General features: G+C 44.3%; 1 protein-coding gene, 1 long non-coding RNA gene and 1 pseudogene across 4 annotated transcripts in view; all 3 read right to left on the bottom strand.

Moving 5' to 3' along the window:
* LOC105463336 (uncharacterized) overlaps positions 1-4,268 on the bottom strand; it is a 9,593-nt gene extending 5,325 nt beyond the window's left edge. The window contains exons 1-2 of one of the 3 annotated variants that reach the window (XR_976270.3): positions 4,213-4,268; positions 412-544 (exon numbers count right to left, since the gene is read on the bottom strand). This is a non-coding gene — a long non-coding RNA (uncharacterized lncRNA). Of the gene's footprint in view, positions 1-386; positions 545-4,112 lie in introns of all 3 variants that reach the window. The other 2 variants (XR_011609871.1, XR_976269.3) reach the window with 2 other exon arrangements.
* Positions 4,269-10,257: 5,989 nt separating this feature from the next.
* LOC105463338 (LY6/PLAUR domain containing 8) lies at positions 10,258-20,587 on the bottom strand. Its single transcript, XM_011710372.3, has 5 exons — positions 20,316-20,587; positions 19,816-19,935; positions 17,560-17,724; positions 15,928-16,065; positions 10,258-10,705 (listed from the first exon to the last, which is right to left on the bottom strand). Exons 1-5 carry the CDS (start codon positions 20,368-20,370, stop codon positions 10,467-10,469), a joined length of 717 nt encoding a protein of 238 aa, XP_011708674.2. The 5' UTR covers positions 20,371-20,587; the 3' UTR covers positions 10,258-10,466.
* Positions 20,588-33,555: 12,968 nt separating this feature from the next.
* Positions 33,556-40,416, bottom strand: LOC105463352 (probable C-mannosyltransferase DPY19L4 pseudogene; annotated as a pseudogene).
* Between the last annotated feature and the right edge of the window lie 28,191 nt (positions 40,417-68,607).

The following is a 68,607-nucleotide window of genomic DNA, read 5'->3' as shown; positions in this document are numbered from 1 at the left end:
AGCAAGGAAGGAATGAAGGAATTTACTGAAAATGAAAGTACACTCCACAGTGTGGGAGTGGCCCAAGCATAGGGGCTCAAGGGCCCCGTTACAGATTTTTGAGGAGTTTAAATACCCTCTAGAGGATTGCATTGGTTACTTCAGGTACACCCTATGCAAATGGAGAGGATAAGTTACAAAGTTAGTTACTTGGCCTGCACTCTGGAAAGGATATTTCCTGTCATAGCTAAGTGTGAATTGGCCTTATGTTCTCTGCACCCATGCCCTATTTTCCTGCCTCATCTCCACCTGAGAAATGTGATCCCCATAAATCTTTATAGGAGGCAGAGGGAACAATGGTATTTTTTCTGTAACTGCTTCATGCTGGCTTGGGGCATCATCCCTACCTATTGGGGATCACGGAACTCTCACCCTGCTCTGTCTAGTGGTGGCAGGGTAGCTCTTTCATGGCCAGCAGTGGTGTCTTCACCTGGCAGTGGTATCTTCACCTGGAACTGGCTGGAACCTTTGTTGCATGATCATCTGAAGCTTGATGGTCTCTAGGCTAGAAGAAATGAATTCGATTAAAAAATTTAATGGGAACTTTAGGGGTTGGATACCTATGCTGTCAGGAATGTTTGTTATAGAGATTTGAAGGAGAAAAACAAAACCTGGTCTGTTCTAGAATCTATGCATTTCCTTAAAATCTTAGCACAGATAACTCCAGTTTGATTTGGTTTGGTTTGGTTTGGTCCGTTGGGGCTTAGTAAATGAGCTTAGTCCAAAACAACGGCCTCCCAGAATTTTATTTTTTTTAATTCCCCCATTTTGGTCACACTCTCGTAGCCTCACTCTCAGGTACCATCATTTTGGGTTTCCACTCTCAGCACATTATTTATAGGTTATGGTACCCTCATGGCTGTGCATTTCTTTCAGCTCTTGTCATTCCAATTGAAGAGAGATCATATGACATTCTAGATATGGCTACATGCAAGCATTTAAAACCTTTGAGAGAATACAGTGCACCAGGGAGACTATTATTATGACTATTGGGAGGATAACACGAAGAGTTTGGAGTATACTCTTTACCCAAGGTCCCCATAAACCAAACCTCCTAAAATCAAATAAACCAAAGAATGGGATAAAGAGTTTATTCACTTGACTAAGCATTTTTTTTGTTCCCAAAACAAAGAAGCGAGAATATTCAAGCTGATGAATGTCCTAAATATCCTGACTTGCTCATTACACATTGTACGCATGTATCAAAATATCACATGCACTCTATAAACGTGTAAAATATCAGCAAAAACAACAATAAAAACAAGTGAGAGACACCTTTCTGGTCATATTATCAGTATAATGTTGTTTCCATGCCTATTACATCAAATTTTTTTTAAATGAGGGACATAAAAACTGAAGTCCAGTAGAAAAATAGATAAAATAAATCCAACAGAAGAGCAGGTAAAAGACATACATATATTGTATATAAAATCTTAATGGACTTCAAATATATGAAAAATGTTCAAACTCCATAATTAAAGAAATGCAAATTAAAACACCCTTGAAATGTGATTTCCCACCTGTCTGACCGGGAAATATTAAAATGTGAAATGGAACATTCTTTGGCAGATCTGCTCATACACTGCTGTTGGGAGTGCACAGGTCAGCACCATCTTTCCACGGGGGAATTTGGCAAACGTAACAAAACTACTTGTGCACTAATGACCCGCAACCCAACTTCCAGGAATCTTCTCTGAAGACACACCTTCCACGTTAGTGGTCGCAGAGGTCTGAGTTATACCGAGTTCTCCGGCATCCGCAGGCGCCCACAGGAGCTTCAGCTCTTGCTTCCTCAGGAGAAAGAACTCGGCTGAGGCGCGGGAAGCAGAAAAAGAGACTGAGGCAAGTTTCAGAGCAGGAGTGGAAGTTTATTTTAAAAGCCTTCGGAACAGGAAAGAAACGAAAATTTCCTTGGAAGAGACCCAAGGGGGCGCCTGAAGGTCCAAGAGAGAAAAAAGGGGGCCTTCAACCTCGATCCCAGAACGTTACAGACGCGCCTCCCTCCCACCATTCTTCCCTTTGGCCCGGCTTTCCGGCGCCCGGAGCGCGCCTCACCCTTGAAACTGGGCATGCGCAGTGTGTTCAGGGCGTTACACGCATGCGCTCTGAGGCTTTCTGGCTTTTTCCTGTGGCGTGGACCAGTAATGTCATACTTGACGTTTTTGTCTTCTTAATGTGCATGCCCAGGAAGTTTCTCTTCCCTGGGGCCTTCATTCAATGAACACGTCAATGTTTAACAGCTGTGGATCGTCAAGAGATTTTCCTCTCCATGGCTCTGGAATTACTATTTTTACACAGGCAGTTTGGTAATTGTCGAACCAGCACCTGACGTTTCTAGCGGGTGAGGGAGAACCCTCTCCTGCCCCACTCACGGCTGTCCACCTATAACAGTCAGCAGTAGAACAATACAAATGCCCAAGGGTATGCCTTGAAACATTGTCTGTGATCGCAAGATATTGGAGCAAACTAAAAGCCCATACAGTACAGAGCGGTTGCAAAGCCACACTGGATTCCTGTGACACACTGCAGAAGAATGGCAGACCCCATGAACAGAAGCAACAGATTTCCAGAATATACTGTGAAGTGAGAAAAGCGAAATTGCATAAGGGTAGTACCGTAGACTACTACTCAGGTGGGCCGCTCTTAATTGGTTGTTTTTACAAAGCTGAGATGACCAGCTGGAGTGATCTGCACAACAGACAGGCCAGGAGAAGCCCAAGTCCCCCAGGGCTCTTCCAGTGGTGGGAGTGTGCCCCCCGCAAAGTGTCGATGGAAGGACACGCCAGAAGCTGAGCCCTAAGGCATAGCGCACACACCATCCGCAACTCAGCCTGGGCCGTTCCCAAGCTCTCCGGAGTGCCCAGGCCCCAAAAGGGGTAGAAATGGAGGGTGGAAAATTCTATTGGCCAAGAACGTCTCTGACCTTCAGGAGGAGAATGAATGAATAAGCAAGCAAACAAATAAAAGCTAGAATCATCCAGGTAAAAAGTGACTAATTTAGCTTCTAGAGAAAAAAATATAAACGATTCAGTGTAAGAAATAAAAAAGACAAACTTTAGTGCTATGTTACAAGCACAGGGGAAGAAAAAGTGAAAGCGGGTGAGATGGGGTTGGAGAACACAAATGAGGCACTGAATTCCAAAAGAAAAAAGACAAATAGTGAGATGACCTGGAGGCAGGAAGAAAGACAGCTGGGAATCCACTCTCTGCCAACACCAGACTGAATATCCTGGGGGGCACAAGTACCTTGTAAACCAAAAATAAAATTCTAAGGCCCCCCAGCCATCTGAATGGACCTCTGGTCAGCCAGGGCTCTTTTAAAATGTAACCTGAGAGACTGTTTTAGGCTATGACAGGAAGTAGGGGTTGGACATGTCTCATTATACCTCTCCAGCATTAACATCAACACAGACTTTAAGTCTGATAAAAAACGGTTTACATCCTATTCTCTCTGAAGCCTACTACCTGAAGGTTTCCTCTGCAAATAGGAACTTGGATCTCCACAATCCTTTATCTTAACCCAGACATTCCTTCCTATGGATCCCAGGCCGTTAGCTACACTTAACAAATTGTCAACCAGAATATGTTTAAATTTACCTGTAGCCTGGAAACCCCCACTGTGAGTTGTCCCGCCTTTCCGAACCAAACCAAGGTACCTCTTAAATGTGTTTGATTGATGTCTCATGTCTCCCATAAATATGTAAAATCATGCTGTGCCCTAACCACCTTGGGCACATTTCTCAGGACCTCCTGAGGGCTGTGTCATGGGCCATGGTCACTCATATTTGGCTCATAATAAATCTTTTCAAACCCCAAGTCTGCCCCTCCATTGAAGAAGAAGTATGGCCGTCTCTAGGCCCCTAGGCCACTGTGTTCACTTGAAAACGAGTTCTCAAATTTTGTGTTGTCCCTTCCTGCCCAACTGGAAGCCCATAGAGGATGATATCCAAGCCTAAGTCCTCACTGTGGCTAAAAGGTTCTAAAGGAACAGAAGCTGAGAGGAACCTGAGGGGTCCTGAAATCACCATTTCACAGATCTGTAAGGAACTGGAGACAGAAGGAAGCAGACTCACCCAGGGCACCTAGCTGCCAGCACAGAGCTGCAACCACTCACTCAGGTCTTTCCCTGGGGTTCTGTGGTCAGGGAGAATTGTATGAAATCCCAGGACCTACCTCCCTGGCTGTGTGACCTTGGACAAGGCACTGACCTCTGCCAGGCTCAGTCTGCTCATCTGAACAACAGGGACATGTAATACCTACCTCCATGGGTTGTCATGGAAATAAAATATGGCACAAAGCCCATTACTCAAAGGGAGTATTGACTTCTACTACCATCGCAGCTGATACCATCATTGTAGGTAATAATACTGGGTTGACTCCAAGTCACACATAGTTGGGTGGGGCCTGTGCTCGTGTCTGGGGGAGTTTGTCAGTGTATCTTAGGGACTCTAAATCCCCTGATTCATGCTCCCTAGCCTTCACCTTTATGAACTCTTCCTGGTTTTCCCTCCTACCTTCTGGTTTAGCTTCCTTAAGAGCCCTCCCTCTCGGCAGCAACTATCCCCGTAAGATGTCAGCTGACAGTGATTAGAGTGTGACTCCCACTGAGGACTAGTTAATGGGAAATAGATGGCTCTTCAAGGGCCAAGAGAATGGCTGGAATTTGAGACTGACAGTCCCTACAGAAAGTGTGGGTGGCAGGGGGTCCCAATTTATTTGTGTTGGCCAAAGCCCACCAGCACTATTATTCTGTGCTTGTAACTTCTGCTGCTGGGGCTAGCAGTAGGAGACCCACCTCCTGCTTCAGGGTTAATGTGCAAGAGTCTGAAAGAGTCCCAACGCATCCTCATTCAAAACCTGCTCTGGTGATCATCCAGTACGATTTGCTGGCACTGTATTTCTTGAAGCCTCACTTTCCTCTGTAGCTTGGCTGGTTGGAGCACTTTTGGGGAAACCAGAAGCCCCAGAATCACTTGACACAAGTAGCTGCTTCCTCAAGTTTAAGAGCAACCCTGCCCTAAGTCCACTGCCCATTCTGCCTGGGACCTCCCTTCTCTGAACCCTCCTCACTCTTGTTCTCAGATCTAAAGCCAGATTTGGGTGCTTAAGGACTCGGCAAAACATTTCTAGGTTCACTTGTTGAGTTTAATATCTACATTGAAGATTTATTTCTGCATTCTCTATTCTATTCCATTGGTCTATTTGTCTGTTTGTGTGCTAGCACTATGCTGTTTGGGTTACTACAGCTTTATAGTATCTTTTGAAGCGAGGTGGTGTGATGACTCCAGCTTTGTTCTTTTTTCTCAGGATTGCTTTGGCTATATAGGGTCTTTTGTGGTTTCATATGAATTTAATTGCTTTTTCTATATCTGTGAAGAATGTCATTGGTATTTTGATGAGGATTGCATTGAATCTGTAGATTGCTTTGAGTAATACAGACACTTTAATAATATTAATTATTCCAGTCTATGAACACAGGATATCTTTCCATTTTTTTTCTGTGTCCTCTTTAATTTCTTTCATTAGTGTTTTATAGTTTTCATTGTAGAGCTCTTTCAACTCTTTGGTTAAATTCATCCGTAGGTGTTTTTTTATTGTTGTTGGTTTTGTTTTGTTTTTGTAGCTGTTATAAATTAAACTGCTTTTTTGATTTTTTTTCAGATTGTTCACTGTTAGCAAATGGAAATGCTACTGATTTTGCATATTGACTTTGTATCCTCCAACTTTACTGAGTTCATTTAGCAATTCTAACAGTTTTTGGCATGATCTTAAGATTTTTCTAAATATAAGATCACGCCGTCTGCAAACAAGGACAATTTGACTTTTTTTTTTTTTTTTTTTTTTTTTCCGGAGATGGAGTCTCGATCTCTCACCCAGGCTGGAGTGCAGTGGCACCATCTTGGCTCACTGCAAGCTCCGCCTCCTGGGTTTAGGCCATTCTCCTGCCTCAGCCTCCCAAGTAGCTGGGACTACAGGCACCTGCCACCATGCCTGGCTAATTTTTTTGTATTTTTTAGTAGAGACAGGGTTTCACCATGTTAGCCAGGATGGTCCCAATCTCCTGATCTCGTGATCTGCCCACCTCAGCATCCCAAAGTGCTGGGATTACAGGCATGAGCCACCGCACCCACCTGACTTATTTTTTTGCTATTTTGAATGTCCTTTGTTTCTTTCTCTTGTCTATTTGCTTGGGCTAGAACTTTCAGTACTGCATTGAATAAAAGTGGTGACAGTGAACATCCTTGTCTTGTACCAGATCTTAAAGGAAAGGCTGGATGTTAGTTGGATGTTAACTGTGGATTTGTCATATATTACCTTGATTGTTTTGAGGTGTGTTCCTTCTATACCCCATTTGTCAAGGGTTTATCATGAAAAGATGATGAATGTATGTTAAGTGAAATAAACCAGGCACAAAAAGACAAATATTGCATGTTTTCACTCATGTGGGAACTAACAAAGTTTATCTCATGGATATAAAGAGTAGAATGGTGATTAACAGAGATTAGTTAATGTAGGGGGGAGGTAGGGGTAAAGAGAGGTTGGTTAATGAGTAACAAAAATACATTTCAATAGAAGGACTAAGTTGTTGTGTTCAATAGCACAGTAGGCTATCATTTTTGTATTTCACAAAAGCTAAAGAGGAAGATTTGTGATGTTCCCAATACAAAAAAATTGATACAAGTCTGAGGTGATGAATATCCCAGTTACCTTGATTTGATCGTTATGTATTATATGCACGTATCAAAATATCACATGTAACCCATAAATATTATATGTACAATTATTATGTATACATTGAAAATGTACATTGAAGACACATAGTGATAAGTGGTTTTTACTTTGGTTCAATTTATATTTTAGATTAAAGGTTATATGGAGATTTAGTTCAAGAAACTTTTAGCTCAGATGTGCTAAACCCAGTCTTGAGCACAAAGAAAGGAACCCCACATCCTCCTTTTGTCTTCCTGGATGAGGCAGTGAGAAAAGGTCAAAAGGGCTTGGGGGTCTGATGGAAACAGTACATTATCCTAACGCCTTCCATGAGGCAGAGTTGTTGCTGGGAAAAGCTGACCCCTAGGGACTATTCTGCCTGTTGTCTTGAGTCCAGGTGTTGCTGAGTGAACGCTCAACTCAATGGGTTGTGAGCAGGGTGTTGCCTGTCACTTCCAGGAGGAGTGAACTAGCGTGCAGTGAACTGCATAGTGACCCAGGGGAACTATTGGAGAGGCTTCCATGTCTTCACTGGGGTGGGGGGTAGTTACAAGGGCAAGTTTGTTGATGTTCATCAGACTGCACACATACATTTTATTGTATGTAAATCCTGCCTAAAATGTAATTCTGTATACAATTTCATTCTAAGTAAAATAAACCAACATGGGCAAAAGAACTTTACAAATTACAAAGTACTGTGGAAAGACAAGGCCATTGTCATTAGTCCAACCATACAGTGTGAGTGTAGAATTCTGTGAAGTTTCTCAGACATGGGGGCTTATCCTAGAGCCCAGGCTGGGCCTAAGGAAAAATTGCCAATAAGGGGCTTTAGCTTAGGTGCAAAGTACAAGACCTGGCTCAGGGGCCAGAGGACAAGAGTCTAGAGTTAAGCATGAACAGCCAGGAGGAAAAAAAGGTAGACACACAGGCAGGAGGGGCACTCTGCTCAATTCCCTGCTCTGGGTAAGGAGGTGGGAGCCAGTAATGCAAATGGAAGTACATTAGGGTACTAGTTTATACTCTATTAACAGGATGAAAAGCATCTACCCCTGGGCAGTACCCACTATTTCTGTTTAACTTTGCTGCCCTGTCTTTCTGCTCTCTTTCCACCTTCAGTCTGCAGTCTAGGCAAGCTTCCCAGAATGGAAACCCAATCCCACTCTTACTATCTCACTTAACTATACACTGACTTCCCATGGCCTTCAATTTAAAGCCAGAGTCATCTACAATGCTGTGGAGACCTCCTGGGCTCTGGTCCTGCTTGCCCTTCAGGCAGGCTCCCACGTGACCCTTTGCAGTTCCCCAAACTTGTCGCTGCTTCCTCACATCAACATGGAGTACTGGGGCTTCCAGGAGACATTAAGAACTGGCTAGCTGGTAGTTCAGACAATGCAGATGAGAGGCAGAGAAGCCCCCGATGCTGTCTGTGAGGCCATGGTGTCAGCAGCCACGGAGGGCCTAGGAAGGGCGAGTAAAGTGTATACGAGATTCTGAGACTGAGACAGAAGCAGCTGTAACCTTAGTGAGGTTGGCATCGTCAGAGGGAGCTGAGCAGGGACAGTTCCTTCTACATCAGCATTTCTTGTGGCCTCTCTTCCCACTGTCTTTAGGGAGCACCCTCCAGACTGCAATCTTCTACTGTTAACATTTACTGCTTGCCAAGCTCTGTGCTAAGCTTCACAGGGAGAACTATGTTGACAGACCTCACAACCCCATGTAGCAGACCTTATCACTATCCCCATTATACACTTGGGGAAACTAAGGCCCAGAGAGGAAAAGTCTCTTGCTCAAGGTCCTGTGGCTGGATTTACGAGCATAAGTGATGGATGTCACTGCCAGCCCTGGCCCCTGGGCCATTCTGCACAGCCCTCCAGGCACTCTCTCTTTGTACTTATCAGCTGGCTACAGACAGAGCACTTAACTGAGAGTCCAATGGTCATGGGGGATGGTGGAACTGTGGGAACAAAGAAGCATGACGCCTTCCTTACTCCTGGAGAAGAGCAACCCTGGACAGATGTCCAACCAGGAGCATCTATATGGAGTTTAAGTTGCTGAGAAATAAACTCCCATTGTGTGATTTTTTTTTTTACTAAGGTATACTTGTTATAGCAGCACAACCTAGCTTATTATATTAAGAAGTAATAGCAACTTTACAATGGAGAAACCTGAAAGATATTAACCTTAACCAAGGTTAACATCACCAGTAATATGACTCGTCGACGTCACGTATCTCCTGATAAAATGCACTGAGACGGGCATATCATTGCCGTGGTTTTCTTGCCAAAAATGCATCACCTCAATCTGATCACAAGAAAACTTCAGACGAGCTCAGATTGGGAAACATTCTATAAAATGGCCAATAATCTTCTTAATTATCGAGGTCTGGGTAGATTCCAGAACTGCCGCCATTTGAAGGAGACTGAGGGGACATGACAATTAAATGCAAAGAATTGGATCCTGGATCAGGAAAAAAAAGACATCCATAGAAACTGGTGAAATGCAAATGAGGTCTGTTCGTGAGCAATATTGTTTCTGTGAACATTTCCTGCTTTCAGTAACTGTACCGTGATTATCTAAAATGTGAACGTGAGGAGAAGCTGCATGAAGGAGATAGTGGAATTCTGTGTACTAATTTTTGCAAGTTTTCAGTAAGTCTAAAATTCCATTTCAAAATCACAAGCTGAAATCAGTAAGAGTACATGTGGTGATGAGTTGCCATCCGAGGACCTTTATGGTGGCTTTGTCCACGGTGCATTGCCAGCAATCCTGGCTAATGTTGACCCACATCAGTTTACAAAAAAATATTTATTACCGCAAACCCCATTTTTCCAAGCTCAGCTCAAGGCCCACCTTATTTACTAGACCTAGACCTCTGGGCATATTCGATTGAATGGTTTTCTTGCTCCCTTGGCATTTGATACGGAGTTAGTAACTCTGTGTTTGATTATAAGCTCTCTGAGGGGCCGGACTGGGGCTCTGTGGCCACATTCCATTCTGCACAAGGCTGCAGAAAACTTCCTCAACCAGGAGTGGAGCCTGGCATTGCAGCTTTCCCAGTGACTTACTCGTGTCCCTGCCTGGGAAGGCTAGTCAGTAGGAGCATGCTGGTCGTCAGCAGCCCCTCCAACCCTCCTTGGGCCCCCATCGTGATAGGACCCTGAGATGATGCTGTTTTCTTCACTCGCTGTGGACTTCTGACCACAATCAGGACAACTGTTGAAGGGCCATATATTGGCCAATACTGAAGGAGCTTCTGTACTGGGGTCAACACCGGCCTTATAAGGTAGGTGGGGAGCTCCTTGTGTGTGACAGTGCGGGTGGTGGCATGTCCGTCCCCAGAGGTGCAGGCTGCAAGGTCGAGGGGTTGGCTTCCCAGAAGCACAATGAGCAGGGATGTCATCAGATCCCAGAAACAAACGTGCACAGTTTCAAAGGCAAGGACCCCACCTGCAGCCCAGGAGTGGGAGGTGGTGCTGGATAACAGCTCAAATGAGGCCCAGCCCAGAATGCATCAGGACAGATTTGGGCAGTGAATGAACCAGCGCTTTAATAATGGAGAACAAGGCAGCTGTCGGCATTACCTGGAGACCTGTGACTCCCACTTACTGGGCAGTTAAATGGGGCAGGGCAGGGAAAGAGGGTGTCAGTACTCTATGGGGTCTCTGGACCTCAGAGCAGCAGAAATGGGGTGCTGGGCAAAGTGCAGCCCCAGGACCTCAGGGCCACAGTCCCAGCAGAAGGAGGCTGGCAAAGGCCAAGAGGCTGAGGGAAGCTTTGAAGCCCATGTTGTGGGAAGTGGTCGGCGTAGACGTGGGGGTTAAGCTGTTTACGTTTGCACACTCAAACTTTCGAAAGATGACTCCTCCAAAAGTCTTATTTTCACCAGACAGGAACTGACAGGTGGCGTTACTGACATTGGAACAGCCTTTCACCACGAGACTGTTAGACTCAGTGTCTGTGAATGCAAAGGAGACAGGAGGGATGCCACTCAGTCCTTTGCCCTTCCACTGCTCTCAGTTCGTCACCTGCAGCGTGGTGGCCTGGTGACCGGCAAGAGCTGGTGTGCTCCTGAAACCCAGGCAGGAAGGAGCCTGCATGTTCAGAGTCAAGAAGACCACGTGGCAATGGCAGAGAGACCCTGGAGGTCAGAGGCCTAGACTCCCACCGCCACCTGACCCTGGAGGCAGCAGACTCCTGGGGCAAGTGGCCAGCCCAGGCTAAACAGAGAAGGTCAGAGCTGGACCTGGGACTCACATCTCCCGTGTTCCTGTGTAGCTGGAAGGTGAGGAAACCAGGAACAGGTTCAAAAGGCAGTTCTCTGTTCTCAGTTCAGGCAGGGGTCAGTACCTTGGGCTCCCCCTCCCCTTCCAGGCTTTGTTTTCCGTCCTCACTCCTCTCTGGACCTGAGTCCTCCCTGCCTGAGTTTTCCCCGAGAAGAAGGAAGGGCCACCAGGAGGGATGTAAGAGACCACGTCTTGTCTCTGCCATAAATTGGGGTTCTGCTATGTTTAATCATGTTTTGAGATTCAGGTGCTAGTAAAAGGCCTAGGGCGTTTGTACAGAAGACGTAGTTATGATAGCAGCCACCGGTTATTGAGCACGTACTGTGTGCCCCGATTGCTCTGTCAGCTGCAATTCACACAGCCCTGGAGGCAGGCACCTCACAGAGGCCAAGGGACTCACGGAGGTGAAGTGACTCCACTCACCACTTGTCAGAGGCAGGGCTGCGATTTGAGTTCAAGGCCGGCTCTAGGACCAGGCATGGTGGCTCACACCTATAATCTTAGCACTTTGGGAGGCCGAGGTGAGAGGATTACTTGAGGCCAGGAGTTTGAGACCAGACTGGGAAACATTGTCTCTACAAAAAATTAAAAAGTTATCCAGGGGTGGTGGCACGTGCCTGCAGTCCACTACTGGGGAGGCTGAGATGGGAGATCGACTTGAGCCAGGAGTTTGAGGCAGCAGTGAGCCAGTGATCACACCCCTGCATTCTAACCTGGGTGACAGAGCAAGACCCTGTCTCGAACAGCAACAACAACAATGGCTGATTCTAAACTTGCTTGGAAAAGGAGTGGGAAACCTCCAAATGCTGTTTTATAGCAAGCATCCGTGCTGACGTTTTTTGTTTTGAGATGGAGTCTCTCTCTGTCGTCCAGGCTGGAGTGCAGTGGTGCAATCTTGGCTCACTGAAGGCTCCATCCCCCAGGTGCAAGCGGTTCTCCTGCCTCAGCCTCCCGAGTAGTTGGGACTACAGGTGCATGCCACCACACCTGGCTAATTTTGTATTTCTAGTAGAGACGGGGTTTCACCATGTTGGCCAGGCTGATCTTGAACTCCTGACCTCAAGTGATCAGCCTGCCTTGGCCTCTCAAAGAGCTGGGATTACAGGCATGAGATACCACACCTGGCCAGTGCTGAAAACTGAGTTAGAGTGAGTTAAGGAGGTGTGTTTCATGGAATATTTCTACTGTATTTAAAAAAATGATCTTGAACAAAAAGAAACAAAAATACCCCTACATTTATGATAGCTTTGATCTGTCTGGCTTTCAGCGTAAGTCAAGTCCTATGAGAAAGAAGAAAATTGATCCCTTTTATCAGACCTGGGGACAAGATAAGCAGAGAGAGAAATATCTTTCTGATGTCATGTTGCCTTAGGACACAGCTTTAGAATTTAAAATCATAGCAGTTTAGACATCCCAGAAATCTTAAAAGTGAAAGGCGCTTTAAATGGATATTACTAAGGAAAGAAGCCGTTTTGAAAAGGCTACATACTGTATGATTTCAACTATAGGACAGTGTGGAAAAGGCAAAACTCTGGAGGCAGTAACACAGATCAGTGGTTGTCAGAGCTTGGAGGGCAGGGAGGGGTGAGTAGGTAGAGCACAGAGGAATTTTAAGGCAGTGGAAATGCTCTATATGGTACTACTACAATGGTGGACGTATATCATTATACATTTGTCCAAACTCACGGAATACACAACACCAAGGGGGGCCCTAATGTAAGCTGTCAACTTTGGATGATGCTGTATCAATGTAGCCTTATTGCTTAGAACAAATGTACCTCTCTGGTGGGATGTTGGCAGCGGGGAGGTTATGCTCTGGTGGGATGTTGGCAGCGGGGAGGTTATGCTCTGGTGGGGATGTTGGCAGTGGGGAGGTTATGCTCTGGTGAGGATGTTGGCAGTGGGGAGGTTATGCTCTGGTGGGGATGTTGGCAGCGGGGAGGTTATGCTCTGGTGGGAGGTTATGCTCTGGTGGGGATGTTGGCAGCGGGGAGGTTATGCTCTGGTGGGTATGATGGCAGCGGGGAGGTTATGCTCTGGTGGGGATGTTGGCAGCAGGGAGATTATGCTCTGGTGGGATGTTGGCAGTGGGGAGGTTATGCTCTGGTGGGGATGTTGGCAGTGGGGAGGTTATGCTCTGGTGTGGATGTTGGCAGTGGGGAGGTTATGCTCTGGTGGGGATGTTGGCAGCGGGGAGGTTATGCTGTGGTGGGAGGTTATGCTCTGGTGGGGATGTTGGCAGCAGGGAGGTTATGCTCTGGTGGGATGTTGGCAGCGGGGAGGTTATGCTCTGGTGGGATGTTGGCAGTGGGGAGGTTATGCTCTGGTGGGATGTTGGCAGTGGGGAGGTTATGCTCTGGTGGGAGGTTATGCTCTGGTGGGGATGTTGGCAGCGGGGAGGTTATGCTCTGGTGGGATGTTGGCAGCAGGGAGGTTATGCTCTGGTGGGATGTTGGCAGCGGGGAGGTTATGCTGTCTTGGGGATGTTGGCAGCAGGGAGGTTATGCTCTGGTGTGGATGTTGGCAGCGGGGAGGTTATGCTGTCTTGGGGATGTTGGCAGCAGGGAGTTTATGCTCTGGTGTGGATGTTGGCAGCGGGGAGGTTATGCTGTCTTGGGGATGTTGGCAGCGGGGAGGTTATGCTGTGTTGGGGATGTTGGCAGCGGGGAGGTTATGCTCTGGTGAGGATGTTGGCAGCGGGGAGGTTATGCTCTGGTGGGATGTTGGCAGCAGGGAGGTTATGCTCTGGTGGGATGTTGGCAGCAGGGAGGTTATGCTCTGGTGAGGATGTTGGCAGCGGGGAGGTTATGCTGTCTTGGGGATGTTGGCAGCGGGGAGGTTATGCTGTGTTGGGGATGTTGGCAGCGGGGAGGTTATTCTCTGGTGTGGATGTTGGCAGCGGGGAGGTTATGCTCTGGTGGGGATGTTGGCAGCAGGGAGGTTATGCATGTCGGGTAGATGGGAAATTTCTATCACTTTTGCCCAATTTTGCTGTGAATCTAAAACTACTCTGAAAAACAAAGTGTATTTTAAAAAAATAGTAAAAAGACATTCAGGGCTGGGCGCTGTGGCTCACACCTGTAATCCCAGCACCTTGGGAGACCAAGGTGGGCGGATCACCTGAGGTCAGGTGTTTGAGACCAGCCTGGCCAACATGGCGAAACCCCGTCTGTACTAAAAATACAAAAAGCAGTCGGGTATGGTGGCACATGTCTATAATCCCAGCTACCCAGGAAGCTGAGGCAGGAGAATCGCTTGAACCCAGGAGACTGAGGTTGCAGTGAGCTCAGATCGTACCACTGCACTCCAGCCTGGGTGACAGAGCAAGATTTCCTCTCAAAAAAACAAAAAATAACAAAAAAAAGAGGTTCAGTATAAGCAGTGCTTGATGCCGCTGAAAAATCCATAATTACAGTTAAACACTGATTTATGATGCTAGAATTGACACTTAACAAATATTGAAATGAAAGTGTACCTGGATATTAGTGCTCTTAAACTCTTATTATTTGGAGCCATATTTTGGCAGAGACTGGCTTGTTGTTCATTTTAGCTTCATGCCTCCTTCTTTCCTTCGGGGTCATACTACCTGACTATGTCAGGCTCCCTTACAGCCAAGATGACTGTCTTACTGGGTCCTAACCAGTGAACTGTGGGAGGAAGTGATGCATTCACATCCCAGCCCAACCCACAGAAACCCACCTGCCTTCCTCCACTACCTCTCTCTCCTACTGCTGGCAAGAAAGGATACAGCACAGAGCTGCCAAGACCTGGTGAGTGGGGGCCAGAGCTACAGGACAGAAGGAGCCCATGGCCTGGACTCTGCAATTAACTGCTCCAGCAAGAAATAAACATCTATTGTATTGAACCATAGGCTTTGGAGGTTGTTCTTTAACTCTTTAACTAGTTAAGGTTTCTAAATCTTCTTAGCTTTAATTTCTAAGACAGCGTATACTGACAGATGGAGTCCACATAAACAGAAGTTCTTTGGGGTCCTCAATAATTAAGACATAGAGTCTTAACAGAGGGCCTGAGATCACAAGATTTGAGAACTACTGATGGCCTCTAATGTCCCTCTAACACAACCTGAATCACTAAGAAAGAGGGGAGGCATGGAGGAAGTGCTGGTTTGCCCCATTTGTTTCCTGCGTAATTGCTGTAAGTCAGATGTTGATGCCATCTGGATACTCACTGAAGTGCCTGGACTTAAGATATCCACCCAAGGGAAAGGAGAACAGGTGAAAAAGGAAGAGCCATAGCTGGGAGGACACAGGAAGGCCACTCGCACAGCCAGCACCCACCCAGGGCATTGCTGGTGTTATTAACAGCAATTAAATTACCTTAACTAATAAATTTAATAACCTTTAACTCTTTGGGCAAATGTTAGAAATGTGTGTTTTACAATGGTTAGTATCAAATTGCTTTTATAGAAAAGGACAATTGGTTGGACTTTAAAACCCAATTTGACTCTTTCCGCCAGGTGATCCAAGCTACCAAAAGCCAACACCTCTTAGTGACAAGTAGAGAAGAAAAGTGTAGATATAAAAGGAAATAAAAGTTGCACCAACCCTCACCTACAGAATGACGCAACCTGGTAAAGAAGTAAATGTGAGGAGGGGTGTGATGCGCTTAGACAAACGTGACTGGATTACAAGCCACAGGAGAATAGAGTTCAAGGGAAGCGTAGCCCAGGAGAAACAGCTCTGGTCTAAGAAGGCAAAAATAGCAACGAGCTCAAGGCTACATGAACAGCCTCTTTATTTAAAGACATTATGACCTTTATCCCCCTTGTTCCACTACTCCCCTGGTCCTTCTGTGTTAACCCAGAATTTGTGAACCAAGACTTGACATGTTCCCAGCTCAAGTCCCACAGAGGAATTAGAACTACAAGACTTACCATTCTTAAATTCTGCAACTAGAAAGACACACTGCTCTTCTTCATAACATTTCCAGGGCTTCCCACTACAGGAAGTTCCATTAGATTCATAACAAGCAAGGCACTCTGCATTGCTGGACACATTCTTCTGGGGAGGGTCTGGAACAGTCAGAGTCATTGCTCAGGACAGTGTTATCATACGGAACATGGGAGGAAGGGGATAGGCAAGCAAAGAAACCACCAAAGAGATCCTGAGAACGGAGCAATTGCATCCTTGGAAATCTCAGATCTAGCCTTGAAAACACCATGTTCCCTCAAAATATTTATTACACACAGCTCCACAGATCTGCCCTTACAGACTGTCTAGTCTTCAAGAACTATGGCCCATCAGTGTGTTGGGGTATAGACTGAGAAAGGTAAGATTTTGAGCTAAAACCAAACTATAGTCAACATCAACATTAGCCATCATGAACATTTGCCAACAAGTGGGTGACTGTTACCAAATCTTGCTCTGAACGAATAAACACAGGCCATTATTTAACATTATGACTAGAAGAAAAAAATGTATAATGAGACCAGCTCTGCTCTTAATTAACTGTGCTTTACGACCATGGCCAATAAACTTTGCCTTTTCAGCCACATTTTCTGTTTTTCAAAGAGAGCTTTGGTCTAGATCAGCAGGTCTCAAATCGTGGTCCAGGATATCCTGAGTCCCCGAGACCTTACAGGGAGTGCTGCAGGGCTCAAACCATCATGGTCCAGGATGTCCTGAGTCCCTGAGACCTTACGGGGAGTGCTGCAGGGCTCAAACCATCGTGGTCCAGGATGTCCTGAGTCCCTGAGACCTTACAGGGCTCAAACCATCGTCATGATAATACTAAAATATTATTTACTTATTTCACTCTCTTTCTCTTGTGAACATAAAGTGGAGTTTTCCAGAGGCTCCATGATGCGTGATACTGTAACAGACTAAATGCACAAGTAAATATGAGAATCCAGCTGTCTTCTATGAAGTCAGAAACTAAAGAATTTGCAAAAAGTATAATAACAATGCCACCCTTCCCATTGTATATATTTCTTTTGGAAAATATAGTTATATTAATGTTGATGTGTCATGGGTTTTGGTTATTTTGGCGAGCTAGTTACAATTTCTAAATTTTCTTAGCTTTAATTTCTAAGACAGTGCGTATTGACAGGTGGAGTCCACATAAATGAAAGTTCTTTGGGGGCCTCAATAATGTTTAAGACATAGTGTCTTAACAGATGGCCTGAGATCACAAAATTTGAGAACTACTGATGGGAACTAATGTCCGTGTCGCACAACTTGCAATGTCTGTCTTCACTAAGAAAGAGGGGAAGTGCTGGTTTGCCCCATTTGTTTCCTGTGTAATTGCTGTAAGTCAGATGTTGATGCCATCACTGAAGTGCCTGGACTTGAGATGTCCACCCAAGGGTAAGGAGAACAGGTGAAAAAGGAAGAGCCAGGGCTGGGAGGACGGAGGAAGGCCACTCACATGGCCAGCACCCACCCAGGGCATCGCCCACGCGGCCAGCACCCACCCAGGGCATCACCCGCACAGCCAGCGCCCACCCAGGGCATCGCCCACGCGGCCAGCGCCCACCCAGGGCATCGCCCACGCGGCCAGCACCCACCCAGGGCATCGCTGGTGTTGCCGCAGTCCTTTCCTTGGCAGCACCGGCTTACAAAACGGAAGTGTTCTGTAGCAGACACGTGGACAGTGAAGGCTGTAACGTGCGTCTCCTCACTGCAGTTCTCCGCGGAGCAGAACATTTTCTGGTATAATCTGATTGCTGTCTCTACACAAAGACAAACACAGACTGTCAGCCCCGATAAGGAGGAGGTGTGGGGAGGGTGGAGACCCGGAACAGCAAGTGTTTCAGGCAAAGGCAGAAAATGCAACCTCGGTGTGATGTGGTTTGGAGACACTGGAGAGGGTTTTCTGGAAAAAATAATAATAATTCTTCCCCATCAGGTAGCCCCTCCTTTGAGCAGGAGACTATCAGAGGTGCAGGTTAAACTCCAGGCAAAAGTGCTTGGGAGCCTGAAAATGGGTGGTCCAGGTGGGCAGTCCCTGAAGCCACCGGTAAGTCCTAAGATCTGTAAAAACGATCGAACAGACATGATGAGCCTTATGTACAATATGACATCCACAGTTCCTGCCTAAAAATTGAACCTGAATCCAGTCAAGCTTCTAGCCAGCGCTATCTAATATGGTAGCCACTAGCTATTTGCGCCTATTTAAATTTAAATCTTATTAATTAAAATCAAATCAAATTTAAAATTAAGCTCCTCAGTCAGAGCAGCCACATATGAAGTGTTCAGTGGCCACACGTGACTGCAGAACGGCATGGTGTTAAGACAGATACTTCCACCACTGAAGAAAGTACTACTGGACAGCCCTGATTACCTACACAAGAAATACTGAGAACAGGAGAGCAAGTTATATCATACCACTAGGGAGCAATCAACCACAGCTAGAACATGGGACAGCTACAGGGCAAGTGACCCATTTCTCCAACAAACCAACAGGATTGAACAAAAAATGATGGACGCTCTTATAAAACAAGTTAGGTTTAACAGACCTAACAGCAAAATGGGGGATGTGGCTGGGATCCTAATTCCACACGTAGACCATATCATGACATCTTTGAAACAATTAAGAAATGTTTAAGATGGCCTGGGTATTAGAAGAAATTAAAGAAATACAGTTAACTTTCTCAGGTGTGATAACAGTATGTGTCTTAGTTCATTTTGTGTTGCTATACCAGAATAGCATGGATTGGGTAATCTATAAAGAGAATAAATTTATTGTTTACAGTCCTAGAGTCTGCAAAGTACATCAAAGTGCCAGCCTCTGGTGAAGACTTTCTTCTGCATCATCCCGTGGCGAAGGGCAAGAGAGGGTGAGAGCAAGTGAGGGAAAGGGGGGGCCAGACTCCCTTTTATCAGGAACCCACCTCCACACTCACGACATTAATGCATTTGCAAGGGCGGGGTCCTCATGGCCTAATCACCTCTGAATGTCCCACCTCTTAATGCCATCACAATGGCAGTTAAGTTTCAACATTAGTTTTGGAGGGAATATTCAAACCATAGCAATATGGTAGTTATGTAAAAAAAAATTATGATCAGAGATAAATAGTGAAGTATTTATGGAGAAAATGACCAATAACATGTACACACATACGCATATATATGTGTGTGTCATGTCTATTTATATAATGTTTAATTTAAAATACCATAGCCAAAAATACTATAGTAAGAAAAAAAACTATAGTGAGAAAATAGCAAAATGTTAATAACTGCTGACACAGGGTAGTGGTTACAGGGCAGTTCGTTATACTCTTCTTCCTACTTTAAACATACACGAAGTGCATTTGAACGTGTCTATTACAAAAAAAGTTAAGAAGAAATCTAAGTGCTCTGAGAAAGAGGGTACAATAGTGGTTACGCTCCAAACGCCCTGTGGGGAGGTCTTGAACGAAGGAAAGTATGTTTGATCCAGGAGAGGAGGAACCATGAGGGAGAGATAAAAGGGCTGAGGAAAAGGAAGAATGAAAGCTTCCAGAGCAAATCTGCCTGGTAATTTAACTAAGAGCTGCCCTTGCTTCCCACATCCACGTACATGCCTCTAGAATGAAGCTTTGTGATCAAGGGCATCAGTGTCCAAAACACGAGGGTCTCCCATGTGCTTTGACCCCGTGTTCTTGTCTGGCTCCTGCTTGTCTCAGCCGTGCGTTGTTTCCCCTGGGAGTCACCTTTGTGGTTTCCTCTCTCCTTGGACAGCATGTCCCCATCTCTGCCTTTCTTTCCTGCCTGGACGTCGTCTCCAGCTCCCTCCCGGTGCAAGCCCCAGAGGCGGGAAGGACACACACACGCCGGCTCACCTGGAAAGGAGCTGACTGAGGAGCTGACACAGCTGGTGTTGGCGTGCAAGGGACATTCAGAGGCAGTGCTGTTGACACAGGATCGTTCCCATGAATTACACTGCACACAGCTCAGAGATTCTGAGGACACAAGACGTCCAACACCAGTCAACATTCAGTAGACATTTATGGAGCAGACTCTAGGAAAAGCGCTGCTCCCACCTTGCAGTACGAGACGGGTGGGATGGCACCCCTGCCCTCTGGGGATCCCTGACATTGATGCTGTAAGATGAGCCACCTAATGAGTTTCTCCCACTGCTCACTATTCCCCAGTGGAAAGATCCAACCTTCAACAACAATACAGAGTGGCCCCTTGAAAGCAGGCTGCACAGACAGGTCTCGTGGTCATCACTAACCGCAATTTAACATGCGAGGCCCTCGGGACTTTGACAGCAAGAAGACACTGGTGAGGTGGAAAAGAGGGTCTCCATCCTAAAAAGGGGCCGCGTGAGTTCTCTTACCTACAGCTGCAACCACAAGCACTGCAGTGATACCAGCGACGAGGACGCCCTTCATGGCGCGGGAGCTGACTTCTCCCAAGGATGGGGACCACGGGGCCTGGAGCCTGAAGAGACACAAAGAAGGCAGCCGCGGGGCCTTGGAGGGCTGCCTGCCATCCCCTGCGGGTTTCAATCACACTGTAACAAGCCCAGTACTCAGTCCGTCCTTGTGGCAGAAAGAATCAAAATCCTGAGCTGGGAGCACAAAGCTGACTCCACCCTGCTGCAGAGGTCCAAGTTTCCTGAGTCTCAGCCTGCAGGAGCATCTACACACGCGTGTCAAACACAGCCAGGGGCCGTTTCCCGTGGGGCCAAGTCAGTTGCAAAATGTGCGGGCCGATGAATTTTTAGTTTCACTTTGGGGACGGGGTCCAAGAAGAAAGAGCTGGGCTGGGGTCTGTGCCCCTCCCTCCCCCAGAGCACATTGTCCCTCCTGCAGCTAGCCTCTCACCGCGTCCTTATTTTACACTTAGGGGTTCTGTTGCTGCCACCGCCACCACCTCCGCAATAGGCAAACATCTGCTGAGCACTTACTCCATTCCAAGCACTTTGCAGGTATTAGTTTATGTAATTCATCTGCTGTAGCAGGCAGGTACTATTGTTAGCATCCTGAGAAAAATCAAGCCTTAGAAGGACTGGGTATTGCACTGAAAGTCAAGGTCTTACTTCTGCGAGGTATCAGAACTGGAGTTTAGCCTATGTCCCTAACCGCCAGCCCACACCGCCTTCCACTGTTCCCACAGTCCTGGGCCTGTGGCACTAAATCAGAGTTCCCCATGCACTTCCCAAGAGTGTGTCACCAGCCTCTCTGCACCTTGCCTTCCCTGCCTGCAGATCGTCTGAGTTAGACCTTTGAGGATTGCAAAGGCGTGGTCACATTCATTAGAATTCGAAAGAACTCCCAGAATTCCAACTTGCTTGTGTATCAAAGCAGCAGAGAGCAGGTGTGTGGCTCTGGCCTGAGCCCTTCTTGATCATTATCTCATTTACCGTATACACGGTCGCTGTGAGCCAGGCACGGCTATTTACGGTTCTTTGATTCTTCGAGGGTAGATAAAATGAAACATCTGTTTCTCAGTAGCACTGGCTACGTTCCCAACGCTCAGGGGCCACCTGTGGCTGGTGGCCGCGGTGTTGGCCAAGGCAGGCACAGGACACTCCCATCATTGCAGGAGTCCCAGCGGACAGTACTGTTCGGCAGAGGCTATTAGCCCCCCACTCTACAGGTGGGAAAACTGCAGCAAAGAGGGTTAGCGAAGTAGCCCAAGCTCCTCGGCCTAGAAAGCCAAAGCCGTGCTCTATTCTAGGTCCTTCCAGCTCCAAAGCCAGGGGGCACCGTAATAGCTGCTACTTATGAAACAGAATCGCCTTCGTCTGGAAGCCCCTACTCCCACCTCACCACACATAGGCACATCACACCACACACACACACCACACCCCACACAACACACATACACCACATCACACACACCACACCCCACACAACACACATACACCACATCACACACACCACACCCCACACAACACACACCACATCACACACACACACCACACCACACACACCCCACACAACACACATACACCACATCACACACACCACACACCCCACACAACACACATACACCACATCCCACACCCCACACACCACACACCCCACACAACACACACACACCACACAACACACAACACACACCACATCACACACACCACACACACACACCACACCACACACACCCCACACAACACACATACACCACATCACACACACCACACACCCCACACAACACACACACACCACATCCCACACACCACACACCACACACCACACACCCCACACACCACACACCCCACACAACACACACACACCACACAACACACAACACACACCACATCACACACACCACACACACACACCACACCACACACACCCCACACAACACACATACACCACATCACACACACCACACACCCCACACAACACACATACACCACATCCCACACACCACACACCACACACCCCACACACCACACACCCCACACAACACACACACACCACACCACACACACCCCACACAACACACACTACATCACACACACCACACACCACACACCCCACACAACACACACACACCACATCACACACACCCCACACAACACACAACACATCACGCACACCACACACACACCACACCACACACACCCCACACACCACACACCCCACACAACACACACACACCACACCACACACACCCCACACAACACACACTACATCACACAAACCACACACACACACCACACCACACACACCCCACACAGCACACATACACCACATCACACACACCGCACCCCACACAACACACACCACACACCCCACACAACACACACCACACACACACCACATCACACACACCACACACCCCACACACCACACACCCCACACAACACACATACACCACATCACACACACCACACACCACACACCCCACACAACACACACACCCCACACCACACACACCCCACACAACACACACTACATCACACACACCACACACACACCCCACACCACACACACCCCACACAACACACACACCCCACACCACACACACCCCACACAACACACACTACATCACACACAACACACACCACACACCCCACACAACACACACCCCACACAACACACAACACACACCATGTCACACACACCACACACACACACCACACCACACACACCCACCACACCACACACACCCCACACAACACACATACACCACATCACACACACCGCACCCCACACAACACACACCACACACCCCACACAACACACACCACACACACACCACATCACACACACCACACACCACACACCCCACACAACACACACCACACACACACCACATCACACACACCACACACCACACACCACACACCCCACACAACACACACCACACCACACACACCCCACACAACACACATACACATCACACACACCACACACCACACACCCCACACAACACACACACCCCACACCACACACACCCCACACAACACACACTACATCACACACACCACACACACACCCCACACCACACACACCCCACACAACACACACTACATCACACACACCACACACACACCCCACACCACACACACCCCACACAACACACACACCCCACACCACACACACCCCACACAACACACACTACATCACACACAACACACACCACACACCCCACACAACACACACCCCACACAACACACACACCACACACCACACAACACACAACACACACCATGTCACACACACCACACACACACACCACACCACACACACCCCACACAACACACACCACACACCTCATACAACACACACACCATATCACACACACCACACACCACATCACACACACCCCACACAACACACACAACACACACAGCACATCACACACACCACACACACCACATCACACACACACCACACACCCCACACATCACACACACACACACACCACATCACACACACACCACACACCCCACACATCACACACACCACATCACACACACACCACACACCCCACACATCACACACACCACATCACACACACACACCACACACCCTACAGTGATACCCTGGTTGACTTATTAGAGATTGGTAAAGAGGAAGGGAAACCAGTTGGTCTGGGAGAAGAGGCCCATCCATGATGCCAATGACCCCACCATTTAGATCCAAGGAGGAAAATAAAGCAGGTCTGGTCTGGAGCTTGTAGCAAACATGCGGCAGCCCTGCACCCCCATATGCCTGGGCACCCCCATATGCCCGGGCACACCCCTTCAGGCCCAGGCACCCCTCCAGGCCTGGGCACCCCTCCAGGCCTGGAACCCCAGCTGCTTGCTTTTCTCCTCAGTGGGAAAAGAGTTTTAGGGGCCTGGCCTTCTGGGAAAAGGCCCCTCAAGCCTTATAGTGTGATGGAGGAGGGGAAAGGAGAGGATGAGATGAGATAAGAAGGAGATCCCAGCAGCACATCAAGTGCACAGATCACCTAAGCCTATGGTGAAGACCTGACACTAGCCTCATTTTCAGGGAGAAATGCTGGAGGCCCAGAGAGGTCAGGACCTGACCCAGGGGCACACAGCAGAGAAAGAGCCTGGGAGTGACCCCAAAGCAGGACCCAGAGCCATGCCCTCCCACCTCTGTGGGTAAGAGGGACCAGTGAGGCTGGGGTCAAGGCAGGGCCCCCCGCCTGGGACAGGAGAAGAAGTGGCATCTGAGGCTGTTTCACTAGATACGTCCCATGTGCAAAGTTTTATTGTGGAATCTTTTCAACAGCCTGGCAGGGTCCTGCTATAATTGCTTTCATCTTCCACAGAGAAAGCTGGAGCTCAGAGAGGCTGTGAGGACACAGAACCACACAGAATGAAGGATGCCACACACAGAATGACGCACAGAAGACACACACACACTCCACACAAACCACACACAGAATAGCAGATGGCAAAACAACAAGAAAACTACGTCCCCAGCCCACATCCTCCCTGAACTCCGGACTCCCCTCTCCTGAGCATACGACTGCCTAGGGCAATGCCAAAGGAGCAAGGGCCACAAGAATGTCCTGGACCTGGCCAGGGAAGGACCTGAGCTGGTCCCGAATGCCCTTCCTGTGGTTTCAGCTTCTCCCAGGGCTCAGGCCCTGGCCTTGCAGTCCTCTCACCTTCTGTATCTGGCCTGGTGATTGTCCTACAGAAGGAGGATCCCGGGAGAAGCTTAGTGCTGGTGTGGGAGAGGCCTTATATAGCAGGTGGCTGTACAATCAAAAAGCACAGCTTCTTCTGGGGAGGGACCTCTGGGTCAGACAGGCTAAGGCCTCTGGCTGTCAGACTGTGCCCTGGCCAATAGGGCCAGCCCTTTGGCATCTGTGCAGACAGGCTGAGGCTTCCGGCTGTCAGACTGTGCCCTGGCCAATAGGGCTACAGGCTGCTCAACCCTTTGGCATCTGTGCAGCTCGTGTCCTCTCTCAGACCTCTAGGAATTGGGAACAACTTTGGTCAAGGCCTGCCTTTGGCAAAATGTAAAGAGGAGTAAGTTATCTTCCGCACTCTCCCAGTCTCCTCACACTGTGCCATGGGTGCTCCTGGTTTTCAGTGTGGACCTGAGTTATCTTCCCTCCTCATCTTTACACTGTCCTGGCACTTTACACACACACACGGTGGGGAGTGGGGGGAGCCCACTCATCCGAGGATGCAGAGGTTGAGGGGTACATATCATACCAGTGTCCCCCAGCCTGCGTTTAAACCTTGCAGTTCCCTGCTCTTGAAAATACCCCTTGGCGATGGCTACCCTACCCGTGTCTCAGCTCTCTCTTCCTTCCCCAAACTCATGCGTTCATTCAATAAACATTTTTTGAGCACCTTCCGTGTCTTAGGCCTACTGTAGGAAACCGGGACGTATTTGTGAGCAAAAAGACAAAGACCTTTGCCCTCCTGGAGTGTAGTCTAGACAGGGCTGCAGACAGCATAAATTAAAGTGGTAGATAAGCAAATCACAGGGAAAGTCAGAATGTGGTGACTGCTCTGGCAAAAAGACAGAGTAGGATGAGGCATTCCACTTTCAATGAGGAGGCTGTAGTCGGTCTGATGGAGAAGACAAAATCGGAGTTATTTTTATAAGCAGAGACTCCAGCCATCTCTTTTTCTCTCTCTCCTCACCATGTGCCTTCAGGCTGCTTATCACAGCATTTTCCTAAAAAAAAAAAGCAGCTTCCTCCCTAACAGAACCATATCGTTTCCCACCACACATTAGTCAGTCACCTGGCAGGGCACAAGAGAAGTGGCACAGTCATATCCAATGGGGTGTGTGTGGGTTTGCAGGTTTCATGAACGTGGCCTCCCTGAGCCACAGATGGAGGGCCCGACGAGCCCACGAATGCTGTTCTGAGAGAACAGCTCTGGTGTCAGACTGAGTCCTGACACGGGAAAATCGGGTTGATCAGTATTAATTCCTCTCAGAAGGCACCAGATACTCAGGCAAATGGACGCAACACAACCACAAAGATCTGAGTCTGAATCCAGACTTTGTCCCTCACATCACATGAGTTACTTATTAACCTCACTCGTTGGGCCACAGCTCTTTGTCTTTAAAATGGAATCATCAAAGCCTGAAGAAATGCCTCCTGATGATTTATTTACTCCTGGAATCATCACCCCATTCCTCTGTGTTTTTTCCAAGGCCATCTATCTATCAATAATGTCCTGAGGACGCTTACCTCATGGGGAATTATTATTAACACCATGTATGATTTTAACTGGGCCCATTTATCAACAAGGACACTGAAGATAATGGAAGCCCCCTGAACTAGGCTGTGCAGTCTACATGGCTGCTCACAGCAGTCCTGGGTTTTGAGGCCCCAGGCAGTGTGCCAAGGGTATCACCAGCTGCCGTGACAGATAAGGAAACAGGCCCAGGGAGGCCTTCCCTATAGGCCTTCAGACACCTGGGCCAGCAATCTTCCCATTTCAACATGGCTGATATGGGACGCAGCCTCCACCCATGGGATTGGAGACATTGACTAGACTCCCCTCGTCCCTCCTCCAGGGGTTCACCTCTCTGTCATCAGTGTGGGGTCCAAGGACCGGAATCAGTCACAGGGAATTACAAAAAGCCCTCCTCTAAAGCAGACTCCTCCTGACTAGCCAAGAAGTCCAGAGACCCAGGAGAAGCTACGTCCCAGCAAGCAGCCCAACTTTTAAACTAACAAGCCCTGGGCACACCTCAGGCAGGCTGGTGCCATCCCCGTTTTAGAAGAGGACAAGGTTGCCTGTCCTTACAACCTGCTGAGCTGAGGCAAACCTGGAACTCAGCCGAGTCCCAGCGAGTCATCCAGTGCTAAATCTGGAACCACTCTGGGAAACGGCCTTTTCCCAAAGTTTCCCTTAATGACCAGCGAAGCTTGGAGGTGAGTTTCCAGAGGAGTCCACCCATTTTGGAATAAGCATGTGGAGGTGTGTAGGGTCAGGTCAGGGAAGCCAGAGCAGGAATTGTATCCAACAGGAGTCCAAGCCAAAAACCCAGCAAAAGGATCAAGGGCATCCACCCCGACCCGCCTTCTCTCTGTGTTTGCTTCTGGGAGCCTTTCATTGTCTAGCTTATTCCTCCAGCTTGGAGATGTGAGAACAGGCTAAAAAGAATGAATTATTGCCCCCAGCATTCCTGTCTCCCCCTCCCCCAGTCACCTTGCAGAGGAAATGAGCATGTCCTGGAAGATAAACTTCCCCAATCGTCCGTGGCCTTATGTAAGATGATGATCCCCTGAGTCTTGGGTTTCCCATCTTTCAAGTGGCAAAAACAGCGCTACTGCCTGAGAAGCTATTCTGAAGGTTAAAGGAGGTCACACAAGCAGACGATGAGGAGAAACTATCACGTCATACAGGCTCTAAAAACAATGGCTACTGCTGCTATCATTGTTCTGTGAGCTCATATCAGTGACTGCACAGGGCAATGGTCTCAGGTGAGGTGCAGCCTCAGAACACACTTCTACCACAATTAGATACACTTCATGCCCACTAACACGAATAAAATCAAAAAGAAAGAAAGAAAAAGAGACAGAGAAAGAAAGAGAAGGAAGAAAGGAAAATTGCAAGTGTCAGGATATGGAGAAACTGGAACCTTCATACATTACTGGTAGGAGTGTAAAATGGTGCAAAACCGTGGAAACAGTTTGGCAGTTCCTCTGAGAGTTACCAATGACACAGCAAATCCACACCTAGGTATATACCTAATATAATTGAATGAAAACAACTGTTTATACAAAAACTTGTGCATGAATAATCATAGCAGTATGATTAGACTTAATTTACAAGCATATATATATATTTCTTCACATCTCTCTTCCCCACTTCTGGTTTCTTTTTACCTTTTCAAGTAAATGACTTTAAAATGACTGCCAAATTACACAAAATTATTTTTTATAAAATGCAATTTACAGAATTATATATTAGATTAGAATTTTTATTTCTAGTAATCTTAAATTTTAGTGAAAATGAGAAGCAAGAAATCTGAACTGTATGTCAGATATTAGCATTTTGTACATAAAATTATTTCACAATTTCAGAACCCTGTTTTCTCATATAATAATTATTTACACTGGAAATGACCCAGACATTCAATAAGCATTTATTATTTAATTTAAAATAATGTTAAGATTTTACATTACACAAAATGTCCACTTATAGGTATTTATCTCATTTACATGTATTTAATTAATTTATTTTTTAACAATTTAGATTACTCTTGAAAACCAAGGTATTATATAAAGTTAGTCATTATCTAAAGTTATTTCCCTAATAACCACAGAGGTCAATATAAAATTTATTGATTTAGACAGAAATATATGCTGATGACTCTAAAGACATTTTTATTATTTTAATAATAATTTTTGAAGCTAGTTTTATTTATCAAAGATTCACATGAACTTGAAAACTGTTTAGACTTAATTTATGAGTACTCGTTTACTTATATGCCAATTTGGTAGCAAGACAAGTGAAACAAAAAGCTGGTTCTTTGAAAAGATAAATAAAATTGATAGACCACCAGTGAGATTAACCAAAAAAAGAAAACAGAGGATCTAAATAAGCTCAATTAGAAACAAAACAGGAGATATTACAACTGATACCACAGAAATACAAAAGACCATTCAAGGCTACTATGAACATCTTTACATGCATAAACTAGAAAACCTAGAAGAGATAAATAAATTCTTGGAAATATACAACCCTCCTAGATTAAACCAGAAAGAAATAGAATATTTGAACAGACCAATAACAAGCAGAGAGATTGAAATGGTAATTCTTTAAAAAAAAATGCCAATAAAAAGAAGTCCAGGACCAGATAAACTCACAGCTAAATGCTATCAGACATTAAAAGAAGAGGCGGGCACAGTGGCTCACACCTGTAATCATGGCGCTTTGGGAGGCCAAGGGGAGTGGATCACTTGAGGCCAGGAGTTCAAGACCAGCTAGCCAACATGGTGAAACCCCGTCGCTACTAAAAGCACAAAAATTAGCTGGGCATTTTAGCGCACACCTGTAATTCCAGCTATTAGGGAGGCTGAGGCAAGAGAGTTGCTTGCACCCAGGGGATGGAGGTTGCAGTGAGCCAAAATTGTGCCACTGCACTCCAGCCCAGGTGACAGAGCAAGACTCTGTCTCGAATCAATAAATAAATAATTGGTACCAATCCTGTTGACACTATTACAAATGGTAGAGAAAGATGGAATCCTCCCTAAATCATTCTATGAAGCCAGTATCACCCTAATACCGAAACTAGTAAAGGATGTAACTGAAAAAGAAAACTACAGACCAATATCCCTGATGAACATAGATGCAAAAATCCTCAACAAAATACTAGCTAAGCAAATCCAAAAGGAAATCAAAAAGATAATCCATCATGATCAAGTGGGTTTCATACCAGGGATGCAAGGATGGTTTAACATATGTAAGTCAATAAATGTGATACACCACATAAACAGAATTAAAAACAAAAATCACATAATCATACCAATAGATGCAGAAAAAGCATTCGACAAAATCCAACATCCCTTTATGATTAATACCCTCAGCAAAATCTACATAGAAGGGACATACCTTAAGGTAAGAAAAGCCATCTATGACAAACCCACAGACAACATCACACTGAACAGGGAAAAGTTGAAAGCATTCCCCATGAGAACTACAACAAAAGAAGGATGCTCACTCTCACCATGCCTATTCAACATAGTACTAGAAATCCTAGCCAGAGGAATCAGACAAGAGAAATAAATAAAGGGCATCCAAATTGGTAAAGAAGAAGTCAACCTGTTGCTGTTTGTGTCTGGTATGATTGTATACCCAGAAAGGCATATAGACTCATGCAAAAAACTCCTAGAACTGGTAAATGAATTCAGTAAAGTTTCAGGATACAAAATGTACACAAATCATTAGCTCTGCTATACACCAACAGTGACCAAGCTGAGAATCAAATCAAGAACTCAATCTCTTTCACAATAGCTACAAAAAAAAAATTAAATACTTAGGAATATACCTAACCAAGGACATGAAAGACCTCTACAAGGAAAACTATAAAACATTGCTGAAAGAAATCATAGATGACACAAACAAATGGAAACACATCCCATGCTCATGAATGGGTAGAATCAATGTTGTGAAAATGACCATACTGCCAAAAGCAATCTACAAATTCAATGCAATTCTCATCAAAATGCCACCATCATTCTTCACAGAACTAAAAAAAAAAATCCTAAAATTCATATAGGACGAAAAAAGAGCCTGCATAGCCAAAGCAAGACTAAACAAAAAGAACAAATCTGGAGGCATCACTTTACCCAACTTCAAACTATAGTGTAAGGACATAGTCACCAAAACAGCATGGTACTGGTATAAAAAATAAGTGTCTAGGCCGATGGAACAGAACAAAGAACCAAGAAATAAAGCCAAATATTTACAGCCAACTGATCTTTGACAAAGCAAACAAAAACACAAAGTGGGGAAAGGACACCTTATCCAATGAATAGTGCTGGGATAATTGACAAGCCACATATAGAAGAATGAGATGGGATCCTCATCTCTCATCTTATACAAAAATCAACTCAAGACGGATGAAGGACTTACATCTAAGACCTGAAACCATAAAGATTCTAGGAGATAATATCATAAAACCCCTTCTAGACTTTGGTTTAGGCAAAGACTTCATGACCAAGAACCCAAAAGCAAATGCAACAAAAACAAAGATAAATACATGGGACTTAATTAAACTAAAAAGCTTCTGCACAGACAAAGAAATAATCAGCAGAGTTAACAGACAACCCACAGAGTGGGGGAAAATTTTCACAATCTATACATCCAACAAGGGACTAATATCCAGAATCTACAATGGACTCAAACAAATCAGCAAGGAAGACACAAACAATCCCATCAAAAAGTGGGCTAAGGACACAGATAGACAATTCTCAACAGAAGATATACAAATGGCCAACAAACATGAAAAAATGCTCAACATCGCTAATGATCAGGGAAATGCAAATCAAAACCACAAGGCAATACCACCTTACTCCTGCAAGAATGGTCATAATCAAAAAATTAAAAAATAATAGATGTTGATGTAGATGCACTGAACAGGGAACACTTCTACCCTGCTGGTGGGAATGTAAACTAGTACAACCACTATGGAAACCAGTGTGGAGATTCCTTAAAGAACTAAAAGTACAACTACTGCCTGATCCAGCAATCCCACTACTTTGCTAGAGGAAAAGAAGTTATTTATTATTTATTATTATACAAAAAAATTATTATTTGTTATTATGCAAAAAAGATACTTGCAGACATATGTTTATAACAGCACAATTCACAGTTGCAAAAATGTGGAACCAACCAAAATGCCCATCAATCAATAAGTCCATAAAGAAAATTATATATATATATAGATACACACACAATGGAATACTACTCAGCCTTAAAAACAAATAAATTAATAGCATTTGCAGCCACCTTAATGAGATTAGAGACTATTATTCTAAGTGAAGTAACTCAGGAATGGAAAACCAAATATTGTATGTTCTCACTCATAAGTGGGAGCTAAGCTATGAGGATGCAAAGACATAAGAATGATACAATGCACTTTGGGGACTCAGGAAAAGGGTAGAAAGGGGTGAGGGATAAAAGACTACAAATTGGGTGCAGGGTATACTGCTCAGGTGATGGGTGCACCAAAATCTCACAAATCGCCACTAAAGAATGTCTTCATATGGCCAGGTGTGGTGGCTCACACCTGTAATCCCAGCACTTTGGGAGGCTGAGGAGGGTGGATCACCTGAGATCAGGAGTTTGAGACCAGCCTTACCAACAAGGAGAAACCCCATCTCTACTAAAAATGCAAAAAAAATTAGCCAGGCAGGGTGGCCCATGCTTGTAATCCCAGCTACTTAGGAGGCTGAGGCAGGAGAATTGCTTGAACCCGGGAAGCGGAGGTTGTGGTGAGCCGAGATCGAGCCATTGCACTCCAATCTGGGCAACAAAAGTGAAACTCTGTCTCAAAAAAAAAAAAAAAAAAGAATGAACTCATGTAACCAAATACCACCTGTTCCACAATCACCCATGGAAATCAGAATGTTATATACATATAAAATAGGTAACAGTTGTTTTATCATGATTAAATTGGTATCAAATTAATAGGCATAAGTGAAAAAACTAATCATTTACTAGTCATAAAAAATACAATAATATCATTCACTGTATATTACCAAGAAAGTAACTCAGATAAGCAGCAGATGATGAGAAGAGCATCCTGAAAATTCTGCATATATCCTTATGTATATCCTTAAAAATCACTTACTTTCCTTTATGTAATTTTGATTTTAATTTAAATGTCACGTATTTTCAGCTAACATTTAAATTAGTCTTTTGTTGTAAAACTTCAGTTGTTGTAAATCGTGAAACATTTTCAGAAACTTGCTTGAAGGTAGAAATAATTCTTTCCTTCTATGATATAATTATATCACATTAAATATTTACAAAATTATGTTTGAGAAATGTATTCTGACCTTGAACATAATCAAATTCAAGATCAATATTATAATAGAATGAAGACTTAGGGGGAAATGTTGCAATCAGTAAAATCCTCAAGACCAGGTAATAGTAAAGAAGATACCCATCTGGAATATTGCAGAGTGGTTGATACCACATTTTATCAAAGGACGGTGATGTTCATCTTCTGTTTCCCACAGAACTCTGGATCCAGTAACAGAGGTAAGGAGAAGCAGCAGCAGTATTTCAAGTGTCCACATTTGATCTGCAAAAGATTCTGAGCAGGTAGAAAAAAATTGCATTCTACTTCAGTCTGTGAAATTAAGGTTCAGTTATTTTTCAAGATTGGGAGGACATCACAGTGTTGATTTTTTTTTTTGAGATGGAGTCTCTCCTAGGCTGGAGAGTCACCTAGGCTGGAGTGCAGTGGTGTGATCTTGGCTGACTGCAAGCTCTGCCTCCTGGGTTCACACCATTCTCCTGCCTCCCGAGTAGCTGGGACTACAGGCGCCCGCCACCATGCCCGGCTAGTTTTTGTATTTTTAGTAGAAACAGGGTTTCACTGTGTTAACCAGCATGGTCTCAATCTCCTGACCTCATGATCTGCCCGCCCCGGCCTCCCAAAGTGCTGGGATTACAGGCGTGAGCCACCGTGCCCGGCCGCCTGCAGAGATTCTTAACAGAGGAGCCAATTCATTGTAAACTTCTTGGCCATATTTGGTCCAAACTTAACTTCAAGGAATTTCAGCATGAGCCCATTTTCTTTCTGTAGGACAAACATCTTCATTATAACATACAATGTCACTGTTAGAGTACACACCAAGTGAAAATTAATCACTTTCATTATTTTAGCTACAAAAGTTCCTTTCTTTAGATTTAGCCAAAGGCACTTAGTAAGCATTGAGACTGCTACCAAAGTTAATAAACAAGATACCAAGAAAGCTTGATTCTCTAGCTGCAGTAAATATCCCAGGAAGAGAGAAAATACATAGATTTTATAAACTTCAGAAACCTCATCACTTTGCTCCAGTGAAAAGATATCTAGCAGGAACAGAGATATTGCTGGAAGAAACGGGATAGTGGCTGTACCCCCATCATCATAAATGTGTAAATGGAAGCACTCATCGACAAGTAGAGAACCTCTCTCCATAAGTATTTAAGTTGCTTTTTCATAGCCTGGAAGCCCAGTAACTTGGCAGGCAAAACATGGCAGTGCCCAGTTTTCTCTTAAAGGAATGGAGTATTCAGTTCTTGTTGTATTATGTCTACCCTGTTAATAATAACCCATGCAACAGTGAGCATTCCTGCTAGCCACATTCCATTCATAAGCCAACTTGTAACAAATAAAGCAACAACATATATTCCTTACACTCCAAAAACAATGCCAATAGAGAAATACTCCACCTCAGTAATCTCATTGCTGCCAGTGGCTTGATACAAAACACTGGCAATGAGTTCTGGATATGCAGCAGGTCGAACCGCAGACAAAGCTCCTCAGACCCCAGATTAAAGAAGGAAGAGGTTTTCTATTCAGCTGGGAGCATCGGCAGACCCACGTCTTAAGAGCCGAGCTCCCGAGAAAGAAATATTGGCCTTTGTAAAGGTTTACGACGTTAAGGGGTCCACGTGAAAGGGTCGTGAGAAATCCAGCAGTGTGGGAAACGTGGCTGGGGACTACATGCATCAGCTAACAGAACAAAAAGTTTTACAGTGCTTTTTTCACACAGTGTCTGGGATTTACAGATAACACAAGTAGTTTAAGTCACGTGTCGATGTTATTATTATTACTTACTTTAACTCTTAGGGCCGGGTGGTGGTGCCAAGGTTGTCTGGCTATTTATCTTACTTTTGTTTCTTTCTAACTTTTCTAACTAGTCTAGTGAACTAGGCAAGGTCGGGGGGGGTAGGGCAGCAGGAGTAGTAGTGGTCTCCTTCCTTATCCCCCCTCTTTGAGAATTGTCACTAATTAGTGGGAGTTCTCACTTTTATTTTTACTTTCTGAATCTCTTTGCGAGACAGAGCGATAGTGTTTTATGTAATACACTTGGGCTGAAGTTTTCTGAGGACCCCATGGTAGCTACAAAACCTTTTATCATTTAAAGGAGCAAGCGTAATACACAGGGGAGCAGCAAGCACGTTTCTATTACCACTAATATACTTATAATGAGGGCTTTAAATTCTTTATAGCTGGAAACTGTTTTCTAAATGAAGACCTAGGATCAAACCTGTGTTAAACCTGCACAGGCACATGTATCAACTTTGTCATGTCCTAAGCAGGTTAGTTTTTCACTGGGTCTTAAAAGCTTTTTCTTAGTGAGTAACACAGGTTTTTTTTAATAACAGAAGTTTTTAAGAGCCAGATGCGTGAACTTGGGCTGTCTGTTTGGGGAAAGAGTCAGTTAAAGTAAAGTTATCTTCAGGCATTAACTCTTTTGCTTCTCAAGGCCATTGGTATCTTACGTTAGCCTTTTTATAAACGTGACATGAAGAGACATCCAGGCTGCCAGCAATGTTTTCAGCCAACTGAGCAAATAGGTTTTTTTCCTTTTTTTTTTTTTCCTAAAGGAGGAGGTTCTGGTAACTTCTGGTTTATATGTTTAAAGAATGACTGTAAGACTCCGAATTATTGCTGGGCTGGATGGGTCTGGGTTTGCCAAGTAGTATGTGTGCAGTGGGGACACCTTACATAGGTGTTTCTTCTAGCGTGGTTATGGGGGGGTAACAGTAGCAAAACAATGTACAGTATATTCATATCCAGCAAGGACAAAAGAGGTCCTTACCTGGGAAAAAGGTTGAATACAGCGACAGAATAGAAAAACAGTGAGTATTACAGGAAAACTGTTGGTCTTAAGATTTTTAACTACATTGACTTGCTTGATGAGTCCTCAAGCTTCGGCCATGCGTAGACTGGTCAGCTGCTGGTGTGTGACTAGAACGGGGCTTGTTGTCTCCTCAAGCTTCGGCCGTGCGTAGACTGGTCAGCCTCCGGAGTGACCAGAGCAGGGCTGTCGTCCTCAGCAGCAGCTTGGTCTCATCTCAGGATCAGCCGGGTTGGATGATCTGCGTCCTGCTGGCTGGTCCACTTGTCCTGAGCTGCCGGTGTTCGCTGACTGGTGGATCCAAGACACAACACCTGCAACTTTAACAGCAGTGGGAGTGGACAAGGTTACAGTACAGGGCCCATCCTATATGGGTCCTAGAAAAATTAGATTTTCCTTTAAACAGAGTCACTAGATTTAAAAGGGTGTCAGGCTTATAGGCATTTCCATTTATTTAATTATGAACACTTTATATGGCTATTTTTAAAGCCTGCATTTGCTTTTTTAAGGTTAATTCCTTTAGTTTCTGGAGGTCACCTTTAATCTGACTGATGATTTGGGGATGGCCAACCAAACAAAATCTTATAGGGCAAATACCTAGTTTGTTTGGTGGGGGTGCCCCCGACTCAGAGGAGGACCATAGGCAAAAACCCGATTTTATCATAAATGAATTTTCTGGCAATATTTTTTTTCAGTAGCTGCTCGAGTGTCCAGTTCATGCGTTCCACCTTTTCCTGAACTTTGTGGCCGATAGGCTGTGTGTAACTTCTATTTTATTTTTAATGGTCTTGTTAAATCTTGCACAATTTCAGCTATAAATGCTGGCCTATTGTCTGACTTTAAAGTTAGAGGTAGTCTAAACCTGGGGATAATGTCTTTTAACAGTACTTTAGTCACTTCTTGTACTTTTTCTGTCCTGGTGGGGAAAACTTTAACTTAACCTGAAAAGGTGCAAACAAGCACTAGCAGGTACCGATAGCCTCCAGCACGGGGCAGTTCTGTAGTCTGTAAGTAAGTTTTCACAAGGTACGGCTCTTTCTCCTGTTTAAGTTCCTTAGAGGAGGGGTTCTTCCCCCTGCCCTCTGCCCCCGCTGTATAACTCTATGTAGTAGCTTAGCCTTCCGTGAGAAACTGGAATCCAGATACAGCAGAATCTTGCTGCTTTTAACTTCTAATGTGACCATGGGCTCCTGGGAGCCTAATGAGAAGGTGCGTAGTCTGCCCTAGTCTTTACATTCTTCAGCTCCTGTCAGCCTGAACAGATCAGTATTTGGTTCCTCCAAGGTGCGGCAGCCCTTGGCCGATGGCCTCTTCGTCTTGCGGCCTTGGCCATTTCCTTTATTGCCTTTTGAACACTTACCCTTCTAGTGTCCTTTCTTTTTGCATCTCGCACATTAATCTCTCTCTACCCTTGTCCGGCTCTTGAATCCTTGCCTAACTTGACTTCTTTCACATTTACATCCACGTCCACGTCCTCTCACATTGCTAATTTTTCTTTTTCTAAGAGCTGTTGCTAAATGTTGGCTTTTTTGCTCCATGCACTGCTGTCTTTCCTGTTTTCTTTTGATTCTCTTTTTTTTCACACTTACTTTTACTCTTTCTTTTTCTTTTGCTTTTTCCCAGTTTTGTTCCTTGGTCACAGTTAACATACGCCTTGGTGGCCACTTTTATAGGCTAGGTGGCATTCGTGCCCACAGTTTCTGCTTGATGTTACCCTGGACTTGCTTTACAAGTGAAGTTTCACTAGATACTGATTTTCAGCAGCCTCAGGGTTAAATGACATGTAAAGCCAGAATGCTTTATAGAGTCTCTTATAAAAACTGTCTTAGGCTCTTGTCAGCTCCTTGAAGGATTCCTGAAATCTTTTTTCTGTTACTTGCTTTTTTCTAACAACTCTCAGCCTCTGCAGAAGTGCTTCTCGGTACCTCTGCAAACGCTGAAGCTGAGTTGCATTCTTTGGGTGTTTTTTTCCTCTTTTTCCTAGAGTTTAACAAGCCCTTTTCTTTATATAATTTTTTATGCACTTGGAGGGTTAAACAGGCATTATACCGAGAGTCAGTGTAGATGTTTACAGTCTTACCTTCACTGAGCTTTAAGGCCCAAATTAAAGCAATGAGCTCAGCTTAACAACAGTGTCCAGGGTTACCACCGCATGCTCTGCACATCTCTCTCCTTGTGGGTTGATGAAGCTGTTCCCGTCCACGAATAGCTCCTGGTCTACTGATGCCCAAGGCTGGTCCCGGAGGTCAGGTCTGCCGGAGTAAACTGGAGTCCAACACCTCTACACAGTCATGTCGACAGGGCTCTAGCTGCCGGGAGCAAGGGGGCGGGTTCAGGGTGTTTCCAGTTTAGTAGATCAGTGGTTGAAAAGGGCTGATAGATGAAGGTCTGTTGTCCCCCAAGATGTGGGCCTGGTCATTATAATAGACAGGTCCTCGCATCTCCCTGAGAGGCATTTACGTAGCTCGAGCAAGACCAGATCTGAGACGGGCACTTGACTATCTTGACTTCCTTCCTTGGCCTCTCGAGGCTCTAATCCTCCCCTTCGAGGTGAGATCTGGGGCATGTTAGCTCCTGAATCTAGTTTCTGAGGGGTCTGTTGGCCTCGGTAAAGCGGGGTAGGCTGGGACACATGGAGAAAGAATTTCTATGATCTCTGGTGGCTCCTGCAAAACTGGCTTCTTTTGCTGTTTCTGGGACTCCCTTTTTTAACTCTGTGTCTGCTGGCAAAGTTGCTCTTACTTTTACTTTTGGCTTTTTTGCAATAAGCTGTTAAACAGGGCTAAATTTATGCCAGTTTTGTCTATATTCTATTTAACCATGAGTCAATATAAAGGGATTTGATCTAGGTATACTGGCTGTCCTCCAACCTCTGTCACCACCTTAAATACATGGCCAATTGTTCCTTGTCTATAGCTCCTTCAGTGGGCCATCCAACACCAAAAGAGGGCAGTTCTAATTCACACAGAGATCTTAACCTCTGAGGGGTTAACTTAACTCTATAATCTCCTGCAAAACCTTTCTTAAGGTTCTGTAACATGCATTTTAATAGAGTAAGTTTTGATGATTTGATGACTTTCCCTTTTTCTTTTTGAATTTTTTTTAACACAGTTCCTAGCGGAGTGGGCTTACTTTGTGTCTGACCTATTTTTCTCTTGAGATGAAACAACATTCACACTACAAAAAGGAAAGGGTAAAAAGTCACTCACTCATCTCATTCACACTAAATCAAAATCAAAACTAAAACCAAAGTGTTGTTAAAGACACACCTATTCGTCAAGCAATTTAAGCCAAGTCAAAATCAGAACCAAAACCAAAGTGCCAATAAAGGCACCCCTGTTTATCAAACAATTCAAGTCAAGTCAAAACGAAAACTAAAACCAAAGTATCAAGCAATTAATTCAAGTCAAGTCAAAAACAAAAACCAAAGTGCCGGTACAGGCACTCCATGGATGATCAGGCCAGGCTTCCACTCAAATGGAGTGGGCGAGTTCCAAAGACCAGTCTTACCAAGTTTCAGATGTCCGGACTTAAAGTGCCAGTTCCTTCCCGGTGTTCAGCCACTGGGTGGATCCTCCATGGGGACCTGCTGTGCACTGCTCTGAGGAGGCGTTCCACTGGGGCAAATGCCTACCCGGGAGCGCTCTCAGGATCCGCATCGCTCAAGCTGGCCGGAGTCCCCTGCAGGGATGCTCCACAGGGCAGGCCTAAGCTGCCTAAGGGGCTGCCTCCGCTGTCCGTTTATCACCTCACTTCCCGGTCAGGGAACCAAGAAACGTAGCAGGACAAGCCGCAGAAAAAGCTCCTCAGACACCAGATTAAGGAAAGAAGAGGTTTTTTATTCGGCCCGGAGCGTCCGCAGACTCCCGTCTTAAGAGCCGAGCTCCCCGAAAAAGAAATACTTGGCCTTTTAAAAGGCTTACGACTTAAAGGGGTCTACGTGAAAGGGTCGTGATAAATCACGTGATAAAGGAAACGTGACTGGGGCCTACATGCATCAGCTAACAGAACAGAAAGTTTTACAACACTTTTTTCATACAGTGTCTGGAATTTACAGATAACACAAGTAGTTTAGGTCAGGGGTTGATGTTATTATTATTACTTTTTTTTTAACCCCTAGGGCCAGGTGGTGGTGCCAAGGTTGTCTGGCTATTTATCTTACTTTTGTTTCTTTCTAACTTTTTGCTTTCTCTCTTTCCTCCTGTCTTGTGAACTAGGCAAGGTACAGGGAGGAGGCAGCAGGAGAAATAGTGGTCTCTTTCCTTAGATATAGAAACATTTGCTACACTGCATTTATGCTATTCAGAGATACAGTTTTGTTATTGTGTGTCAGTTCATAAACACCTCTTCCAAATGAAGGTGATGTTAGCACATCTTTATGAGTGATAAATGCCACTGTCACCCTAAAGTGTAATTTCCCGGTCAAGCTCCTGCCTGCTGGAAAGTGAGAATTTCTGTTCATGGTATAAGTAGAGATCATATATCATACCACTAGTAATGGCTGCAAGACAGCCAATGAAAATCTTTGCAAAGCCTTGAAATCATACACGTCTTGGAGCTCCTTCAGAAACTAGAATGTCACTGATTTTCTCTTCTTTGGCAGATTCCTTATTTTCTGAAGATTTTGGCATTTTTCTTTAACTCAGCTCTACAATTGGTCCTTATTCATCTGCCATCGTCCACTCAGGGCGCAGGGCGCCCCTCCAACTCCCTCATGGCCTGGAGTCTCACTCCCTCTGCCTGGCGGAACCCCCCCACCTTGGCCCACTCATAGCCATCACACCCCCACTACCTGACCTGCCCACTTCAAGGTATATTTTTGATGAAAAATGTCATGAACAAAATAATTTTATTTTAGATAGAGTTTCACTCTGTCACCCAGGCTGGAGTGCAGTGGTGTGAGCTCAGCTCACTGAAACCTCCGCCTCCGGGGTTCAAGCGATTCTCTGCCTCAGCCTACCGAGTAGCTGGGACTACAGGCGCCCGCCACCATGCCTGGGTAATTTTTGTATTTTTAGTAGAGACGGGGTTTCACCATGTTTGCCAAGCTGGTCTCGAACTCCTGACCTCAGGTGATCCACCCACCTCAGCCTCCCAAAGTGCTGGGATTACAGGTGTGAGCTATCGCACCCAGCCAAAAATAATTTTATATGGAAAGAAAATCTTGTATGATAATTTTTTGCCCTAAAGTAAAATAGCTGATTGTTTAGGAAAGAGAGAAACGTAAGACAAGTCAGACGGTCTAAGCATGTGACAGCCTATTTAAGTTGTAATAAGGTTTATGAAGGAGAATTTACAAAAGGAATTTTGTATGTGATTAAGTTGACTATAACTAAAAGGGAATTATTTATAATAATCTCTCTAGCATTAGTCCCCTATGTTACAACAAGGTTTTCTTAAGGTACTCATTTGCTCTTAATGAATTACAAAATGTTTCCTTTTAACTTTATAACCTCTTTTTTTAATTCCTCAGACTCATATCTCAGAGCTTCAACTTTTGCTGTGTCTCACTGCTTTCAGCTTGTTCTCCCCTTGAGAAGGCTTAAAACAAAGGCCTAAAACTTTCCTTTACCTTTTTCATCAGCTCCCGTAACTTTTTTCCTCCACTTATAACTATTGTTGTGGCCTAATGCTAAAATGTTTTATCTTAAAGGACCAGAAAAGCAATATTTTCCTCCAGTATAACTTGATTCTGTGCTCTGGGCTTTTCTTGATACGTCTAAATTTTGCAATGTGATCAGGACACTTGTCATACAGTTACTAAGAATTATGTAATTCCTTGTTATATTCATAACCTTGAACACATTCTTCCCGATTAAATTGAAGTAATTTCTTTCATCAGGTTTAACTTCCAGGTTATCTAATGGGTTTCCCATAAGGAGAACAGCATGTTATGTTTTGTCAAAATAATTCCTATGATGCTTTTTTGTTGGCTTATTTGTTTGTTTGTTTGTTTTTGAGACAGGGTCTCACTCTGTCTACCAGGCTGAAGTGCAGTGGCACAATCTCGGCTCACTGCAGCCTCGACCTCCCAGGCTCAAGCAATCTTCCCACCTCAGCTTCCCAAGTAGCTGTGACTGCAGGAGCGTGCCACTATACCTGGGTATTTGTGTATTTTTTGTAGAGATGGGATTTCACTATGTTGGCTAAGCAAGCTATGTTGTCTTTATTGGGTTTTCAACTGCCTAGAAAAAACAAATCTAAAAGGGTTAAGGTTTTTATATCCATTGCAACCTTCTATATTGCCTTTAATGTCTTCTGATGATCACTTTGGTTAAATGAGTATTATTTTACAATGACCTGTGATTCTGTTTTAATCAAATCCTTTGAGTATTTTAACATCTTTGACAGACGTCTTTAAAACTGAATCCAGAATTGTGTCTGACCTTTTGCCCAAAGCTATATAAATTAAACACCATAAGATTACAAGATCTTTTTGCAGCTTCCAGTCAGGTCGTGGACTCCAGTATCACTATCTCCAACCCCTTAAAAAGGTCCTTATCAGGTGCTATTAACTAATCCTTGTACTGTTAAATTATACAGCTTTGACTCATGGGCGCACATATCTTATCCAAAGAAGACATTGACTCCTGCCAGTATCTGACACCCCAACTCAAGTTCATTAGAGCCTTGTCTCTGGACCCAGTCAAAGGTGACAACCAAAGTAAACAGCTTTTATGAGACATAGGAACAGGCCAGTGTTCAAAATCATTAGGATTCATTTAATAATTTTGCCTTTATCTAAAATAATATAATTTGTTCCATGTCTTGATACTAAATAACTTAAATGTTCAATTACCTTTAAGCTTCCTTTTCTGCCATTCTCAGAACTAGGCAGGGCTTATGACATTTTGATTTAAAACATTGCTAATTATTTATATTTTGTTTTACCTCTAAAAATCTAAAACTGTTCAATCCCTCCAGGCCCAGGGACTATTACAGAGGAGATGCGACACAGCTTGGCTCTGCATCTTCACCCCCGTCTCATCTCGAATTGTAATCCCCACATGTCAGAGGAGGGGCTGGGTGGGAGATGACTGAATCATGGTGCAGATACCCCCCTTGCCGTTCTCATAATAGTGAGTTCTCGTGATTATTTGGTTGTTCTACAGTGTGTGGCACTTCCTCCTTCTCTCTCTCCCTCCTGCCACCATGTAAGATGTGCCCTGCTTCTCCTTCACTTTCCACTGTGATTGTAAGTTTCCTGAGACCTCCCTACCCATGTGGAACTGTGAGACAGTTAAACTCTTTTCTTTATAAATTACCCAGTCTCAGGTATTTCATTATGACAGTGTGAAAATGGACTGATTGAGAAAATTGGTACCAGGAGAGTGGAGCACTACTATAAAGATACCTGAAAATGTGGAGGTGACTTTGGAACTGGGTAATGGACAGAGGTTAGAACAGTTTGGAAGGCACAGAAGAAGACAGGAAGATGGGAAGATGTGGGAAAGTTTGAAACTTCCTAGAAACTTGTCAAATGGTTGTGATGAAAATGCTGATAGTGACATGGACAATGAAGTCCAGGCTGAGGAGGTCTCACATGGAGATGAGAAACTTATTGGGAACCGGATTAAAGGTCACTCTTGCTGTGCTTCAGCAAAGAGACCCATGGCATTTTGCCCCTGCCCTGGAGATCTGTGGAACTTCGAATCTGAGAGAGATGATTTAGGGTATCTGGCAGAAGAAATTTCTAAGCAGTAAAACATTCAAGACATGACCTGGATGTTCCTAATAGCATATAGTCATATGTGTTCACAAAGAAATGATCTGAAATTGGAACTTCTGTTTAAAAGGAAGCAGAGCATAAAAGTTTGGAAAATTTTCAGCCTGGTCATGTGGTAGAAAGGAAATGCCCATTTTCCGGGGAGGAATTCAAGCCCAAGCCAGCTGCAGAAATTTGTGTAAGTAATAAGAAGCCAAATGTTAACAGCCAAGAAAATGAGAAAAATGTCTCGAGGGCATTTCAGAGATCTTCATGGCAGCCCCTCCCATCATAGGCCCAAGGCCTAGGAGGGAAAAAAGATTCTGTGGGCCAGGCCTAGGACCCAGCTGTTCTGTGTAGCCTCCGGACTTGACAGCCTGCATCCCAGCCACTCCAGCTCCATCCATGGCTAAAAGGGGCAAAAATACAGCTTAGACCATGACTTCAGAGGGTGTAAGCCCAAGTCTTGGTGGTTTCCATGTAGTGTTGGGCCTGTGGGTGCACAGAAGGTAAGAGTTGAGATTCGGGATCTTCACCTACATTTCAGAGGATATATGGAAACTCCTAGATGTCCAGAGACATCCCCACCAAAATCTCATCTCAAATTGTAATCTTCATGTGTCAGGGGAGGGGCCTGGTGGGAGGTAATTGAATCATATGGCAGGGAGAGTGGGTACTTCCCTCTTGCTGTTCTAATAGTGAGTGACTTCTCATGAGATCTGGTTGTTTGAAAGTGTGTGGCACTTTCATTTCTCTCTCTTTCATGCCACCATGTAAGACATGCCACTTCACCTTCTGCCGTGATTGTAAATTTCCTGAGGCCTCCCCAACCATGTGGAACTGTGAGTAATTAAACCTCTTTCCTTTATAAATTACCCTATCTCAGGTATTTCTTTATAATAGTGTAAAAATGGACTAATAGAAGGTGGGTTTGTAAGAGTGCAAGGGCTGGGTTTTGGAGGATAAAATCAATTCAGACCCTCCAAATCAAGCATCTAGGGAACACTGATGCAAGGGGTGGGCTCTCAAGGCACTCAGTAGCCTCTGTGGCTCTGCACGGTACAGCTCCTGTGACCACTTTCACAGCTGGTGTTGAGTGCTGCACCTTTTCCAGGTACATGGTGCAAGCTATCACTGGATCTGCAAGCTATCCAGATCTCTAGGTTCTGGAGGATGGTGGCCCTCTCATCACAGCTCCACTAGGCAGTGCCACAGTAGGAACTCTGTGTGGGCGCTCTGACCCCGCATTCCCTTCCTCACTGCCCTCGGAGAGTTTCTCCATGAGTGCTGCAAATTTTCCATATCTGTACACTTTGCTTCCCTTTTAAACATAAGTTTCCATTTAATACCAATCTCTTTGTGAATGTATATAAGCATACACTTTCAGAAAGAGCCAGGTTACATATTGAACGTTTTGCTGCTTAGAAATTTGTTCTGCCAGATACCCTAAATCATCTCTCTCAAATTCAAAGTTCCACAGATCCCCAGAGCAGGGGCAAAATGCCACCAGTCTCTTTGCTGACGCATAGCAAGAGTGACCTTTACTCCAGTTCCCAATAAGTTCCTCATCTCCACGTAAAACTTCCTCAGCGTGGACCTCGTTGTCCATATCACTTTCAGCAGGTTGGTCACAGCCATTCCACAAGTTTCTAGGGAGTTTCAAACTTTTTCATATCTTCCTGTCTTCTGAGTCCTCCAAACTGTTCCAACCTCTGCCCATTACCCAGTTCCAAAGTTGCTTCCACATTTTCAGGTGTCTTTACAGCAGTGCCCCACTGTCCTGGTAGCAATTTTCTGTATTACTCTGTTTTCACACTGCTATAAAGAACCACCTGAGACTGGTAATTTATGAAGAGAAGAGGTTTAATTGACTCACAGTTTCACATTGCTGGGGAGGCCTCAGGAAACTTACAATCATGACGGAAGACGAAGGAGAAGCAAGGCATGTCCTACATGGTAGCAGTAGAGAGTGAAAAACGAGGGGAGAACCCATCAGCCCTCATGAGAACTCACTCACTATCATGAGAACAGCATGGGGAAACTGCCCCCATGATCGAATCATTTCCCACCAGGCCCCACCTCTGACACATGGGGATTACAATTCAAGATGAGATTTCAATGTGGACACAGAGCCAAGAGCGGAGCCATATCAGTAGCTGAGTCCATGGGTTGAGGCAAGAAAATTCATAAAGACTCTGAAATCACCTGTTATCCTGACGAGCAGGGATTTTCAATTCAAATGTCAGGAACAACATAGAAAGGACAAAGGAACCAATCTACAGTGCCCACTGGCCATGATGTGGCAATCTGAATATCGAATATTTTATTTTAGCAAGACTTTGAAAGATAGCATGTTTCATAATGAGCTTAAAAGAAAAAAAGGTAACATTAACATATTTAAAGCCAACTTGGGCAAGGGGTGAATATAATTAAATATGTTTTATTTTTATTGATTTTATCAAGTAGGGAAATATGGTAGCCTGAATAACCCTCCAAACCTATCAGTTTCTAATCCCTGGAACTTGTGAATGGTACTTTATATGGCAAAGGCTTTACAGCATAATTAAGTCAAGAATTTTGTGTTGAGGAGATTATCCTGGATCATGTTGATGGAACCTAAATGCCATCACGTGTATTCTTATAACACAGAACCGGGGGGAGATTTGAGACAGACGATGAGGAGAAGGCAGTGTAATCACAGAGACTAAGATTAGAGTGATGTGGCCACAAAGCAAGGAACACCAGCAACCACCAGAGGCTGGAAGAGGCAAGGGACGGATTCTTCCCAAGAGCATCCAGAGAGAGTATGGCCCTGCTGACACCCGGATTTCAGCCCAGTGAAGCAGATTTCAGACTGCTCACCTCCAGAGCTGTGAGAGAATAAATGTATGTTGTTTCAAGCTACCAATAGCTTGTATGGTAATTTATTATAGCAGCCACAGGAAGCTAATTCAGGAAGTATTAATACAAAATGGGTGTTTTGTTACTACTAGTGGTGTCTGTTTTTAAAGTATGCAACTTTTTCTGTGTAAGTTAAAGGAAGGAGTAATAATATTAGGAGCTAATGCTAAATGTACCAAATAATAGCTGATAAAACAAGAATGTGAGGACAGGAAGAGTGGCTATTTTTGTAATCTCAGCACTTTGGGAGGCCAAGGCAGGAGGATCACTTGAGCCCAGACTGGGCAATATGGTGAGACCTCATCTATACAAAAAATAAAAATAATAATAAAATTAGCTAGGCATGGTGGCATGTACCTGTAGCCCCAGCTACTGAGGAGGCTGAGGTGGGAGGATTGCTTGAGCCCAGGAAGACAAGGCTGTACTGAGCCATAATCACACCACTGAATTCTGTCACACAGCCTGTGTGACAGAGTGAGACCTTGTTTTAATCTAAAAGAAAAAGAAAATAACAAGAAACACCAGAAACAAAATAGAATGTGAAGAGTACAAGGTTTAGGAGTATGTCGTTAAACAGGGATGAATAAGCCAAGTCCATACAAAGGAGAGCCTGCTAGCCGGACTCAACACTCCTGACAAAGATTCTCTCCCTCACCAAGCTAGCCAGGCTCTGCTGAGCCCTCTTCTCAACTAGACCTCAACCTTGACCTATAAAGACTTGAACAAAACAGTTACATCATTTCTAAGAGTTCAAGTCTACATCCCTAGGATAACCTCAGCCTTCCTTAACGTCTGGTCTGAAAACAACTAAGGTTGCCAGAAGAATTTACTGTTTAAGCTGATGCCTGAAAATAGGGGCCCTGTCTCCCAGTGTCTGTGGGAAGCTAGGAGCATTACTTCAGTAAGCACCAGTTAACAAACCCAGGTGGGTTTCACATGGACCAACCCCTTCTTACTTATTTTTGCAATTTTTCACTTCTCTACTCTATGGAGCCCCTGCTCACTCCCCCTCCCTAGTCCTGTATTCTCCCTTTTAAATGGCCAGTCACCCTTGTACAAAGAGAAGTCATGTTCAGTTCACACTTTACTCGTTCCCTATTGCAATCATATGTTACTAATTAAAGTGTGTGCCGACCCTTTTATAGCGGTGTGAGCATATGGTCCCAGAGACTCAGGGGGCTGAGGTGTGAAGATCACTTGAGGCTAAGAGTTCAAGATGAACCCAGGAAACATAGCAATACACATTTCCCATCCCCGTCTCTATACTAAACAAACAAACAAATAAATAAATATGTTCTTACAACTTAACTAGTGTCCAGCTCTGTTTCTCTTTGAAACCCCCACCCCTCCTGGGAATCGGATCTTCCAAGGCCCCTACCGATTATTACAAAATACTCAGGAGAGTTCCAGGGCATTTAACACTGCTAACAGATCAGGTCTCCACATCATATTGATCAGGCTTTGAGCTACACCATGCTGACCTAGTGAGATGCCAAATTAGGGGAAAACAATGTGTTATAATAAACAACAACAAAAAACACTATGAAAAACTAAAATCTTATTTACGAAAAGGGAGCAAAGGGGTAGCTACAAACCACCTGGAACCACACACCTATGTCAGGGTCTAACATGAACTCAGTGCTCAGTCACCCAGACCCCACGGCCATGGCTGGGGGTGCTGTTTCTACTTTAAAAGATCCATAAGATTTACAGACTTATGAAGAGTAAAAAGAGTCAAATTCCTGAGACCTGATAGAGGCAAACCCTAAGAAAAAGTGGGGCTAACAGGAGGATGAGAAGTGTAAGGTAATGGATGTGCTTTGGTCAAGGATAGGCCGAGGGAAACATCCAGTGACTCAGCGAGTTTGGAGTGCAGGTGTATAACTCCACTTGTTATCACAGCTATGTAACCATCACACAGGAAAGCCATCATCTGACTCTCAGACACTATTGTCTGTCACAGGTATAATTGCCCTGCTGACACTGTACAAGCTGGCTCGCACTCATGCCCCAAGAAAGAGAAAGTCAGAGCAGTTCATCTTTGTAGACAGGCGGAGCCAGGGTACAGCTTAGTTCACTCTAGCCCAGAGAGAGAAAGAGTGAAGCTGCTGACCCTGAAGGGAGAGCTGGCCACGCCGCTGTGTGTGGGAGCTGCCGGATTAAGCAGCTGAGACAGGGTGAACAGTGTGAGAGCTACTGTGAGTAAGGTGCTGATGAGAGAGCTGCTGAATAAAACTACCTTTCACCTGCCTGTGGCCCCCCAAGTGTTCTTGTGGCTATCCGCTCATCCACCCTCTCCCTTCGGACCTCAGCATGAGTGGAACCAGACCCCAAGCATAACATTTGGCAGAGTCACGAACCTGACAAGGGACCATATGCTCGCACCACTGTGCCAGGGTCAGTACAAATTTTAATTGGTAACATATGATTGCAATAGAGAACAAGTAAAGTGTGAACTGAACATGACTTCTCTTTGCACAAAGGTCTCAGCTGGTCTGGTTACAAAGGTAAATTTTCACTGCAAGCATCTTATTTCTTAAAGGTAAGCAGAGTTAGGGAAGCATAGAAATTCAGCTATGACACGTAGGCATTCCATCAGGTAACATCAATGCAGGCTGGGCTTTGGAATCATGTAAAACTGTGTGTGTTGTCTCTGTGTGCAAAGGGGATTAAAGTATTTAACTAGAAACTAATACATTTGGCTTTGGATTCTAATTAAATATTTAGAGGTGTGTATACATTTGGGGAATTGTAATTTGTTAAATCCATATGCAGATATTTAGAGGATCATTGATGGTTTACTAAGATCAGTGAAATGGCGATGAAACAGCACGTGGGAGATCTCAGGAATTACAAAATCATCACCAGTGATAAACTCCAGGGGCTGTAAGGTGTGATACACAGTTCTACTTCTTCCTTCTCAGAAGGAGAGAGAGGACAGGTGGAAGGGAGACGCCACAGTCCTGCGGGGAACAGATGGAGAGGGGAGGCTTGTCCATTCTCAGCACCACGCCAAGCAATGGCTCTTGTAGCTGGGTGGACAGAGACCCAGAACCAGAATCAGTCTCTCCCGGGGTAGGGCAGGAGTGTGGAACACCGGTTTTATTTCTCTGTCTGGGCAAAGCCAGTGGGGAGAGAGTCACAGGTCCCAGGTGCTGTCCCTCCTTCTTGCCGCTGACTTGAATCTCCACTTGGCAACTTCTCGAAGATGTGGTCTTCCCAGGGCAGGAAAAGGAAAAGCACCACGTCAGCGTTCAAAGGTCAAGCAGTGGAGCGGAGACGGGGCCAGGGGCTCTGGGCAGTGCTGAGTGAGGGGCAGGAATGACACCAGAAAGCCTGCCTAACCCTGTGCCTGGTGGCGGTGAGCTCAGCCTCTGACAATGCCCCTTTCCAACGCCTGCAAGCGGAAGTGACTCCTGCCCACCCCCAGCCCTTTACTAAGAGCAATTAGGACAGTCCTGCATCTCTCTCACAAAGCAGTGGTCTAGGGAAGACCTGGCTGTTCCCCACCACGCCAAACTCCGGGCCCCACACCCTGGATGCCACTCGGTGGCTTGCTGTGGACCACTCTCTAGTAATTTACAGGCGCTCTGGAAAACCTGAAGAAAGGCATTCTCCCTGCAGGCTCAGGCTCTGCCTCACTATCCGGCCTTGGAACTACCACTGGTCCACTCTGGACCTCAAACTCTTCATTTATACAATAAAGTTGTGCTCCCAATTATCACCACAACCTTTACATTTCTAGCTCCTCGGAGAGGAGGGGATACACACATTCCGAGATGTCACTCCTCATTCAGAAGTCACATGGGGAGCCCCAGGAATAAGAATGCACAGCCCGCAACTTTAAAGGGCTGACAGTTTAAGAAGGATGCAGAGACGTAATGTATAGTAGTAGATACAGATCCTTGTACATTTGTTCACACCCATAGAATGCACAGCGCCAGGCTGAAACCCAAAGTAGACGACGGACTTTGGGTGAAAATGATGATACAATGTAAGGAATGCACCACGACGCATGTGTGGGGGGCATATGGGAAACCTCTGTACCTTCCTCTCAAGTTTTCCATGAGCCTAAAACTGCTCTAAAAACAAAGTAGTCCTTGTCCAGGCACAGTGGCATGTGCCTGTAGTTCCAGCTACTCAGGAGGCTGAAGAGGGAGGATCCCTTGAGCCCAGGAGTTTGCGGCCAGGCTGCGCAACAGAGTGAGGTCCGGTCTCAAAAAAAAAAAAGTCTTTAATTTTAAATAAATTATCGTAATTCGGCCAGGTACAGTGGCTCATGCTTGTAATCCCAGCACTTTGGGAGGCCAAGGCGGGCAGATCACGAGGTCACAAGATCGAGACCATCCTGGCTAACACGGTTAAACCCCATCTCTACTAAAAATACAAAAAAAATTAGCTGGGCGTGGTGGTGGGCGCCTGTAGTCCCAGCTACTCAGGAGATTGAGGCAGCAGAATGGTGTTAACCCGGGAGGCGGAGCTTGCAGTGAGCAGAGACCGTGCGCCACTGCACTCCAGCCTGGGTGACAGAGCGAGGCTCTGTCTCAAAAAAAAGAAAGAAAAGAAAACTGCTAAAAGAGTAGGTTTCCAATGTTCTCACCATAAATAGTAAGTGTATGAGGTAATGGATATATTAATTAGCTTGATATAGTCTTTCCGCAGGGTCTACATATATCAATCTGTTGTACTCTGAGAGACTTTCTCAGGTTATGCTTCAGCTGTCAACTGTGGACTTCCAACTTCAGGGTTTCCTGGGGGGACGGGCTGCCCTCTTCTACCTCCAGGTAAGACTGATCCAGGCCAGCATGTAGCAGTGCTCCGTGAGGCGGACACACCAGAGACACACAGGGATGGCCCAGGACCCTGGAAGCAGAGGGCATCAGTTCTCAGCTCAGCCCCCGACCACTGCCTGGGGCACACGCCTCACCGAGTCAGGTGACTGCATCTGCAGCTGCCTTATGCACCCTTTGCTGGCAGCTTGTGCAGAGTAAACAAGAGAAAAAAAAAAAAAAAAAAGTCAATCCTGTCTGTACATACGTGATAGCTGCATTCTTGGAAAATTCAGTCCAAAAGCTATGTTGCCAAATGCCTTGCCTTTGTATGTAAAACTGGTTTAGATTCTAAGCCCCAATCATTATAACTTCTGTCCACCTAGACGTTCTACAGTCTATGAGAGATTGGGACCATCTTTTGTTGTTCAAGACCATTCCCAAAGTTACAGGAGGTCTGATGTCCCTATTTCCTGCCCATGAAATGGCACGAATCACCACTGCCACCAATAATAATTGTTATCATGCTAAAACACCTCCATAAATCAGCAAAACACTTCCCAGGGGATTGCACCTCCCTGCTGACAATGGCTACCCGATGTTAAAGGGTTTCGTTAATGAAAAGGTCAATATTGACAGAAATAAAAAAGAACACATCCATCAGCTCTGATTGGTGCATGAGATGGGAGTTAATAGCCACAGATCTCCAAAAGAACATGTCAATAATTGTATAATCATATCTTGGTGTATCAGTCACATGGATTAGATTGTGTTGCAGTAGAAACCTTCATACCCTAAGTTCCAGTGGCCTAACAGTGTCTCCCCCACACGCCATGTCTGATGGGCATTGACAGAAGCAGGCTGCTCATCCTTCTTCCATCTCAGCACCTCCACCTGGTAGAACTTTACCTTCCCATATGACTTCATTTTCACACTGCAGTAGAAAGAGGATGAGGTGAACCTTCTAAAGTGGCTTCTGAAGCTTTCCCTGAAACTTGACAAATGTCACTTCTTGCCAAAGTGAGTGTCAAAGTCATTTTGCGACACACAGAGGGTGGGGAAGTGCAATCCAACACACGTTCAGGAGGGAAAGAAATAAATATTTAGTGACTAGCTCCAATGACTGCTCTGATGGATTCCAACTCAGTGCCCACTTACTAACTGTGCAACATGCGCATATTGCTTGGCCTTTCAAATCTGTTTCCTCATCAGTAATCGCAGCAAAAATTATAGTAGCTGCTGCTTACCACTCCCTTATTGTGTGTACTAAACATTTGACATTTCACTGGATTGACAGAAAACTTACAGGGTAAATGAGGAAAATATATTTTAATGGCAATGTCATGAAAACTAAACAAGATAATCTATGCAAACAATAGCTGGTGCTTTAATAATTACAACTGAGTTCAGCTCTGTGAAAGGTACGGTAAGAGGTGGGGAAGAATAGGCCAGGAGGCTCAAGAGAAGACGTCAAGGACGTAGACATAACCTTCAAGAAGGATATGGGCATTTGGGAAGATAAGACATGAATGCAGAAAACTGTAAGATATTCTTCTTGCTGTGGCAACTCTGAGGAAGAATAAAAACAGGTTTTGAGAAAGCAGAAAAGGAAGAATAGGGGACACCAAGCTAGGGTGAAGAATAAGCTGAGGTATAAAGACAGATTGAGATTCCAGGGTCCGGGGGAGGGACCCCTACATCACATGCGGTGAGGGCCTGGAGAAGAGTTTCTGACAGTTCTCAGTTATGCTGTGCTATCTGGAGTTATCCTCCTAATGGATCTGGGTTTTCCACATACTTGTAATCAGCTCCAGCTGGCACCAACATGAACACTTGTCTAATCCAATCCCCTCTTTTTCAGATAAGAAATCTGAGGCTCAGCAAAGATACAAAATCTGGCTGAAACTGAATGACAATTGATCTGGATTTCCTAATTCTCTCTAATGCCTGTTGCCCTCACCCCCACCAACTGCCATCCCTGGCCACTGTCCCATCTCCCCAGTTCTGAGATGAATATCCAGGAGTGTGCCCTTCTATCCATGCAGGGTCCAGGAGAAGATATTAATATATCCAGAGAGTCACTGACCCTCCCTGGGGAACATTATACGCTCCTGCCTCATTGATGTCAGACTTGGTCAAATGACTTGCTCCAATCAGTGCAACGTGAGCAGCAGTGATGTGTGTTCCTCTGCAGCAAAGATCTGAGGAATAGTGTGTGGTTTGCCGTGCTCCCTTTTCATTCCACATGACAACCAGTGGAGTCATACAGACTCTTCTCCATCAGCTGGGTCCCAGGTTAAGATGACACAGAGCAGAAATGCAGCTTCCTCGGATAACATGAACAAGAAATAAGTATTTAAGGTTTTAGCTTCTGCACCTTGGGTCACTTGTGATAGCACCGTTACCTAGCCTATCCCGACTGATAAATGCGACACAGCTGTTGTCTCTCACTTGCTGTCGGCACTGTTGGCTAAAGACCGTAAAGGTTCTATGCCACAGCATGTACCTTACACAAAAGTAAAAGGTATGTTTCTACTCTCTAAAACCTCAAGATGTGCAACACAGACCAGGAGTGCAAAAAGGTGGAATACAACTGAGCAGGTGCGTTCATCGACGCGGGGCACATTCAAATGGCCTAATCCTCTGGGCTGTTGATGGATAATTTTCTTCAGAAGGGTCTTTTGAGAAAGGTTAGAATAGTGAAGGGTGGTACATCCAATTTTCTCCGTCTAAAGAAAACAGCAGGAAGGAAGAGAAGCCTGGGCAGGGGCAAAGCTGTTCCTTAATCACTCTCATCCCAGGCAAGAAGTTTTATTGCTACCCTACCCTTAATAATATATGGATAGACACAGGTCAAAGAGACGAAGAGATGTGAGGGTGTCAGTCATCCAGTCCCCAGCCTGGGATCACCCACCACTTTCACTACCCCAGGCAGCCAGCCACCCAGGATAGCAGGGCCTCGTGGAGTGTCTGCGGGTTCGTGCTCATGTTGACCAGGGACAGATGGTGTTTGCATCTCTTTCAAGGACAGACCCGTGTCATGCAAAGGTGAAGGAGGAAATAAAGACTCTGCAAACATACTTAATCCCCACTTATGACACCCATTTGTATAGCTGGCAGCTGACCAATTCATCAAAATTCTGCCCTTCCTGGACATGTAAAATGGGTGCAAAATAACAGGTCAAAGCTCAAGTGGCCAGGAAGGAGCCTGGCTGGGAGAAAATCAGGCTGAGCATTGAGCGGTGTCCGTGGTAGAGCCCATCCTAGAGAATCAGGCTGAGCATGGAGCGGTGTCCGTCGTACAGCCCATCCTAGAGAATCAGGCTGAGCATTGAGCGGTGTCCGTCGTACAGCCCATCCTAGAGAATCAGGCTGAGCATTGAGCGGTGTCCGTGGTAGAGCCCATCCTAGAGAATCAGGCTGAGCATGGAGCGGTGTCCGTGGTAGAGCCCATCCTAGAGAATCAGGCTGAGCATGGAGTGGTGTCTGTCATAGACCCCATCCTAGAGAATCAGGCTGAGCATGGAGCGGTGTCCACGGTAGAGCCCATCCTAGAGAATCAGGCTGAGCATGGAGCGGTGTCCACGGTAGAGCCCATCCTAGAGAATCAGGCTGAGCATGGAGCGGTGTCCACGGTAGAGCCCATCCTAGAGAATCAGGCTGAGCATGGAGTGGTGTCCATGGTAGAGTGCATCCTAGAGAATCAGGCTGAGCATGGAGCAATGCCCGTGGTAGAACCCATCCTAGAGAATCAGGCTGAGCATGGAGCGGTGTCCGTTGTAGACCCCATCCTAGAGAATCAGGCTGAGCATGGAGCGGTGTCCACGGTAGAGCCCATCCTAGAGAATCAGGCTGAGCATGGAGTGGTGTCCATCGTAGAGCCCATCCTAGAGAATCAGGCTGAGCATGGAGTGGTGCCCGTGGTAGAGCCCATCCTAGAGAATCAGGCTGAGCATGGAGCGGTGTCCACGGTAAAGCCCATCCTAGAGAATCAGGCTGAGCATGGAGCGGTGCCCGTGGTAGAGCCCATCCTAGAGAAAGGCACCAGCTGCGCAGCTCCTCATCAGACTTCAGGTTCCTCATGGACCCATCAATATCTGCTATGGTCCTGGTAAGAACTTGTGCATAAGGGAAGTATGACGCTTAGAGTTTTCTTATGCAGATTCTAAAGCCAAAGTTCCTGAGCTCCAAGCACCTGGAACAGGATGTGGCATGACAGGTTCTGAATAAGTTTCAGCTGCTGCTGCTACAATGCTCCCACCCATCACTTCCATGGAGCTTGTAGCCAGAAAGCACTGACATGTTAGGGGTAGTCCAAACCTGAGACTTGAAAAATGAGTGAAATTCAGATGGGGCTACGGGCCTCTGGTCTATGGAACTCTCACTTCCAGGAGCCCAGAGGGAAAAGAAAAAGGCAGATGTTGTGTGTGGAGAAGCCACCAGACGAAGCACGACGATCTCAAACCTGAGTTCCAGATTTTTTTTGGTTTGGCTCAAGAGGTAGGAACTGAACAGCCACAACTTGGAGGACCAGGGGTGAGGTGTCATCCTGAGGCCTATATTTGCTTAGCCAGAAATGAGGGAGTGTCAAAAATTACAACACATTAGTTTGAAGATCTCAACTGGCTATTAATTACAATTCTAATTTTATTTCATTTTATTGAGACAGGGTCTCACTCTGTTGCCCAGGCTGGAATGCAGTGGTGCAATTATGGCTCACTGCAGCCTTGAATTCCGTGGGCTCAAGTAATTCTCCCACCTCAGTCTCCTGAGTAGCTGGGACTACAGGTGTGCACCACCACACCTGGCTAATTTTGTTGTTGCTGTTGTACAGACAGGTTCTTGCTATGTTGCTCAGCTGGTCTCAAACGCCTGGCCTCAAGCAATCCTCCCACCACACCCTCCCAATGTCCTAGAATTATAGGCATGAGCTGCTCCCCCAACCTATTTGCAATTCTAAAATAGGCAACACCTCATTCTATAAAATAGAATGAATGTTCCCATGACCTGAGCAGGGGAGATTGACTTTGTTAATGAAAAGAGTTCAACTCTGTAAAATATTTGAAAAGATTTATTCTGAGCCAAATATAAGACATATAACCCATGACACAGCCGCAGGGAGTCCTGAGAACATTTGCCCAAGGTAGTTGGGCTACAACTCAACTTTATATGTTTTAGGAAGACGTACGACACCAATCGACACATGTAAAATGTACATTGGTTTAGTCCGGAAAGGTGGAAAACTCAAAGTGGGGCAGGAGGTGGGGTTGGGGGAGAAGAGTGGGGGAAGGAGTAGGTCATAGGTGGATTCAAAGATTTCCTGATTGGCAATTGGTTGAAAAATTAAGTTGTTTAAAGACCTGGAATCAATAGGAAGGACTGTCTGGGTTAAGATAAGGGGTTATGATCCCGGCATATGGCTCACGCCTATAATCCCAGCACTTTGAGAGGCCGAGGTGGCAGATCACGAGGTCAGGAGTTCAAGACCAGCTTGGCTAACATGGTGAAACCCCATCTCTACTAAAGATACAAAAAATTAGCCAGGCATGGTGGTACACACCTGTAATCCCAGCTACTTGGGAGGCTGAGGCAGGAGAATCACTTGAACCTGGGAGGTGGAGGCTGCAGTGAGCCAAGATCACACCACCGCACTCCAGCCTGGGGAACAGGGCAGACACCATCTCCAGAAAAAAAAAGAGACAAGGGGTTATGAAGACCAAGATTTTTATTATGCAGATAAAATCTCCAGGTAGGAGATTCTCGACAGAATATAGATTTTCCGTACAAAATAGCTATACAGGGCCTTTTCAAAATATGTCAAAGATACATATTTTGGGGTAAAATAATTTGATGTCTTTCAGGGCCTGCTATCTGTTATGTTGGTATGTTATTGCTATAAAGAGCTACTATGTCAGTCTTCAGGTCTCTGTTTTAATGTTAATGCTGGTCAGTTGTGCCTGAATTCCAAAGAGAGTATGTTATAGTGAGGCATGTCCAACCCCCGCCTCCCATGATGGCCTGAACTAGTTTTTCAGGTTAACCTCCCAACGCCCTTGTCCAAGAGGAGGGGTCTGTTCAGTTGACTGGGGGCTTAGAATTTTATTTTTGGCTTACAGCTTCATAAACGGAAAAGGGATCCGGAAAGCAGAAGAGAGAACTAAAAGAGCATTGGTCATTTCAAAGATACTTCCCTTGTAAAAGTTAAAGCAAAGGGTACTTTCTTATCATGTTAGCTAAAATTGGCTTGTTTGAGGATCTATTATCTCTCTCTCTTGATTTCCTGGCAAGTCAGATCAACAGCTTAGTTTGAGGCTGGGATTGAGGACCTTCAGCATGAGTGACTACTTCGGTTTGGTCTTTTGGGCTCAGTGGCGGGGGCTTAGTCTAAACCAATGGCCTGCTATAAATTTTATTCAATGGGAGTTAAATAAAGGGAATGTGTGTTAAAGAGAACGTGTGGTATGGCTCCAGTATCTCTGTCAACCCCAAGGCCTAGAGGGCAGCAGGGCCTCCCACTGGGCAAGGCGGGAGATCGATAAAGGGTATTCAGACTGGATGGGTCTCTTCTGGTTAAAGAATGCCCCGGGGCAATGGTTCGTGTTGGGTCCTGAAACCTGAAAGAGAGGTTTAGATAGCCTTTTCTGAGCAATCTGCACGCCCTCTTATCTTAGTTCATTTATTGGTGCCATGTGTTTAGCAGAACAAATGGCTCCAAGACCTATGCTTCCTTAGTATAGCTGATTTACAGAGGAGTTATTGGGAATTAACTGTCTGGAGCCATAGCTGTCAATATCAGCCCTCACTATGAATTAAAGTCATATGTGGATCTTTAAACATATATCCATGTCCAGTTTATCCTCACAGATTCTGATCTAAACTGCCAGGAGAGGAGCCTTAGCAACTTTATTATTTAAGTCGGGCCTGGAATGCTGAATGCGTCGGTAAAATGGCAGATGTATAAGAAGTGCTCAGAAACGTGCCCAGCATTCTGTGGTCCAGCAGGGATCCCTGAAGGTGACTCTGCCCTTTCAGGACAGCCACCGTCCTTGCGACCTCCTGGGAAATGGCTCCTCAGGGGAACCAAGATCCACGCCCTGCACCTCGCCCAACTCAGCAAGATGGAAACTCTCTAGACTGTTACAGCCAGGAACACAGGGCTTCATCTCCCCAGTGCTCCTAGTCCGGGGGCACATTTCTGTCAACCTACATTGACAGAGAGGGAGACTCTCTAACGAAAATGATGTTTATTTAGGAATAGAATTGCAATGGGAATATATGTGTCATAGAAAACTATGTGTGTATTCAGGGAGGTAACAGAAGACAGTGGTTTTTAAAGCAAAAGTGAGGAGGATTACATAATTGTTTTGAGCTAACTGTCCTTGGCTACAAGAATCAAATAATAAAGGTGGTGCCAGTCTGAGGTTGGACAAGCAGTTGCTGGGCAGACGTCCATGCAGAATTATATTTTTGTGTAAGGTTGTGATGGCCTTTGTGCAAGGCTGTGGTTTTTGCAGAGCCTTTTGTAATAGTTCTTCTTGTCAGGCATTTTTGCATGAGAACCCTCTGTTCACAGAATTTTCCGGCTCTTTTTGTCAGAGCTTTTCACACAAGGGACTTGTTTTGATTCTGGTAACTTTCACACTTTCCGGAGTAGGAAGTTAGCATGTCTCACCCTACCCCCAGCTTCTTCCTACTGAGGATAATAAATTCCAGGCGAGTATGGCTGACAGGTGAAGACTCCCTTCTTCCTTGCCACTCCTAGTCATGGGATAGAGAGGATCGACCTTGAGAACACTGCACATACTGCAAATACTGAGGCCCCAGTCATCATTACCCTAGTTCACTGGAAGCAGCCCCATGCCAATAAAAGCCAATCTGAGAAATTCTAGGGCTGCTGCACACTGTTCTACTAAGTGTTCAGCTCCTAAAGTAGAGGCGTCACTCAGGAGAAGCATGCCATGGTCTCCAGAGCCATGGCTCAGAGATTTTTACCCAGGGGCAGAAGCAGGCTATAGAACAGAGAGCTCCAGCTTTGTTTCTTTAAGTGGAAAACTCAAAGGAACAAACTTCACTTGTAATTGAGTGTGAAGTTCAAGTCTAAGAGTCCTCTAAATATAGGGGGGATAAGGCAGTGGAGGTTGTGGTGAAAGACAGTTGGGAAGCAATTAGTAGATTCATTGAAGATTGCTATGGACTGAATGCTTGTGTTCCCCCAAAATCGGTATGTTGAAATTATAACTCCCAATGTGATGATATTAGGAGATGGGGCCTTCAGGAGGTCATTAGATCCTGAGGGTGGAGCCCTCGTGAATGGGATTAGTGACCTTATAAAAGGGGCCTCAGAGAGCTCTTTCACCTTCTTTCCACCGTGTGAAGACACAATGAGAAGTCAACAGTCTGCAACCTGAAGAGGGCCTTCACCAGAACCTGACCATGCTGGCATCCTGATCTTGGACTTTCAGTGTCCAGAACTGTGAGAAATACATTTCTTTTGTCTATAAGCCACCTAGTTTATAATATTTTGTAATAGCACACCAAGCTGACTAAGACAGAAATATAGGCTGAACTGCAGGCCAGCTAGTTTGCCAGAGAGAAACAAGAGACAAGACAGCTACAAAGAGCCCTCCTAGAGTCAGAACATATTTCAGTAACTTTGGCAACTGTCCCTTCAAAGGAGCCTGAGTTTGATTAGCTAAGCCTATAAGGCAATGTATGCCCAGAGCATTGTTAAAAACAGCTGAGTAATCAGCCTCCAATTAGAGAGTTTAACAGCTGAGTAAGGTCAGGAACAGAGAGTGAAAAAGCAATCTGCCAAAACCACTGTCGTCGCACAGTGACTGTGGGCGTACCAAAGGTTGTGTGCTACGAGGAGCAATGTTAGAGGCTTCCCACTGCAGGGGATGGGGAAGGAGGAGGGTGGTGGTGGGAGAATAGGCTTCATGAAAATAATCCAGCTAAGCACTACACAAATAAGCAGGAAATAACAATCACAAGCCCACCAGAGGTGGCGGGCACACCCGGAGTTGCTTGAATACGTGATCCAAAATGTCCGGTTTCCAGCAAAAGTTATGAGACATGCAAAGAAACAGAAAATATGGCCCATAAACTAAAGAAAAATCAGGAAACAGAAACTGCCTATAGGAACGATATATTAGTCAGGATTGTTCAGGAAAACAGAATCAACAGGATGTTTAGAGACAGAGAGAGAGAGAGAGAGGGGGGGGTTCATTTCAAAGGATTTCTTCATGCAGTTGTGGAGGCTTGGCAGGTTCACATGTGCAGGGTAGGCTGGCAGGGCTGAAAGCCCAGGGAAGACTTGTCATTTGAGTCCAAAGCAGTCTTCTGGCAAAATTATTCCTTCTTCCAAGGAGGTTAGTCTTTTTCTATAAAGGCTTTTGACTGATTTGAGGAGGCCCACCCATATCATAATGGGTAATCTGCTGTACTCAGTCTACAGATTTAAATATTAATCTCATCCAGTATATAACCTCACAGAAATTTCTAGAATAATATTTGACAAAATATTTGGATACTATGTGGCCTAAGTTGACACATAAAATTCACCTTCACAAGTGACAAAGTCTTCATAGCTCACACCTGTAATCCCAACACTTCGGGAGGCTGAGGAAGGCAGATCACATGTCGGGAGTTTGAGAACAGCCTGGCCAACGTGGAGAAACCCCATCTCTACTAAAAATACAAAATTTAGCCAGGCATGGTGGTGCACGCCTGTAATCCCACCTACTCAGGAGGCTGAGGCAGGAGAATCGCTTGAACCCAGGAGGGAGAGGTTGTGGTAGGCCGAGATCATGCCACTGTACTCCAGCTTGGGAAAAAAGAGTGAAACTGAATCTCAAAAAAAGAAAAAAAAATCTCCAAAGTAGTTCAAAGAACTAAAAGAAACTTGATTAAACAACTAAAGGAAGGTATGATGATAATGTCACATTAGATTGAGAATATCAATAGATATAAATTATTTTTAAGTGTAAATTCTGGAGTTGAAAAGAACAACAGCTGAAATAAAAAATTTAGCAGAGGAGTTCAACAGTAGACTTGAATTTGCAGAAGAAAGAACAAACTTGAAGACTGATTGATAGAGATTTTACAATCTTAATAACTGGCAGAATAAAGGATTAAAAAAATGAACAGAGCAACAGGGGGGAAGTCCAAAAAAAAAGAGAGAGATAGAGAAGGAAGAGAAAGAAGCAGTAATGACTATTCAAAGAAATAATGACTAAAAACTTCCCACATTTATTGAAAAACATTACATATAAAGGAAACTCTCTCAACAAACTGTCTCTTCCTTGGGTCTACCTTACACATTTTGGACTTTGGAATATCATTACACATTTGTTTAAAAATCAATAGTTGGGAGCTCTTTGCAGAATGTCTATGGTGGGTAGCCTGCAAAAACTTTGCCCTAAGATTTCCTCTAACCTTAATTGGTAGATGTTAGAAAATGTTACTTAAATACTATGAGAAGTTTTCTGCATCAGCAAACCTGAAACTTCTGAGTTCTTTGTTCTGTGACAGCTGCTGTCATCGTTGCTTCAGCTGAAATGAGTAAAGAAACTCTCACTGAGCAGTCCCCTTCTGCTATCGAGTCGGCACTGTTCGAGTTGGTGAGAGGACCTTTCTCACTGCTTTTCCCAGAATTTCTCTGTAAGGTAATGACGAGGTGTCTAAGCAGCAGTCTCCCTTGTAAAGCAATGGGGCACAGACGTCCACTACATGTGACTGGCACTGAGGGCAGGGAGCTTGCTGGGGAAGATGTGACAAGGAGTCTTCTGTGGGGGCATATGTTAAGTTCTACATCGTACACCCCAGGAGTAGCCAAAGTATCAGAAGTTGCATGTCAGAGTCTGGAGTTTCACTGATGAGTGGCTCTGCTTTACTGATACCAGGGTGTCATTGCTTCTAAACCCTCTCAGCTTACTGATCGAGGAGATATACGAGCGTGTATTAACACTTATGTATACACATATTTATAAATATTTTTATATGTAACTCTCTATCCATATTAAGCTAAACATTAATTCATACCACTGTCTCCAATTTTAATCCATTAACATGTGAGTACTTCTAGCCTCCTCCCCTTCCTTATCTGTAACCTCCCAGTCCAACAGAGAAACCTGGCTTTCACTATCTGCCATCCATTTACTTAATTGTTGAATTCTAGCATACATGTAGAGCAGTATCAGAATTGTTACCTCCATGGGAAACAATTTTATTTACTAGAGTTCAGTGCTTATGAACAATTTCTTTTGCCTTTTGTCTTACAGATTCTACTAATTTCCAAAGTTGCTTAGGGGTCAGGTGCAGTGACTCACACCTGTAATCTCAGGATTTTGAGAGGCCAAGGCGGGAGGATCACTTGAGCCCAGGAATTTGAGACCAGCTTCAGCCACTGGGTGAAACCCCATCTCTACAAAAAAATACAAGAAAAATTAGCCAGACGTGGTGGTACATGCCTGTAATCCCAGCCACTCAAAAGGCTGAGATGGGAGAATTTGTTGAGCCCAGCCAGGTGCGGTGGCTCACACCTGTAATCTCAGCACTTTGGGAGGCCAAGGTGGGTGAATCATGAGGTCAAGAGATCGAGACCATCCTGGCCAACATGGTGAAACTCTGTCTCTACTAAAAATACAAAAATTAGCTGGGCGTGGTGGTGGGCACCTGTAATCCCAGCTACTTGGGAGGCTGAGGCAGGAGAATTGCTTGAACCCGGGAGGCGGAGGTTGCAGTGAGCCAAGATCACACCACTGCACTCCAGCCTGGTGACAAAGCAAGACTTCATCTCAAAAAAAAAAAAAAAAAAAGAAAAGAACTTGTTGAGCCCAGGAGGTTGAGGCTGCAGTGAGCTAAGATTGCACCACTGCACTCCAACCTGAGCAACAGAATGAGACCCTTTCTCAAAAAAAGGAAAACAAAAAATAGCTTAGATAGGTCCGCATCTTAATCCTCCAGCCCCTTGAGTGAGGTTACCTCATAAAACATTTAGATTACTTTGTCACAGTGTTCATTTCTTCTTGTGATTCTCCCCACCTCATAAATGATTTTTAAATTTTGCATACATTAAGGTAATTCTTTGTGCTCTAAAACTCTATAGAATTTGACAAATATTTAGTGTTTTGTGTTCACCATTACATGACCACACAGAAGTTTCACTGCCCTATAAATTTTCCTGTGCTTTACCTATTTAACCTTCACTTCCTTCCCCAAAACCTCTGGCACCTACTAAAGTGTTTAAGGTCTTTTAAGTTTTGTCTGTCCCAGAATGTCATATAATTGGAAGCATATATTACACAGCTTTTTTCTGGCTAGCTTCTTTCACTTCATAATATGCATTTAAGATTCTTTTATTTTCATAATTTGATATCTCATTTCTTTGTATCAATAAGAAGCTATTCCATTGTATGGATGCAACAAAGTTTGTTTATCCGTTCACCTATTGAAAGACGTCTTCCTTGCGCCCAGTTGTGGGTGATTATGAATCAATCTGTTGCAAAAATTCACATGCAGGTTTTTGAGTGGACATAAATTTTCAAATCAGTTGGGTAAGTATTTAGGAGCATGACTGCTGGATTACATGGTAAGATTATGTTTAGTTTTGCAAGAAAGTGTCAAATTATCTCCCAAAGTGGTTGTACCATTTTACATTCCCGCTACCTATGAACGTGAGTTTATTTTGCTCTGCATACTTGCCACCAGTCAGTATTGTCAGTTATTTGCATTTTGAACATTCTAATAAGTGTATAGTGGTATCTCACTGCCATCTTAATTTTCAATTCCCTACTGACTTATCATGTTGAACACCTTTTCATATTTTTATTTTTCATCTGTGTATCTTTTTGTAAGGTGTCTGTTCAAATCTTTTGCCCATTTTTAAACTGGGTTGTTTTCTTGTTGAGTTGTAAGAGCTCTTTGTATATTTTAAATACAAGTTCTCTGTACATTTTGATATTATCAGATATCTATTGTTCAAATTTTTCTCACAATCTGTGGTTTATCTTTCCTTCCTTTGAAGCATGTCTTTAGCAGATCAGAGGTGTTCAATTTTAGCAAGTCCAACTTGTTAATTTTTTATTCCATGGATAGTGCTACTGAAAAACACATCATCAAACCCAAAGTCATGTAGATTTTCTCCTGTTTTTTTTCAAGAAGCTTTATAGTTTGGCACTTTACGTGTATGGCTATTTTAAGTTAACTTTTGTATAACGTGTAATGTCTCTGTCTAGGTTCATTTTTTTGCATATAGTTGTTCAATTTATCCAGCACTTTTTACTGAAGGCTATCTTCTCTCCATTAAATTGTCTTTGCCCCTTTATCAAAGTTCAGTTGACTATATTTATGTGGATCTATTTCTCTTCTCTATATTCTATTTCACTGATCTGTGTGACTATCTTCAATTAGTAATATGCTGTCTTGATTACTATAGATGTATAATAAGATTTGAAATTGGGTAGTGTCATTCCTCCAAATTTGTTCTTCTTTAATATTGTGTTGGCTACTCTAGATCTCCTGCCTTTTCATATAAAGTTTAGAATTAGTTTGTTGCTATCTACAATAACCTTCTGGGATTTTGATTGGGACTGCATTGAAAAAAGCCAGGGAAAATCTGTGTTCCATTTTAAAAATTATTTTTAGTTATGGTAAAATACACATTACACCAAATTTACCATCTTAGCTATTTTTAAGTGTTCAGTAAGTGGTGTTAAATATATTCTCATTAGCATACAACCAAACTACAGGACATTTTTATTTTGCGAAACTGAAATTTTATGCCCACTAAACAAGACTTTCCCATTTCACCTTTTTTCTCTGGTAACCATCATTCTACTTTCTGCCTGTATGAATTTGTCTTCTAGATATCTCATGTCAGTTGAATCATACAGTATTTGTATTTTGTGACTGGCACATTTCACTTAGTACAATTTCTTCAAGTTAGTCATTGACTTCTTATGTTAGTCTTGTATCCCATGACCTTGCAATGCTAACTTACTTCCATAAACTGGTTTGCTTTGTTTTGTTTGTCAATTCTTTGAGATTTCCTACATAGAAAATTGTATCTTCTGCAAATAGTTTAATTTTTTCCTTTCTAATCTGTAACTTTTTTCTCGTTCTGGTGTTATCGCACTAGCTAAGATTTCCAATACAGTGTTGAATAGGAGTGGTAATGGAGGACAACCCGCTTTGTTTCCAAGCGCGGAAGAGCATGCAGTTTTCATCATTCTGTGTAACGTTAGCTGTATGTTTTCTGCAGCAATTCTATGTTAAAGAAGTTTTACTAATTCATAATTTGCTGAGAATTTTTATCATAAAGGGGTGTTTTATTTTGTCAAACTTTTTTTCTGAATCAATATAATCATACAGTTTTTCTTCTTTAGTCTGCTGACGTGCTAAATTATATTGCTCAATTTAGAAAGCTGAATCAGTCGGCCAGATGCAGGGGCTCACGCCTGTAATCCCAGCACTTTGGGAGGCCGAGATGGGCGGATCACCTGAGGTCAGGAGTTCTAGACCAGCTTCAACATGGAGAAACCCCGTCTCTACTAAAAATACAAAATTAGCCGGGCATGATGGTGCATGCCTGTAATCCCAGCTACTCAGGAGGCTGAGGCAGGAGAATTGCTTGAACCTGGGAGGCGAAGGTTGCGGTGAGCCGAGATCACGCCATTGCACTCCAACCTGGGAAACAAGAGTGAAACTCTGTCTCAAAAAAAAAAAAAAAAGGAAGAAAGAAAGTTGAATCAGTCTTATATACCTGAAATAAATTCCACTTGGTCATGGTGTAAAATTTTTTTACACACACTTTGCTATGATTTGCTAATATTTTATTGATAATTTTTACATTTATGCTTATGAAAAATATGGGTCCATTGTTTTCCTTTCTTTGGTGCCTTTATCTGATTTTGGTTAGGATAATGCTGGCCTCATAGAATATGCTAGGAAGTGTTCCACTGCTTCCCTGTTATGGAAGAAATTGTGGAAAACTAGTATTAGTTATTCTTTCAATGTTTGCTATAATTTACCAGTGAAACCACCTGGACCTGATGTTTTCTTTTTTGGAAGGTTAATAATTAATGATTTAATTTATTTAATATATAGAACTGTTCAGCTGACCTATTTCTTCTTTGTGAATTTTGGCAATTTGTATTTTTCAAGGAATCAGTCCTTTCATCAAAATCATCCAATTTGTGAGCATAGATTTATTCATATTATCTTTTTATTATTATTCTAATGTCCAAGGCATGATTAACACTCTTTCATTTATAAAATTGATAATTTGTCTCCTCTCCGTTTTTCTTGGTTAGACTGAATTATTAATTTTACCAGTCTTTTCAAAGAACCAGCTTTTGATTTTAATTTTTCTCTATTGTTTCTTGTCTTCAATTTCATTCATTTATGCTCTAACTTTTATTATCCCTTTTCTTCTGCTTCCTTTAGGCTCAATTTGTTTGTCTATCTCTAGTTTCCTAAGGTGGAACACTGGGTTATTGATTTTAGCTCATTTTCTTTTCTAATATATGCATGTTACTAAAAATTTCCCTCTACGCACTCTTGCTGCATCCCACACATTTTGACAAGTGGCATTTTCATTTTCATTTGTCCTAAATATTTAAAATTTTTCTTCAGACTTCTTGATTCGTTGTTTATTTAGAACAGGTTTTGTTTCATTTCTGAATATATTATAATTTTCCAGCCTTCTGTTATTGATTTCTGGTTTAATCCCATATGGTCAGAAAATATACTTTGTATGATTTCTATTAATTTTGTCAAGATATTATTTTTATTATGGTAAAAAAAAAGTGGATAACATAAAATTTACCATCTTAAGCATTTTTAAGCATATCATTATGGGGTTTTTTGTTTTTTTTTTTTTTTTCTGAGACAGGGTCTTGCTCTGTCACCCAAGCTGTAGGGCAGTGGCATGATCTCGGCTCACTGCAACCTCCACCTCCCAGGTTCAAGCGATTCTCCTGCCTCAGCCTCCCGAGTAGCTGGGATTACAGGCACGCACCACCATGTCTGGCTAATTTTTATATCTTTAGTACAGACGAGGTTTCACCATGTTGGTCAGGCTGGTCTCAAACTCCTGACCTCATGATCCGCCTGCCTCAGCCTCCCAAAGTGCTGAGATTACAGGCATGAACCACCGCACCCAGCCACCATTCAGTTTTGCTAAAAATATTTACATTGCTATGCAACCAATCTCCAAAATGTTTTATCTTGTAGAACTGGAAATTTTTACCCATTAAACAACATCACCCCATTTTCCTCTCCCCAAATTCTCTAGTTACCACCGTTCTACTTTCTGCTTTTATAAGTTTGACTATTCTAGATACCTTATAAAAGCGTAATCATACAGTATTTGTTCTTTTGTGACTGGCTTGTTTCACTTAGAAAAATGTCCTCAAGGGTAGTCCATGTTGTAGCATATGTCAGAATTTCCTTCCTTTTTAAGGTTAAATAATATTCGATTGTATGTATATACCATATTTTGTTTGTCCATTTATCTGTCAATAGACATTTGGGTTGCTTTTACCTCTTAACTATTGTGAATAATACTGCTTCGATATGAGTGTGCAAATATTTCAAGAGCCTGTTTTCAATTTTTTTGCACATTGTACCAGTCTGTTCTCACATTGCTATAAAGAAATACCTGAGACTGGGTCATTTATAAAGAAAAGAGTTTTAACTGGCTCACAGTTCTGCAGGCTGTACAGGAAGCACAGTGGTTTCTGCTTCTGGGGAGGCCTCAGGAAGCTTCCAATCATGGCAGAAGGCAATGAGGGGGGCAAGGCCAGGTGACTTGCTCTGGCCAGTGAAAGGTGAGTGAAGGGACAAGTCTTAGGAGCCATGTGCACTGTTTACCACATCCCTTCTACCTGCCTGGACGATGAGGTTCTCAGACTCCAGGGAACACTAGAATCACTCTAAGGGTTTGTTAAACAGATGCTGGGGTCCACTCCAGGAATTTCTAATGCAATATTGCTGTGGGCAGAGGAGTGGAGGTGGGGGGCTGAGAATTTGCATTTCTAACAAGTTCCAGGTGATGTTTATATTGTTGATCTCAAGAACACATTTTAGGAACTAGAGTCATAGAAGGATCCTCTCTGGGCCAGGGTCTCTGAGTGATAGCTTCCTATTGAACCATGTTTAAGATGAAGGTTGGGTGGGAAATAAACATTTTTTCTATTCCCATTTCATTGTGGGATTTTGATGTGTATAGGTGAAAGAACATATCCCACACAGAAGCATAAATCTCTCACAACCAGCCGGTCCTCAAGAAAGCAACACCATTTTGATTCGAGTGGCTTTAGTTTTCCCCATGCTTTAGTAATCCCCATGGAATTAATGGTGCAGAGCTGCAGAGAGGCTCTCAGCCATATCCCAGGGCACATTCTCCTCAGTCTTCTCCCACCTGGCACATAGGATACCTACTTCCCGGGGGAAATTCAAGGATTTCCTAGGAGTTCCTAGGGAAACTC

Source organism: Macaca nemestrina, chromosome 1, assembly GCF_043159975.1.
Source record: "Macaca nemestrina isolate mMacNem1 chromosome 1, mMacNem.hap1, whole genome shotgun sequence".
NCBI lineage: Eukaryota > Metazoa > Chordata > Mammalia > Primates > Cercopithecidae > Macaca > Macaca nemestrina.
Note: the sequence above shows the minus strand (reverse complement) of the source record. Positions and strands in the feature narration are given on the sequence as shown.

Coding starts and splice junctions, on each gene's coding strand:
- LOC105463338 (XM_011710372.3), bottom strand. CDS start 20,370: ATGAAGGGCGTCCTCGTCGCTGGTATCACTGCAGTGCTTGTGGTTGCA. Junction 19,936..20,315: donor GCTTGTGGTTGCAGCTGTAG/GTAAGAGAACTC, acceptor TTGTGTCCTCAG/AATCTCTGAGCTGTGTGCAG. Junction 17,725..19,815: donor CTCAGTCAGCTCCTTTCCAG/GTGAGCCGGCGT, acceptor GTCTTTGTGTAG/AGACAGCAATCAGATTATAC.